This window comes from Gymnoscopelus microlampas (genome assembly GCF_963454915.1).
Source record: "Gymnoscopelus microlampas genome assembly, chromosome: 17".
Lineage (NCBI taxonomy): Eukaryota > Metazoa > Chordata > Actinopteri > Myctophiformes > Myctophidae > Gymnoscopelus > Gymnoscopelus microlampas.
In genome coordinates this window covers 30077074-30128676 of record NC_139954.1, presented here as the reverse complement: position 1 = coordinate 30128676, position 51603 = coordinate 30077074, and the positions used below count along the sequence as shown (strand labels likewise).

The following is a 51603-nucleotide window of genomic DNA, read 5'->3' as shown; positions in this document are numbered from 1 at the left end:
TTTTCGGTGGCTGCCAAATATAGCAGCATGCTGAACTTCTGTATAGTTGCCCTCCTTTGACAAGAGGGACCCTGTACTCCACCCTAATGTCTCACTGTCTGTGTTTGTGTCTGTCAGTCTCCATCGTCTCGCTCTGGGAGTCCAACCTTTCAGCATTTCCAATGATGTGCCTCAAAATCTGTTTCCAGGGCAACAAGGGTAGCTACCAAATACATTCCCAGCAGCTTCTTGCTGGTGTTGTCATTTGTTTACACTATTCATATCTGGGGGAGGATGAGCTTGTTCCAAACAAAGGATGTGAATAAAAAGAGCACATGCAGCTAAACTGAGTCAAAATAAGAAAGTGGAATAACCAAACGAATCTAAAAGCCAACCTTTCAATCTTTGCTACAGTTGTTTGCCAAAACAAATGATTCTGTTTCATCCAGATAAATTGCACTTGAGCAAACTTCATGATTGTCCATTATTACAAAGGCATGCAACTGGAGTTCACAATTCACATTTCTGGAATGTGTGGGTTGAAATAAATACATGTTTGCATTCTCTTTGTCAATTATGGCACATCAGTGATCACCTAGGCTACAACATAGAATAACTTGTGAAATGTGAAAAGGCATTTTTGAAGCCTCGAACAACCCTCAAAACAGCCAATGATGCTATATCCATGACGCGCAGCTGCGCGCACTGGGAGTTTCCGAATCAGCAGATAGTATAGTCAATGCAAAGCTCTGCCACATAAAACGTATGCTATATAAACCTTTTAGTTTAGTGGGGAAAAAGGAACAAACTAACATTGGCCAAATTGTCAAATAATATAAGAAAGAGGCACATTGATCTACATGCTCACACCGCCTCGCAGCTTGTAGATCTGCTCACAATATTCATCTGTGGAGCCGAGTCACACAAAATTGAACGCCTCAACTCCTACATGCGAAGTGCTTATCGGGGGGGGGGGGGGGGGTCCAGTTCAAATGTGATTATTTTGGGGGTCATGGCCCGAAAACCGCTGGTTTGTCGCACTTATTAAAAATCGACTCACGTCCTCCAGTTTTAAGCGTTGCGCTTGCGCGTAAAGGAACCAGGAGCTGTCCAAGTGCTGAAATGAAGAAAAAAAAGGCATTCCACTCCCATTCCTCAACAGAGGATGATGGTCCGCTTTACCTGAGCAAGTCTCCACTTCGTGACCAATGACAACAACAACTGTCTCTTAACAGAACGAACCTTTAAAGCAAACGCCAGGCAGAAGCTCCAATCAATGCATTTTGAAGATTGAGCTTTTCGACGCGCACACTTGATGTTTCTTCACATCTTGTCAAGAAAGCTGCGTCTGGGAGTCAGAGTTTGATGAAACTAAACTATGATCCTTTGCTACTATATACTGGAATGTGGATTGTGTATGACACGAGGCTACCCAAACACTCATTTGGTGAGGAAGAAAGCGACATTATTCCCGTTTGGATTATGTGTTTGACCAACGTAAACATATGGAAATGAAATAAAAAAAAAGTGAACCCATGAGAAAACCAAGAGGAATGAATCGGTCCTTCATAAGAGTCTTGACAGCTTTATTTGTATGTTTTATGGAGACCAACAACTTCAGGTGGGTTTTTTAATGTATACCACTTTACATTCAGTTTTGTTATAACCTATATCGTAAAATAAATTACCTGTTCCAAGTTTGAAAAAATAGATGTCATTAGAAATATGTGTACATTTTTTAGAATATAATTAAAACAGAATGATTATAAAATACTATTGAAAAATGCCAATAAATATATCGTTCTTTTTTTTTTAAGACTAATATCTTCCCATACGTCATACACCATAAATTGCACAAATTTGACTAAAGTAGCTTGTAGTAGGCCTATGCAATATGTATTTGAAGACTGCATGCATACATCGTTTTGGAGGGTGGTTTTTGTATGGATAATAATCTGGATTCGAGTGTTTAACGCGTGTTGTAGTTTTCCCAAAGTGTATCCATTACTCAGAGTATAGTAAGCAAGTGTGTAGCCTACTGTATACACACGATGTTTACAGCTACTGAGAGCATTAAATGCTCTCAGTAGCTGTAAACATCGTGACAATTGAGCCTTTTCTCTCCGTTTGAACTGTCTGTGGGATGCGTATTAGGCTACAGCCATGGAGACATTGTCGTATTACGGAGCATTGGGCATTATTATTGTATTTTTATTCCAGGGTTGTGGATGCCAAGGAGCACGAGTCCAGAACCGTACCCCAGTCTCCATCAGACTTTCTGGATTCACTAATGGGTCGAACATCTGGTTATGACGCACGAATAAGACCATTTTTCAAAGGTTTGTTTTTCAAAGTCTGTTCAAATAATTATTTTCTCAGTCAATCATTATCTCAGCTATACCTTATGTTGGCTTATTGATAGATATTTGATTAAGCATGATGACCATCTGCTCAAACAAAGCATCATCATGCTACCTGTCAATCAATACATCTTCTTCAAAAATAATTGTTTTTTGACTACAAATGGCAGAAGGCTACCAGTCCTCTGATTAGAAAATCGTTGCTATCTAGCCTAGATGGTAACATAATCATCCCAACCATTTTCATAATGTATGGACAATCTCTACACAATCTAAACCAGTAGAAATAGTGTGGCAACAACAGGTTAGTATTTGACATAGCACATCCCCATATAGGAGTTTCCTTTACAATGTCAGATAGACTCAGCCCCCCCCCCCCCCCCTCCCAAAACAAATAAATCAATTTTGAAACAGTGAAAGAAGACATCAAAACAACACAATGAACTACATGTGCAGATTAGCACTAGCAGCAGACAAGGATTCCAAATGACAGGGAAATGATGGATGGGGTCCCCCCGGCTAAGCTGCAGGCTCCTGGCTTCCTGTGTTGTGATGCTGGGGAGAGACACAACATCTGTCATTGGAATGGAGCTGAGTAAGGAGGGGGTGTAGAATGGGGACCCAGGCCCAGCTCAAGCCCACCTACACCACGTTAGGTCAGATGGGCTGGGATTGTGGTGTAAGGGTGCTGGGACAGGGAGAAGGATCAGTGATTGATCAGCGAAACTCGGCTGTGAAACGAAAACAGATATTCCAGATATTCTTGTACAGACAAGATCTTATAGTGACTGAATTGCTGTGAGAGGAAGGCATGTCTTATACGCTAGCTGCTATTTTCAGTGAAAGATGAAACAGCAACAACTGTTTCTAGCCAGCAAAGAGGAGGAGAAGTCATGGATTATAAAAAGACATTCTGGCACAATACACGATTTTAGGTGTGTTGCTGTTTTAATAGCTATTCTCCATGTATTTAAGAGTTAAGAGCTCCAGTAATCCTGTTTCACTATCTCTCTCTGTCTCTGCTTTATCTCTGTTACACACGTGCTCACTGGCTCACTCGCACACAAAGATGCACACGAAGACACAGACAGACAGACAGACAGACAGGCAGGCAGGCAGGCAGGCAGGCAGGCAGGCAGGCAGGCAGGCAGGCAGGCAGGCAGGCAGGCAGGCAGGCAGGCAGGCAGGCAGGCAGACAGACAGACAGACAGACAGACAGACAGACAGACAGACAGACAGACAGACAGACAGACAGACAGACAGACAGACAGACAGACAGACAGACAGACAGACAGACAGACAGACAGACAGACAGACAGACAGACAGACAGACACACACACACACACACACACACACACACACACACACACACACACACACACACACACACACACACACACACACACACACACACACACACACACAGCCATGTACAAAAACATAGTGTAAACATGATTTTGGTTGAGAAGCCATTAAGTCGCACTTGGAGTGTTGAACTGTAAGCCCATGACCTGATTTGCTTGCTGAGTTTGTTGTGAGGAGAAACAAACATTTTTCTGCTACTACTGTTAAATGGCCTGACGACAAAACCGAGGCAAATATTAATACCAAGTTTCATGCAATATTGATAAGTGCAGGGGAGGGCTGTATGCATACTTCACTTAACAAGAGAAAAAGATTTGCTGTGGCTTTAAATGGTACAAACTGTCACGTCTTACCAAGAGATTTCACTTCAGAGGACCCTGGAGTAAAAATGACACCCTGCAGTATGAGAGAGAAAGCTTTATTTCTAAGACAGCCTGGGATAGAACGTTTTACGATTTGATATGGCATTGGGTACCATTCATTTAACATTGTCATTCATGCTTTATGTGCGCACTCATCTTTGTGTGCCTCTGAAGGAGCATTATGATATTAAAAATTGCAGAAAGTTTTCTTTAAATTAACCACAGATGAAGCCATGAAAATGTACTGTATATCAGATATGGCATTATTATACACAGTATTTCAGAAAGCTTCTGTTACATTGTATCTGGATTCAACTGTCTTTTAACTATAACCAACAAAAGTCTGTTACAGTATGTTTTATTAATGATACAATTTAATAATACCATCCAGATAACATCTGACTTCTGTTTCTGTCCAAAGACAGGGACATGGGTGTGGTCAGATCACTCTGCACCTGGTGAAATAAAACAAAGTATTACCATGCACTTACGGTGCCTTCATGAGAAATACTGCTTCTTGAAGCAGTATTTGCAGGAAAATGTCTCAGCTCAACAGTATGCAGTATGAAACAGCAAGTTGAATCCAGCAGAACATTATTCCTTTTACCACCTATCCAGACACAGTTCGTACTAGAGATATGGAAGTAAGAATGCTTGGCTTTTTCCCCTGTCATGTCATTTTCGCTGTCATGTCATTTTCATTCCATTTTGCAGGTCCCCCAGTAAACGTTACATGCAATATTTTTATCAACAGTTTCGGCTCTGTCACAGAGACAACTATGGTGAGTCCTCCAGTCTTTTCTGATTGATTCTTGCCCTGTCCTATGTATCATTTTGTTATCTGTCCCCCAACTTGCAGGTCCACCCGTTAATGTTACCTGCAACATATTTATCAACAGCTTTGGTTCTATAGCAGAAACTACGATGGTGAGTTGAGCATCCACTGAGCTCGGCCATCCATGTCTTCCACCCTTGCTCTCTGCTCTGGAGCTAAGGCTGAATCATCCAGTTCATTTACCACAATCGAATGTTTCATGTCTAATTTCAAATTGTACTCATACGATTTTGATCATCCAAGTCTATTGGCGGCTCCAATAGCCACATATTGTGGCGCTACCTGAACCTTGTATTACAACTGAGAATCATGACTCTCGTGATACCTAAAGCAACATTGGATTATTCATCCCAATATGTCTTTGTACATACAGTATGTTAAATTACTCCAGATTTTATAATCCGCACAAAGACTGCCAGTACTCAATTTAAGTGCAGCCAATACCCTTGTGTGGGGGGCTTACGGCTTTAGTCTCAAACAGATTGATCAGCGTCATGTCCGAAGACACCCAACTAACTGCTCAAGGGGTAAACAACATCAAACCTGGCATTCTTCACTTGAGCTCGTTCAGAAGCCACCGAAGAATTCATAATGAGTTGTGCTGATGATCAAATAAGTTTGGATGAAGTCTGGTTGCACAAGACTTATTTTTCATACCACTGCCAAGGAGTACCACAGCCTTTAGACAAACATAAAAACACACCTTTTAGGTTTGTAACATTTGGAACTGCCAATATACAAATATTAAACAAGGTGAAGACATCTCATAATCATGTCAAGTCAATCAATCGGCTTCTGAATATTTATTTTTATTATTTTTATTTAATTTTTTATTTTCACATTTAAAAACAACAAATTTGTAACAACAGCATAATATTGTGTTGGGATGTGCAGGTGAGATTTAGAAAACCCTGTCGGGTTTATAAGGTTAATCTCACCTCACTTAAGAAATACAAGAAAGAAATACAAAGTAATAAAAAACAAAAATAAATTATTTTGCAACATACATACAAATATACAAAATACAAATACAACAATAGATACACAGTATGAATACTAGAGAATAATGCAACTAACTTCATCTACAGAATCCAATGGATTTTCTTTGTCAGACATTGCTTACTCATTGCTCACATCATCTATCTACCATTATGGCTCTTAATGATTATTGGCTACTGAGAAAGTTTTTGTACATTCAGTATATTTCAAACTTAAATTCCACAGTGATACAGTGACTAGATGATGGTATTGTTTGCTATAAATTGCTAGATACATTAAAACTCATCCATACTTTTATGCAAAGATTTATTGTTTCTGGGGAAAACACACACACACACACACACACACACACACACACACACACACACACACACACACACACACACACACACACACACACACACGTTATTGTGAATGTAATGTTATTAATGTGATAGCAATGTAATGAGATGTCCCATGTTTGATTTTAATAATTGTAAAATTATGCTTATGGCATGTACTGATGCAGTGTGTAATGCATAGAAATGAAAATGCACAAGGCAGTTTTGCAATTATAAAGAAATATCTAAGAATAGCAAGAATGACTAGTTCTGCTACCATAATAACATGCATGTTTCATACATCAAAGCTGGGCACAAAGCAAAATCCTCTGTGTTAATTTAACTCTGAGAGTATACAAATGTAACCAAATGGACCATTTGGTTCGATTTATACACTCAGAGTTTAATTAAAAGTTAGAATTTTACAGTGTAGTATGTAAGTATGTAAATGTGTACTTGTCACCTGCGTAGGACTACAGAGTGAACATCTTCCTGCGGCAGAAGTGGAAAGACCCTCGGCTGTCATACGTTAAATACCCAGACTCCTCCCTTGACCTGGACCCTTCCATGTTAGACTCCATCTGGAAACCTGACCTCTTCTTTGCCAATGAGAAGGGTGCCAACTTCCATGACGTAACCACAGACAACAAGCTCCTAAGGATCTTCAAGGACGGGACTGTGCTGTACAGTATCAGGTAAAGTGAAGGACATACAGACGTTACAGGATTGCAGGTTAAAGCTGCAATCCATGATTTTCATGTCCTGCCTGGGATTTAAACCGCATGGGAGACCAAACGTCGCTCTTCAAGGTGGAATCCTAGCTTGGCAAGGGGAGATATTGCACATACTGTATGAGCTTAAGGCAGTGCTACCTGTCAACCAGTAGGTGTCCTACCTGACACCAGGGTATATATTTCTCAATGGAACAGATGGGAGACCAGACAACCCCACTGCAGATGTGCTAGTGCTATTGTATTAACATACTCTACTATACAAATTGGTAAACATAAAATGTTATTCATTGAAATAAGTTCCACATCGCAGCTTTAACAGAAAGGAGAATGGATATCTTAGATTTATAACTGGAAGCAATGGAGATGTAGCCATAAAATGTTTGCATGTGGCATTGAAGTAGTTACATTGTAACTACTTTAATGCCACATGCATCCAACTCATGCCGTAACTGTTACAGCATGAGTTTGAGGCTGAAATCTCAAGAAGAAAATATCTGAGAAAAGAAGCTGAAGCAGATAATAGATAATTATGAGCTCTGATTCCATGCCTGCTTACCCAGCAGGCTATTGGCTCACTGCTCTTACTCATTGCAGACATCAAAGACTATCTACCCAGAGTAAGCAGCTTTGAGTGAATGTAATTCAATATTGATCTAGTCCCTAGATTCTAGTCCCAAGAATGAGCACATTTATATCTCCCAAATACAGTTCCCATGCGTGGTAAAGATTTTACAAAGGAACACAGACTGCAAGATCGTAAACTAATCCTGAGGGTGGTTGTTGTTGTTGTTTAGAATTAACTTAAAACATGGTTTGATGAAAGCATGCGATACATTAATCTCCCTTCTCCCACATGCTTCGATATAGTCAGAATATGTTTGCAGGGCTGTTTGAGATCAATGGCATTCTGGGAGATGGGGTTCTTGACTGGAGATATGAGCTAAATTGCTTTATAATGATTTGTATGATGAACATATTAGTCATGTAAGTAATAAGTATACATTGTAAAAAATAAATCCTTAAAAGATAAATAATAATAATAATAATAATGATAATAGTAATAATAATCTATACTATAATTTACGGAAGCTCTGTCTATGTGTCGGCATACAGCATTATCTATCCCAGTGTAGTTGAACAGGATCAGTAAGAAAAGACTCACTTCAGAAAGATGCAACCCACACTTAATGGATGACACTTAATAGGCCCGTCTAGCAAAATCGGCCCTACATTTGATCACAAATCTGTGCAACAAGATATGAAAATATGTTTCATTTCATTTCAATGTAATTTCAGTCACACACAGCATTCGATTTTTATCTGCGATGCCCCAGTATAAAGCAGATCAATTTGGAGTCCACTTAAAGATCAGTTTCTGGCTGAGCGGGGCCCAGGTGTGGACGCAGACAGCGGTCTGGTGCAAAGAAATGAAAGGCGGTTAGCCACTTTCCCCATCCACAAGAGACATGATGACAGAGCGAGCAGACAGTAGACCACAATGCATCTCAGAAACAATAAGTCCCAGTAATGAAAGTGTGATAGGAACCTGCTGAAGGGAATCCCACATGCTGTGTCAGAGGCTGTCTGAGAGAAGAAATGAGAAGCAGAGATAGAATGCAAATGCTATGTCTAGGTTTGTGAACAAGCACTCTGTATTTCCTAATCCATTTCAAGTAAACAAGTTTATGTTTAAAATGTGCTGAATAAAATAAAAATAAAAACAACATCAATTGCTGTGTTTTGTATACACCGTAGGTTGACTCTCATTCTGTCCTGTCCAATGGATCTGAAGAACTTTCCAATGGATACCCAAACGTGCACAATGCAACTGGAAAGCTGTAAGCTGCTTTTCTTACCATTCTTAGCTAAATTGAAATGTGTTGCATGTATATACTGTGTGTCTTTGATAGAATTCTGTTTCATTTCTCCATTGCCATCTTCAGTTGGTTACACCATGAACGACTTGATCTTTGAGTGGGAGGAGAACGGTGCGGTGCAGGTGTCAGAGGGACTCACATTACCTCAGTTCCTCATGAGGGATGAGAAGGAGATGGGCTACTGTACCAAACATTACAACACTGGTCAGAGAACACACATACTATATATCCTTGTATACGTCCTTGCCTTTCACAGTTAAAATTGTCTTGCTAAAATTGCACTTGTTGAAATCACTCACCAGGTAAATTCACCTGCATTGAGGTGAAATTCCGCCTGGAGCGTCAAATGGGCTATTACCTGATCCAGATGTACATCCCCTCTCTCCTGATCGTCATCCTCTCCTGGGTCTCCTTCTGGATCAACATGGACGCCGCGCCCGCCAGAGTGGCACTGGGCATCACCACCGTGCTCACCATGACAACCCAGAGCTCCGGCTCCAGATCTTCCCTTCCAAAGGTAAACCTCTCTGTCTTCACGTCAACAGCCTGAGGGGTCAGTGCCAAAGTGTGAGGCTAATAGGCTGGGCTCTTGGATCAAATGCTCCTCGATCTCTCCCCCGTGTCACAAGACATGGATAATCTGTCGCTATTACACTGATGGAATGGATATGGTAAATAGACCTATATGAGGACATGCTGCACAGAATCTTAAACACTGGGGTGAAATTGTTTATAAGGAGCTAAGTGGCAGGCAATTGATGGATTTAAAGCCTTTTCTCAGATGATGTTATATTGTGTGACAGGTATAAAGGAAAGAGATACAACACAGACATGAAATGCACCATGTCTTGGGTCTATTTAATTCCTCAGCTCACAAAAGCATAAACAAGGAACATAAAAACAAGAATTAACTTTATTTGAGGAAATCACAGCACCCTCCATTTTGTTACATTAGAGATGCTGCCAGTTAATGTGCATAGTTTACATTGCTACAGTAGCTTATTTTCCCACATAATAAATTGGCCTGCACACTTGGTCTGTACAGTACTACTACAGGCATTGTGCATCAGCTATAGTAGATCAATCACTTCTCCCACACCACGGCCTACATAATATGACCACTCAAGGGCTTTGCCATGTCAGAGTCCCACATGAAAGACATAATAAATATTTAAACAGGGTGCTTTGAAAGCCTCCGTCTCAGGAAAAGTAAACAAAAGCTCAATATGCCTTAAATGCCCACAAATAGCTGACTTGTTTCCTTCCCTCCAATGCAAATCAGCTGTCATGATGGAAGACAAAGCCCAGGTCATCCATTGATGAATAAGAATGTGTCTTCGGGCTCCTTTCAACTTCATCTTCAACTCAACCCGAGTGAATACTGAGATGGAAACCAATGCTGAAGGTCCAAATTAGAGCTATGGTTTCCAGTCTATTACCTTAGCAAATAAGGCACCAATTATTTCCAGCTGTGCCCTATAGCTCTGCAATCATGGATATTACTGTCAGCACTTGTTAGTAAACACCACTGCTAATTATAGTCATTTAGAAGTCACAGCAAATTATTTTACATATAGAGCACACTAAAGGCAGATTTAAAAGCCTGACTAAAGTTATATAACTGTAGCGGTTATTTGGTGTTGGCTGTTAGATATTTTGGTTCAAAATAGTTGCCTTTCCATTTAACTAGTCCACTGTCAGGAAATATGTACAGTAGCAGTACAGTAACTTCAAAGATACTGTATATTCATCCATCAGATCTACCGCATTCTGTCATGTGATTGGTCAGGGTAGGGCCTAATCAATTGGTTACAGCTTGCAGCTGGTTAACCTTAGGTATGGGTTTGGTGTGGTTTAATTAATCAATTAATTTCAGATAAGGTTAGGCACGGTTGGTATGGTTAAGTGTAGGCATGAGTTTGGTGTGGTTTAATTAATCAATTGATTTTAGTTAAGGTTAGGCACTTAATAATAGTATGTTTGTGTATGCATGGGTTTGTTGTGGTTTAATGAATTAATCTTAGTAAAGGTTAGGTACTTTTAGTATAACGTGCAGGCATGGGTTTGGTGTGGTTTAACTAGGCCTAATTATTTTTTGTTAAAGCAGCAGCACTATGTAGTTTGGGGTATCAGTAGCCACTTTGGACACAAATAACATGGCAGCCAACGTCTTTGACTTCATTACCCAAGAGTCTCTGCAAGCATGTCCGGCGAGAACACGCTGTGATTGGCCAGTCTTCGCTTTGACTGGCAGTTCTCCCTTGGTGCTTTGGCCAATGCCAGGATGATACTAATTTGTCTCCCCTATACATAGTAATAGTCAAGCCCTAGCAGGGACCCCCCTGAGTCTATACATTTATGGAAGGATGATATTTTATAAGTTTGTGGGACATAGTATGCTTATAGATGTTAAAAAGTGACAGTGCTGCTTTAAGGTTAGGCACTTTTAGTACGTGAAGACATAGTTTTGGGGAGGTTATAGGGTAAGGATTTGTTATAATTCCTTTACCAATGCCCTCCCAATATCGATGGGTGAATATATCCACTGCCCTAATGAAAATTTAACCAACCATTTTTAAACAATTAGTAAACAGTTTCATAATTCAAATGGTTCGTATGCGTTATAGAATTCATACCACATAAGAGTCATGTATCGTTTCTGTCAGTTTGGAATTTTTAATAAAGGGAAACCATTTTGTTCACAGGTCTCTTACGTGAAAGCCATTGACATCTGGATGGCTGTGTGTCTGCTCTTTGTGTTTGCTGCGTTGCTGGAATATGCTGGAGTTAATTTTGTCTCCAGGCAACAGAAGGAGTTCCTTCGCTTGAGGCGAAGGCAGAGAAGGAATCACAAGGTAAGCCAGCGTTCAAATCCCTACAAGGTGGCTGCCTGGTGACCGATTTATTTTTTGGACAGAGACTCGATGTGGCTGGAAGTGCTTATCATTTGACTGAATAAATGCATATGACCTAAATAGTTTATCTTTTCAGTCTGGGCATGTTGTTGTGTAGATATTCATTTGTGTTCACTTATGACACAGCCCAATGGGCTTCATCCTATGTCATGACATACGTCATATCATCAGGTTACAGGATTAAGCCCCTGAGTCACATGTGTCTTAATTAAAAAGATCACGTGAACACTGAACATGCGTGTTTCTTTGTCCAGGATGACGATATGCAAGAAGGCCGATTTAACTTCTCTAGCTACAGCATGAGTCAGTGTCTGCCGACGAAAGATGGCACAGCTGTTAAGAATGCTACCCCAGCTCCTAATCCTCAACCACCTGCCCCAAAAGACACCGAAACCAGAAACCAGGAAATCAGGAAGAGGTTTGTAGACAGAGCCAAGAGGATAGACACAATCTCCAGAGCGGCTTTTCCTATGGCATTCCTCCTCTTCAACATATTCTACTGGATCACCTACAAGATCATCAGACACGAAGGCATCTAATGGCTCCTGTGAGTTTTGAACCTTCCATAAATAACATTTCTCAGTTATTTCTCATTTCTGAGATTGAGAAATGCTGTGGTGAGGTGACATTGTGAGACTGTACATTGAGATGCACCCTGGTGATAATGCCGGTGTTCTTGCAGGGATCATGTATAATGCTCATGCATAATCACACAAGATAAATGCACATGTTCTGATTATCAAGTGAAAAACAGTGAGATTCAGATGTATCTTGTTGTACTACTGTTGCACAATATTGCCTGAAAAAAATAATGTCTTAACTCTATAGGCACAGTAAAATGCTGGAAAAGATGGACCAAATTTTCCAAAAAAAAAAAATCACTGCCTTGGTGTCTGTACAGCCAAGCAATGGAAACACATTCCGTGAATTTGTATATGAACGGTAGCACAGTCAGAACCTTACTTTGAGACTTTTTGTGGTTGCAGGAAAAAAGGGGGTGTTTCATATTAAGAGTGTTTAGAACTGTTTTATATTGTGCTATTGTCATGCACTTCTTCACTGTTTATACAGCATAAAGCAGCAAGACTCTGCAATGTACAGGCTGCGATGCAAGCACATAGATATATCCTACATACATTAAACAGCAGCACATGTCCCCGGCATGTGTATGAATAAGCAGATGAAAATCCAGAATTGGCTCACGGATACTGCATTTTTATTAACAACCCGAGGCCTTAGATATCATGGATTTGGTGAGATAAAGAACTACGCTTCCCTATTTTTCCAAGCATCTCCTATTCAGTGGTCTGTCACAAATGAATGCACTGTTTATCTTATGCTTTTCTACCTAAGACCAGATATCTGAAGGTACTTTTTTCATTTGTTTTCCTATTTATAAATATCTGTGCATAATTGATGTCACCTAAAATCAGTGTAATGGCTTACCCACTCGTCTCAGTATACAACTAATTTAAATATCACTTTCATCCTGAAGCTAATTTATGAAATATCTTGGCATACATTTCACGAGTGAAGTTTATCAGTTCCAATAATGGTCAGTGTATTGGTAAGCCGAGATGCAAACTAACTACATACAATCTGATGATATACCATTAGTTAATATTCCTACATACCAATGAATTTGTTTATATCACAGGTAAATATTCCAGGTATAATCAACATGGATTTAGAGTCGGAGTGTATGTTTTTGTAGATTTAGTCTAATGAATATTTATTGAAACAGGGAACACAATATGTTTATAAAAATCGCTTTCTGTATACTTATAAATCCTCAATGGACTGTTCAACGCATCCCCACACTTTGTGTTCTTGACTGGATACACAGTAAAATCCTGTTCATTTATCCATTTGAACTCAGAGTGCACAAATGTAAACACACACATTTTGTACTCTCTCAGAATTAAATAAACACAGAGGAATTTACTGTGTAGTGACACATTTGTAGAGTGATGCAACTGCAACGGGGAGATTCTCATTCTCACTCACGGTATAGAGCAGCTATTGGTCTTTGCACTCCTGATATACTGTGCTGAAGAACTCTTTTCTTGAATACTGTTCCTGGAAAAGGTCATCTACTCTACTGTACATCAATAAAGTTGAGTGTGCTCCACGTGTGCAATATGTGTCCTCCATCTCTTTTTTAAATAATGTATTTATAAACACTTAAGCCCTATATACTTAGTCATATGACAAATAGCTGATCTACAAGCTCAATGTGTTGCATTGCAATGTGTTGTGAGATTGCAGATCTGACAATTTTGTTCATTTTGAAAATGTTTGATCATTGTTTTCATGATTTTTTTGTTTTGGGCAATTTTCGCCAAAATAGGGACATTTGGATTTAAGTGGTTAACCGGGTAAATCACATTGAGATTAAAATCTCTTTTTAAAGTGGACACTAGGGCCTTTTTAGTAAAGCCCTGCATCATGCTCATACATACTGTACATGTACACTCCTGGGAGCTGCCAAGTACAACCACAACCGTCTACTGGGCAACTAGACTGCAGCAGGTTAGGTAAGGGCACTTCAGTGGTGGGTGTTGAGGGAGGGGTGAGTGTTGGTTATTCACTTCCCTAGTCAGATTTCTCCTGCCTGTCCGGGGGATCAAACTGGGAACCTTTCACAAATACATTCCTCTAGGCGACAACAACTTCAAATTCCATATATATATATATATATATATATATATATTTCGATGTCTTTTGTATGTGTGTGTGTGTATATACACAAAATGTGTATATATACCGTATATATGAATGGAAACAACTAGGTTATAGTTAAGTGGGACAAATTAACGTACAAATAGTATACACACCTGCTTTTTTAGTCCGATTACAAATCAGATCAAAGGAGAGGAAACAGGCACACAGAGTGTTCCCTTCATCTGGCTAGTAAGTCAGGGTGACGGCACACTGCCTCAGATCTCTGGACCGCCTGGAGAGACACAGATATGAGCCGACATTGGGTTTCCATTAATGCAGGATAATGGACTTCACACCCTCTGTAGCGTGGACATCACAGCAGGTAGTGTTCACCTGTGTGGACACTAGCTGAATAGGAGATGTCAGAGTGCCTTCACAGGAGACAGAGGACAACTCTGTTAAGACACACACACACCCACACATGAGACAAGGTGATGCATTCGGCAAAAAATGTCTTAAGTAGCGATGTCACATCTTTGTAATTTCCTTTGAGCCATGATGATCCCATCATTATTGACAGGAAAAAAACATCATAATATGGATCTCTGAAATTGTAAAGGCAGAAGCTGCTGTGCTGGAACTTAATATAAACACTGAGGTGGCATAATGGACTCCATCATACTTCATACTACAAATGCACTGAATCTGTGTGTTGTCTCGCACATAAGAAAAGCACCATCTGACCAATCTAACTTAGCATGTATCGGTGAGGAACTGAGGGTGTGTTGTGCCGAGTGGGAATTCGGTCGGACATGCAAACCGAAAATCTCTGTATCAGTCTGTCTGTGTCCCATTTACAGTAATGCCCAAATATAGAGATCTCTGTATCTGTCTGTCTGTCTGCGTCTCTTTTATGCTTATATGTATGGAGATCCGGGGTGTTTCCAATGTCATAGTACTGAGTGACGTCATAGGCTGGCCTCCATGTACTATCTGTCTGTCCCTTTTATGCCCATGTATTGAGACTGAAGATTCCTGATGTAGCCAATATGGCGTCATAGTACTGACGTCATAGGCAGGTCTCTAAACTAATGGATACAACACTAGTACACAAGTACTCTGACAACGAGTACAACAAATTGCCCTAGTCTAATAATGGAATTTGTTATTACGCTGTAGAATAATAATTGAAGGCATCATGATTAGGACACATCAACCCCTAATATTTGTGTGTTCAGAAATTGATAAATTGTTTACGGAGGGTGATTAAGGACACAGCATGATTTATCTAACTGCTGCTTGGAACTCAAAACAGCAGGATTACAAACCAATCAATAATGCTAATCCAGAGGTGGAAGAACCATCAATTCTGCTGACACAGCTTTATATTATTCCTCATAATTCTGCCATGTGAACAAGGGAGTATACAATCGCCTTTGCAACACCCAATCAAGCTTAGTTTGATAATTTCCAGGCCTCTGTAAAAAATAGGCTGTTTTAATTGTGTTTGAGAGGGGAAACAACTCCCCATCATTCATTAGAGTTCAGGAGGCAGCTCTGCAAGGTCTGAGAGAGGTAAGTAATGAGGGTTTCCATAGCAACTGCACAGAAATTGAAAAGGCCAGCATGTGAGAAAAGTGGGGAATTGATCGAGTTAAGAAAATTGGTAGATCATTTACTGAGTACGCCTTACATCAATCTCAAGATGAATATGAGGGTAAATGGAAATGACTCCTATATTATAACATTTAATAGGAGCATATGCTCAGATTAATCCATTTATCTACAGGATCAAGCACCCAAGCCCAGAAGGTTCTGTACTAGTTTCAGTGCAGCAACCAATAGGGCAGAAGAGGGAAACACCCATTCAATGGGATGTTGCCATTATTCATTATAGATGTTGAAATAAAGTCAAAAACAGTGGCACACTGGGGACTCTTGCTAAGCAGTTACTGCTGGTTTGTGTGTAGTCATGTGTGGTCTGGTAGTATTGATCTTCACTCTTTTGTAATGGTTTAATGTTGCCTCATGCCTAATCAATAGGAACTAAGTGTTTGTTAATGCTTCAATTCACACTGAGGATTACGAAGATTTGTCAAGTTGCCTCTCAAATGTAGAGGCAAGTCCAAAAGCCATCAACCTAACTCTCCCCTGAGTTTAGAATGCGTAAGTAGTCTCAAGCCCAATGATAGATTCAAATGTTCTTGCAAACTTGCCTAACTTATACACAAAAGCTAGAATATATAGCCTGATTACAGTTTGATACCTCTATTATGTGGAATAGTGGCACTCAATTTACTAAGATTCCCTTAAAATGGTTTAAGGACAGAAATAAATGAATTTAGTCTCAGTTATTCCATTACCTCTGCAAACAACATTTACCTCACATGGGTTTCATTCATATATCATTTATGTTGATTACATACTATGTATTAACACACTGAAGGTAATTTGCCAGTATGTCTGGTTGACCTACTGAGATCCAGAGTCAAGAGATGGAAACCTTTGCCCCTATTCAATACCTGTAGAGTAAAGAGACCAGAGCACTCAGGGTTCATATTGAATACTGACCATGAAACTCGGCATCAATATGGCTTTAACACACTACTCAACACTGTCCTTGACATCTTGCAATAACATCCTTTATGCAACCTTTAATCCATATACTGAGAATTGGATTGTTCAAACACCAATTACATATTAATTCATGCGGAACAGATGATTCATATGAGAAATGAATAAGCAATAAGCATTTTGGAGACAGAGAAACTATTAAAAAAGGCAACCATAATTGCTTACGTATCGTAATAAAAACATTCTGGTTGTATGCAGCGTACGCATGTAATATTGCACATACGGAAACAGTGGATGTGAGGCGGCCCGAACCTCTTTTATAGAAAAAACTATATCATGTATACATAATATACAGTATACACAATCTATAAATGCACGGAATCTATGCATATCTGTTTCCCCTATGTATCTCGAGAACAGTCCGACCAATCAAATTCAAATTTGCCAAGGACCTGCGGGAGGGATATACCGAGTGGGACTGTCTATCTGTCTGTATCTCTCTACTGCACTAAGTACTGACAATGGGTATTGCATAGCCGAGAGGCATGAATTCACAACAGGCAATATGTGTTTTGTATGCCAATTATATAATACTAATTGGCAGACAAAACACACCCCAATGTCACAGACAGTCACAGTACTGACATAGATCACCTACGTCATATAGTAGTAGTCTGATAACAGGTACAGCCCGCAAATGACAGAGCAGTCGCCCGCGGATTGACAGGTCCAGGTCTAGTTTCCTTAAAAGTAACTTAAGACCAAAGCAATTCTGTTCGAGAGTGTTTAATTAAGTCTTGACAGTGAGAGACTACCGGGGCAGATTATCAGTCTAAAATAAAAACTTGAGGCGTGAAAAGAGAGGGAGCGTTTCTCCTCAGATTGAGTGCTACAAACAGATGGGAGACACAGCAGGTCCTGGATCTCTGACAACACTACTACACATCCGCAACCTATAGTTACCATGGGCCTACATCACGGAGCAGAGGCCAGCAACCTCCATCTCAACAGATGCCGTTGGTCAACCCACCACAGATCTCCAGCTTTCAACTAAAAAAACAAGTTCCTTTTTGGAGACATGCTTGATGCTTACAGCACTTGGCACTTTAATAACAGTGCTGACAGCTTGTACAGCATCACGGGAGACCGCATACAAAATAGAAAATAACAAAAATAATAACTGAACCGTAAGGGGGAAAGTGCCACTAAATGCTTTCACAGCCAACTTAGGTAGCCAGCATAGCAGCAGCACAGCCTTGCCTTAAAGTGTTTTTCAGTCTTAATATTGAACACACATTACATCTCCCACTTCAGGATGAAAGAAGCCAGATTCTGTCTCCCACTGGTGAGCACACAGCAAAGTCAGACATTAAAGAGGCTGTCTAAACAGAAACACTGTTGATCTGATGGGAGCTGAGCATCACAGACAGATTAGGGCTATGAAATCCAGGAAGTTGTCCACAGGAGGTACATTGAAGCTCTACGCACTGACATGAAATGCAAACCCCAAGAGATTTGTCTGAAAGGGGGTATTCTCATACTGTATAACCTCAGCAGAGAAATCCAGCCAAGATGTGGACATGCTTTCAGTATAGCCGAGGAATGGCGTCATTAAATCATCACACTTGACACATTTCATTTACCATAAACACAGCTAGTCTAAAAGTACTCGATATTACCTTGGGACATTCAACAAAGAAATGTACCTACTGTACTGTGCAATATTGAGGAATAAAATATGAAAAACACATGCTACCAACGTGGATGTTTTTGGCATAAACCAATTAAACAGATGTTTAACTTAACGTATTCTTGCTCAATTGCGAGGAAGACACTTCCCAATGTGTTTCATGTGCCGACTAGAGCTCGCACTGGAAAATCTCCAGTCCATCCTGTGTGCATTTTGGGGTTGTACATACTGTAGGCTGGTGGCCAATTTTCCCTTGTGAGCTCTCGGCACACAGAACATATTGGGGAATGTTGAGTCCGACTCTGACTTTGTCTAACGAATGATCCGGTTTACCTACTTAATATAACTACCATAGTAACACAATACAGCAATGGATAAATGGCATATACTGTACGTATTTGTTTATTATTGTTTTTGCTGAACTCAATGACAGACCGCTGTCTAAACAAAGGCTCATATCAATTTGCGTTGGTTGATTTTTGCTGTATCCAACATTGCAGCCATGTAAACAAACACACAATGTAATTTGCAGATGAACAGTACACGGGACATAAGCAATGAAATCCTTTTAAAATCAATTACTTTGTTTTGTTGTTACTTTTGGGTCAATTCATTCATTTCCTTATTAAGTAGTCGTGTAATAAGCGGGATAATCAATAGGGAGCAGGTCATTATTGAGAAATAAACCCCTTCAGGGTGATTAGACCCGGTCAGGGTTTATTTCTCAATAATGACCTCCTGCTCCCGATCGATTATCTCTTATAATGAAAGCACTGCCATATCTATAACATAAAATCTTTTTTCACACCATAGTAATACAATTTGAGTGCCGCTGACTCTAGTGCATTCCAGAAATGAATTAAGTTCTCTGTGACTCCAAGAGTACCGCCATATCCCCCTCTAGCTTAACCTTAAATAGTTTCTGGGTCAACCTGCGATAGCTCCCTATATCCACCAGGGGGCTCAATCTGGTCTTGCTCCTCTTCAAGTCCATGTCCCAGTCCTCTCTGCATCTTTGGAGACCCTCCACAGAATGTGGCTCTGGGGTCTCTTGGTGCCTCTTTCCAATGGTCCTTTCCTTCTCCTCGTCCTTGCAACACAACAGGGATGACACACCGTCTTTGAGTGACAGCACCTCCTCCTCCAAGGTCAGAGAAAGCACCTGAGTTGTCCTACATGTCCCCAGGTCTTTCAGGGACTTGATGGAGCAGGATGCAGGAAGGAAACCTAAAAATGAATCCAAGAACTGGAGCATCCGTAAGTGACTGCAAAGAAGGAAATAGTGCAATTTTGTTTGTTTTCTTACAGAGTAAATCCTCAGTGTTATTTTTTTCCATTTGTAACTGTGTACAACTGTGTATTAACACAGACCTCAGATCCAGCTTGACAGTGGTTAAAATTCATGGAGCATGTATATGAGATTGGTACTTCAGTGTTGTAGAACCTCAAAGGATCCCCATTACTTTGAAATTCCATCGGTTTTCTACATGACTGACACAAATCCAAGTTATACATTTCAAAGCCAGAATTGATGTGAGAAGCATCCATGTATATTTACAATGCATCTACTAGCTCACTAGTTTTGACTATGGAACAAGAACAACATTGTGATGAAATGGAATACTGCTCAACAAGGCAGTACGTTACCTTCCAAACAAAGGCAATTAAGTAGCATACTTTTTTCTTCAATTATGAAAAAACATATTGTGACAGGGGATTTCACCAGGATATAATAGGCCTATACTGACGTGCAATTGCAATATACTTTAAAAAAATCCAATTAATATCAATTCTCTTTTATAATATATTTATTGCTTATTGTCTTTCATTTTTGTTTTACTTGATGAGGGCAGCTGTAATTTCACTCATGGATCAATAAAGTAGGCATATATGTTTCCCCTTCTAAATATTTCACACACACGTTACGCACGTTAGGCTACTGTATAGATTCCAACCTGTATCCTAACTATATTAATGTAAAATATATCAAAGGACTTCATAATTAGCTACATATCTATTAGTTAAGTTAATTTCATTTGCATTATTAAGACCATGTGGGTCGAGGATAATGATTTGTGTAACTTTTAATCAATGAACCAAGTCAACCAATCTACTTCCATACGCAACGCCAGGGGAGAGATGGAGTAATTTCCTCGGTTGGTCACAGTAATCAGTTAAATTATGATTCAAAAAGTATTCCAATCATGACGAACATGGGAATTATCCCCTCGTGGAACCTGCAAACCATACGAGCTAACCCTTCAGTACGAGCACAGGACAGACGTTTCCAAATACACACGGTGCGCCGTGGCGCATGGACCAGAGTGGTCCATGTGTGACGATTCTAACCAGTTTTATAGGCTATAAATACCACTGCAATATCAACATTGCTACCAATATTTATGATGCCTGAACTTCCCCACAGGGATCAATAAAAGGTCCTATCTATATAGATCTATCCAGGCAGACTGTCTGTCTGATACAAAAGTTATAAAAACTCTCATTGGCTGTAGCACATCTCTGCTCTCAGTGCTGGTTGCAACTTGAGATCCAGTTCATACTGTACGATTTCCAGTCGGCGAGAGCTTCAAACTTGCTTCACACACACACACACACACACACACACACACACACACACACACACACACACACACACACACACACACACACACACACACACACACACACACACACACACACACACACACACACACACACACACACACACACACACACACACACACACACACACACACACAGCAAGCAAAACTGGATGAATACCCCGATTTCACATCAGATCGGGGGATTTATCAGCAAGCGTCAAGACAGATCGGCAGGATAATCGGGGCTAAAATAATTCAAAGTGAACCCGGCTTTACAGTAATCAGGCCTAAAGTGGATAAACCGAGTCAGTAGGTTATAGCCGTCCCAGGCTTTATATTTCAGACATATCGCAGGTTTTAATGTGTGTGTGTGTGTCTGTGAAGTAGGGCGTTCCTGAAAAGGATAATTTGTTATCAGCGAGCCTCCCCTGGGTAAATTAAGGTAGAAAGAAAGACATGCTTGTCCACCTGTAAAAAAAAATTGAAAGTTGTAAATCTTTGTAGCCAAAGCTTTTATTCTACGAAATGCTGTGGCCAATGAAGAGGTGAAAAACAAAGGCAATTTTACTCAAAGACCTTCAGTTGACTGGGGGCTCTCTGACCAATTATTTGAATTGTCAAATTAAAAGGTTCAGCCCTACTGTGCATTTATGGCTCGGTTCTGCACACTGCTTTGATGCTGTGAATAAAACCAAATTACCTGCAGTGGACTATCAGTTCCCCCTGGAAGGGAGTTGTCTGTTGCCAGTGAAACAGCATGAGGGCAGCTGGTCCTGCAGGGTTGGACAGAAGATACTGGGGCTCCACCTCTAGCCTCTCACACCCCATTGTTCTCTGGATCCAGCCATCCACATCCCTCAAGCTGTGGTCAGGAGAATCTATGTGGAGGACCCAGCGATTTAGCACAGCCAACAGGCTCAGCAAATCCTCCCTGACCTCATCTAGACATAGAGAGAACATAGCAGAAGAAGATGTAGACGCACAACATTCAATCACTCTAATAAAACTAAATATCGGCTCATACACATCAAAATCCAGAGTGCCAAATGAACACCCTTACGAGTCCATTGTTACACTTTCAGGGTTAAATTAACCCATTAAGACCTGAGGCCGATTCTACAACTGCCTTCTAAATCAGTAGTTCTCACACTTTTTCGTAATTCAATTATTCAACACTTAAAAGATTCAAAAATAGCAGATAATACAAGCTTGCAGTGCAGCACAAAGTGACACGCTGTGTGCTTGTTGTATCTGCTATTTTTGAATAGCCAACGCTAAAATCGAAAATGACAGATGCTTTCCCGGTTTTAATTGGGTTTAACACTCTGGATTTTGCTGCATAGATACAAAACCAACAAGTCCTAAATGTTCGATCCCAATTTACCCGTCGTGAGTTTGGAGTCATTCAGCAGCCGAGTTTGGGTATTGCTCTGGGCATCCAAAGGGACATGACCACAATGGAGTACAAACAGAGTTAAGTCGTGTGCAAGGGCAGAAGATTCCTGAGTGTGGAGGTAATGGAGCACGACAAGGCACTTGACACAGCCAGAGTTCAGCAGAGGCGTCAGGTCAGTCACCGCGGTCACGGCCAGTCTGCACACATTGCTGTCACTGGGTGTGTTGGCATTGTCCCGTCTGCTTTTCTTGGCCGCGGGCTCCAGGCGAGTGGAAGGAGAAGTGGGGGATAAGGGACCGAGTGTGGGGAGCCGGAACACTTGGCTGTGGGTCTGGATGACTGCAGGCACTGATCTCTGGCCCGTCTCTGTCGAGACGGATAAGCTCACACTGCCTACTGGTCTGGAACAGAAATAAAACACATCCCTAACAGTCATGTATCACATGGACGACAGGCGATCACACAGGTAATCTATTACGAAGATTCGTAAAAAAATCTAGCGGTGACTGAGCGAGCAGGTAGGTGGACTGGTAAACAATTGAGATGCCCTGGGGGGGGACCAATTTATTACTGAAACTCTAACGGTGTTGTAATATAAACCCCACAATAGTACAGAGGCTCTTGAAGCAATTCTGCCATGGATTTCGGTAGTTACAATGTGACCAAATTGAAACCAGAACAGGTGGATGGTGTAACGAAGGAACTGATTGCTCTGCCGCTTCTATGAAGAAAAAAGAGCTTGGAGGGTTATTTGACAATGTGTTGCCATGGCTACCACCTGACAGCTAAGCTAAAGCTACAGTGGTGCAATTTCATACAAAGTCAGGAGATGGAGTGAGACAGATACAAATACACTGCCTTATTTGTTTACAATAATGCCTTGTTCGTCTAAGAAAGAAAACATATTATGCAGCTATTTCGAGGTACACATTAATCCTCTATAAGATTTGAGGATTAATAGCCTCGCTCTTTCATGTTTTAGTAGTTCAAATGTAATCAGACAGCAGTGGTAGGAGCAGACAACTGTAAAGTGCCTCTCACTAGGAAACAATGCTTGACTGGACTTCATTAATACATACAGCACATTAACACTGCCTGTATCATTACCATACACATGGTTCCACTTTCTGCCAGATGAGGATGGCATGGCATGATATCAAGCCGGCAAGAATCATTACTAACAAGTGCTACAATAATGTGATGTTCAATGAGCCATTTGGGGAAGATATAGAGACGCACATATAGAATTCTATAAATCACATACTTTGCTAAATAGGTGATCTTACATTCATAGAAGAAAACATCACCACACGTTTACCTAGAGCTGTCTGTAGTTAGGATGACGCCCACAACCAATTGGTCTTCAATGATGCGATGCCAGAGCTTGTCAACTTGAGGTTTTGAGGACACTGCTGGCACATCTCGCTTCTTGTTATCAAAGGCTTCAATCTCAGGCTCATCATTGCCGTCCCATAGAGAAGTAAGACCCTCCTGTACAGGATGTGCAAAAGACTATAATCAACACTGACAAAATCTGTGTGACAGCAATGACAGTTACCTCTGTCATTCCCGGCAACTGGCAGCACACCCACATTGGTCAACACGTAAGGCCATTAATGAGGCCAACGTGTATGGGGTCATGAACACTTCAGCACACAGTATACAATTACCTCCTCATACTGAGAGAGTACAGGCCTTCTTCCTGAGACCACATCTATAAGGGATTGGACTGACTGGTGAATCACTCTCTCCTTCACTCTCACATCTCTCTGCAGATCCTGAAGCAAGTTCAAGCCACTCTATATACAAAAGACATTATTTGAGAGAGATGGTCCACTGAATGTTTTAAACGTGTTTTATAAATAAAATTGACTTGACTGAATGAGATCTCATTGGCATTAACTGAATTACAACTAAATGACTTATTCATAGACTAAATGACTAATTAATTTAGTCTATGAATAAGTTTGCAAGGTCATCCACCTCACAAGAATAAAATAACTGATTATAATAATAAATACAAATAATCAATTATGCATCATAATATTAATGTAAAGAAAGCCATATTAATAATGCTCACCTGCAGCCGAGACTCTAAAGCTTGGAGAGTGAGAAGATAGTTCTCCTGGGCTGGATGAGAGGTCTTCAGAACATCTCCACTGTCCTGACTGTGCTAGAAATAAAAATATATTCGCCATTAGTCATTCTCACTTTTTTTTCAAAATGATCTACTCCACATTTAGGGCTTATCCTGGCAAATGCTGACAAGATGCTTTTTAACAACAGTAGTATTATCCTGTAAGGATGACAAATATCTTACAGAGTACGTGGTGCCACAGAGGTCTGTGATGAGGTAATTCTCCAATGGGTGTCCAGGGCCCACTTGCTTTGCAAAAACCAGCAGCATCTGGTCTGTTCCATGGCCCAGGAAGTCATCCACATGAATAGAACTTACACCTGACCAACAAGAGGCTACCTGCATGTGTAAAGTAAAAAAGACTAAGACTACTTCTGTCAAGATAACACATCAACCCCCGAAAATTAACCCATTTAGAATATACCTGGAACGTTTCCTTCCATACAGCACAGACATGCCCCTGGTCGAAGTAGATGACAAACAGGGAGCCATTTCTTCCCGTGTTGACCATCTGAATATCCTCAGGTTCCTCAAAGGGGAGCTGGCACACTTCTTTTGGAATTCCACTCTCAAAATAAACTAGCTGCTTCTTACAGGTTGCTGCAACAACTCTGGTTTTCAACACACCATTCCTCTCTTCAGCTGAGAGAACCAGCATGGACTTTGTAATGGAACAATAGGGCTGAGGTAAAATCCAACTTCCGTCAAACATCTGTCCATTGTCTGGAAGATACCCAAGAGCTTGGCTGCTGCGTGCATCCGTCATATATTCTGCTGAGGAATTTTGCAGACCTAGAAAAAACACCTGTTCTTTGTGAAGCGGGAGTACTCCAATGATGATTTGGGAGAGTTGGGCAGGTATTTGTCTGACTTCAGGTGCCTGCAGAGATGTGTAAAAGACAGAAGCAGCATGGCTCCATATCACTATGGGGCCTGGCAGAATTCCAACGTCGTCTTGCATTTGATAAGGGAGCTGAAATTCCATGTGAGGCTCCAGTCTGTTTGAACTGCTCAGAGTCAGGAGACTGTACTTGAAGCTCTCGCTTTTGCGTCTATATACCAATAAAATACACGGCGTAGTGACTCTTTTTTGAACATCAAAGACACATTTGCAAGTCACTATGTCACATGACCTTGTTTTGTTGATGACAGCTGCTCCATCATTTGCTCTTACGAAAGAGTTGCCACCTTGATCGAAGGAAAGGCTGCTGAATAGGATCTCAGCAGCTTTTACATTGTATTCTGAAGATGTTTTGCATTGAAAGAAGATGATCTTTCCGCAGTGGCACAGCCGATGCTGTTTACGCTCCGAATCTTCCAGGTGTATTTTCTCCATCATGCATCCAGGTAAGAGAAATAGGGTGTGACACCCTGCACAATGTAGAGTTGGTTAATAAGTCATTTGTTTTAGAAGCTATTCAAATGTACAGTATTCAAAAATAAGATGTAATGAAAATGAATGTACAGTATTGGACATATTTTATGACAAATCTAAAGGGTTGTGCAATATCTCATTTGGTTTATAAGTTATTAAATATATTTGTATATTATGGTAAACACATAATGGAGAGTACTCCAGAAGCAGCTCTGTGGTGGTCTGTCGAATATCCAATATTTAACTAACTTTACCACGGTAGAACATGTGTAGCTGCACACACACAACCGACAACACACAGATACATTGTTAACAACTAGCAACAACACAACATTATTAAGCATATAAGCAGTATACCTGCTGGCTGACGTTTGCATCAGGGCCAGGGCTGACGTCTGGCTCTGTGAGATGTTGTAGAAGATGCTAAACCAGTGTAAACATGACACAGACAAAACCCTGCACCGCAAACAACAGTAAACACATTATGGCTCCCAAAGTATCTAACGTAATGTAACGTTAGCTTTGCTTGTGAAAACAGACAAAGCAGATGTTCTTTTAAATATTTACATGTAAGGAAGGACACTCATCCACTCATGTCCCCACTGAACTTTCAAGCCGGCGTTGCCAGATTGTGCGAGAAAAATAAGCAACCAGGTGGATGAAAATAAGGCCAAAAGATGCGAGCCCTTCCCCCTTTGGACATCGGCTATTTGAAATAAGCCGACATGTAGAATAGATCTGCTATTTAGAAAAAAAAATACAGTTTGATGTCTTAATAACACAAATCTTGTATGGGGTCCCTGGCATAAAATGTTTTCAGATCACCTGTGCCTAACTCGATGTAGCGTTTATAGATCATGGACTGTTTTCTATATACATATATGTTTTTGGAGATTTTACGTTGTGTATTTTTTTTTGTTGTCTGTTATTATTTTCTTTGTGAATGTTGTCTGTTTTTTGTTTTGTTTTGTTTTGTTTTGTTTTGTTTGGATGTTGTTTATATCTTACTCTCACTGTTTGGAGATACTCTGTTTGTTTGCTTATTTGCTTCAGTGGATGTCTGTACTGCCTATGAGTATGTAAAATAACAAAAACGAATAAACAAAACGTTTAAAAAAAAAAAAAAAATGTTTTCAGATGGGATGGGGGTCCGGTCCGCAGACAAATACATTTGGCGGTTCTTGACTTGAAAATGTTTGAGAAACACTGGTTTAAACAACATTTAGGAAGGAAGCCCAAATAAGCAACTACACTTTAGTTTAGAAACAAGCCCAAAAAAACACAACCCAAAACTACCAATATTTACAAGCAACTTTACAGAAAAACAAGCCCAAAGTCGCTTATAATAAGCAGACATGGCAACACTGCCACTGAACTTTCCAGGGCGCGAACAGAAGTTCAACATTTCCTGCTATGATGACGTCAGTCAGTCGAAGTGCATTATGGTAAACATTTAGCACGCGACTGTTTAATAATAGCCAAAATAAATTAATGCATTATTTATGCAGCTAAATAGAAAATAGCAATAACACAAATGCAAACAATTATATGTATAATAAATACAAATGTATCTGAATCTGTCGGGATGATCACTGAAGCAGTCATTGAAATGACGTCAGCTGAAGGCGTAGCCTTGATACAAGACTGTCATATGACAGTCTTGGATGATTTTCTAAATAGTGTTTTCGCTTTCTCCCTTTTTAGTCCGTACATCTACATAGACGTTCGCATTTCAAATATAAAGTGCTTGCCTCATGGCCACAGATGTTACAATTATGTGCGGCTCCTTAGAAGTACCTGTATTGTTCGATAAAAAGCATTTTAATCCGATTGGTGGCCATTTTCTCATAGAGTTATAATGTGCAATACACCTCCCGACCGATAGGGTCGCGTAGTTGAAAGCATGTGGAGAAAATAGCCACCGATCAGATTAAAATGCTTTTTATTGAACAACACAGAAGATACGGGTATTTTTGAGGGCCCGTACATAATTATAACATCTGTGATCATGGGGTAAGCACTTTATAATTGAAATCTATACGTTTATGTTATGTAGATGTAAGGGCCAAAATGGGAGAAAGTGCAAACGCCTAGGAGCCTAGGATCTTGTGATCCTAGGCTACAGGAGGCGTTGCCGTGGTGGTGGAGCCAACATGGAGAGCAAGAGAGTAGCAGTTTCTCTCACCCAGCACTGATTCATCGTTAGCCACCTAGCATGCTAGTGCTAGCGGCTAGTCAACAAGGAACTGCCAACAACAAGTAGGACAGTGTGTGACACTTGAACATGGCTGAAGTTGATCGGAACGAATCGGAGCAGGTAACGTTATAACTAGAACAAAAGCTGCATCCACAGTTTTTCCTTGTCGCCAATAATTGTTCCATGTGAACAGATGCTGTAGATACTGTAAAGACATTGTCTGTCTCTGTTTTAATGTAAAGACATAATGTATCTTTTACACAGAATGAGAAAAGGATCGAGGAGACGAGACAGAGATTCAACAATGAGTTCTTGCAAGGTAACCGTTTATTATGTAACCGTTATATAGACTTAATAATTAGTGAAAAAGTGCATCTTCTTTATAAAAAAAATTGCAAAAAAAAAGGATGCCATAATACGTACATTTACTCAAGTACTGTACTTATAAGTACAATTTTGAGGTATTTTACTTTACTGGAGTATTTCCAGTTTTCAGTACTTCTACTCCACTACATCTCTGAGGCAAATATTGTACTTTTACACCACTACAATTATTTGAAAACTTGAGTTTTCAAAAATTATTATTATTATTATTATTATTATTACCCTCATTATTGTTATTTCTGTAGATTTGTATAATTAGACCTTACCCCCCCCCAAAAAAACATCCCTATATACATTTCGGCCATTTGAAAATAGCCGGTCTACAAGCTAGCGATGCAATGCATTGTGAGCTTGTAGATCTGATAATTTCAAGATTTTTTAATACATTTTATGTATTGAAAACTTGTGAAATGGGACATTCTGCATAATGAGTACTTTCTACGTTTGGTACTTTAAGTACATTTTGATGCCAATACTTTTGTACTTTTACTCAAGTAAATTTAGAATTCCAGACATGTAACATGTAACAACTACATTGCAGTATTGATACTTTTACTTAAGTAAAATATTTGAATACCTTTTCCTCCACTGTATGTATGTACCTCATATTAATAACATCAACTGACTGACCCAAACTACAAACTAACAACAGGTAGCTTTCTAGCTAGCTAGCCAGACAGACAGCAAAGCAAGTCCACTATATTTTAACAGCTGTCTGTCATTGACCACTCTTTAAAAAGAGTAACAATTTCTATGTATGTTAACTATTTTCTTAACAGCCTTTGTTTATTTTTCAGCAGTTGTTCTATATTTTGGCTTGCTGTCATGGTAGGAAACTGACATTTTAACTACTTATGTGACACTAAGTTGTGCCCTGTTGTCGTCCTTCAGAGTCATCAGATAAATATGACTCCAGAGATGTGGACAGACTACAGAAAGATGACACGCTTGTGGATTGGTACCTGTCATGGAGACAGTTTGTCATCGATGATGCCCTGAAGATGATCGATGAAAGCTTTCAGTGGAGAAAAGAGTTTGGTGTGAATGGTAGGCATACTTGTTTGGGCCACTGTAATACTGTTCTCTACTACAGCTAAACCCAATATTGACATTCTGCGTCTAGATGTGTAGGCACAGATCAGTGGGTGTCTTTGTGCTCCTCTGGGATGCACACAAGGTCTGCATCCAGAAAGAGTCCCATTGTCTATTGACCTCTACGGACAATCGCCTGTGTCAGTGGTTTCTTGAAGAACTGCTAGTAGAATTACTGTGTTTTACTAAAGTAATTGCTGCCCTTTAAACTAGGAAATTCAGTTTGTCAAATAACTTCTTTTGTTTTCTCAAATTAGATTCATTAATGTTATTGGTATATCATTTTCACACTTCCACACAATCCACAATATCCACATATGCACAAAAGTACTGTATATTTCTTGACGTTGTGATCAGGGAGAAATATTTGTGACAAGTTCTGTTATCTTTCTATAGGCATGCAAATATTACAAGTATATATACAGTAGAAAGATATTTTAGTGTTCATAACTAAATAATGGAATTGAGAAGTGTTGAATTAAAAGATATGCGCTTTCCAACAATACTGGATTTCCTATCATACTGTATGCCCTGGTGCGATGGAATTCTACACAGAGGTTCTAGTTCAAATTTGTTCAATGTAAGTGATCTAACTAACAGTGTTTGTGTGTGTTCTTTGTGGTTTTCAGATTTGAGTGAGGCCAGCATTCCTAAGTGGATGTTTGAGACTGGCGCCGTTTATCTCCATGGCTACGACAAAGAGGGCAACAAGCTCTGTATGTTCTCATATTATTACAGTCTTATTACAGTCAAATGTTAAGGTTTTAAGTAGGGGAAAAACATCTAATCGTGATATATATATATACATATATATATATATATATATATATATATATTTTTTTCCCCCAGACTAATATTGCGAATGAGAGTTCATTTGCGATTTAACTTTTTTAAGTCAAGCTTCAATTATTTTAACTATACAGTGTAACTACCACAATATTAGTTACTGTCAGCATAAACTGATATTTAAAAGACCATGTCGGATGGTGTTATTGCATGTTTAGCCCATTGACTACAAGTCGTGAGTACTTAATTGACATTAGCACAACAATTTTCCAAAGGACACGCTTTTGACTCGTCCCCTGGAGGACCTTAGGTCCGGGTTAAGATATAGCGATACAGCAACAACCAATCAAATCTGTAACCCTATCGGCACAAATCTTTGTTTTCAGTGACTGTCTCCAAGCTTCTTTTTAGGTGTCACGCAGCAAAATAGCTCAAATGCATCTTGTGTGTGATATTAAGCCTCGGCCAGACAGTTGCGTCAGATGTCAGGAAGTGCCGTTCACTTCTATTATATGGGAAAAATGAAGCAGAACGTCCTGTTGCGTTGAGGTGATGGAGCTGAAGTGCGTGAAGTCCAACACATCAGGTTCAACATTGGTGAACCATGACCCGGCAGTAGCCGGCACCAACCAATGGGACAAATGCGTTGTTGTGCGTTGACCCATCTTGGCTGTAGTTATTTTTGATGAATGCCCCCCCCCCATCTGAAGAGCTGATGTGAGTCTATTAAAGAATAGAGTCTAATCAATAAGTATCCCAAATAAATGAGAGGCAGTTGAAACAGTTTTTATTAGTTCAAGTTTCACATAAAAACGTAGTCTACAAAAACAAAACACCTGTCTGTGCTTTTTCACAAATTGTACCCATGTTCTACCATATGAATTTGTCATTTATTGATGGAATTCATATCTTAATTCTATTCATATACAGTAGATGTAATGCAACGTTTTCATATTTGTCAAGGTGTGCTATCGCAATGTTTTCATATTGTGCATACATGTTTTTTTTATGAGTGTGCATGCGTATGTTTCCATGTTGCATGCGTGCATTCCTCTAGCCTCACTCCTAAAAATAGCTCTAGTCAAATGAACTACACATCCGTAAAACCGGCACTTTGTCGGCACTGCCCACAGCCCCGGAAGATAACAACGGAAAATAACGGAAATGGACGAATCTGACGGATCGGCTTGCGTTTCAGATGCGTTATCTGACGCAGTTGTCTGACTGTAGCTTATAGATCATCTCTCTTCCCCACCCAATACTTTCATATGACAAAGCATAAATGAGTTTTGGATCTTTGTTGTGGCAAATGCTTGCTACCCTACTTCACATCAACTCCAGAGAGAACAAATAGACATCACACTCATGGTGCTACAGCAAATTACATACTGTATATCAACATAAATCGCCAAAACACCATACACAACACTACACATACCGTAAAGTTCCAGAATATAATCCCCAAACGCGTCCCCATAGTTAAATAACATAAACAACACAATAAACACAGCCCAAGTGCATCATGGGAGAAAAATATGGAGAGCTTCAGTGGCACGCCCCCAGCAAAATATGACAACACTGACAACACAGCTGTTACTAATCGACTAATTAGGCAAGAATTGAAAATTCTGCCAGATTGAAAATGCCCTAGTTAAACTATTATTATGATCCAGTAGCACAATTTACCTAATTGAAATTACATTAACAGACTTTCATTGAGAAATATAATGTGTTATGATGCTGAACTGAATTCAAACCATTGTTTAGTGGAAAGAAGTGTTGTAGCAACCATTCAAGATCACTTTAGGATATCGACTGATCTTGCAGATATTAAATAATTATTGCAAAGTATAGCTGCCCCACTATTGTCCCATATAATGTGAAATCGCCGTACTACTGGGGGGACTACTTTGATATGTAAATTTCAGTCGTTCATATTGTGATTCTGATTATCATTTGATTAATTGTTCAGCTCTAGCCTGCAAAAGCATTTGCATAACCCAAATATTTTCTTTTAAATCCTAATCTGCTAGTTTTCCCATAAATAAGCATGATGTTGTTGACCACTATCACTAAATATGTATTCTATTTTGTGTTTATTGGATTTAGTCTGGTTCAAAGTGAAGCTACACGTCAAAGATGCAAAAACAGTCTTGGACAAGAAGAAGTACATTGCTTTCTGGCTTGAGCGTTATGCACAAAGAGAACCTGGGATGCCACTCACCGTTGTGTTCGACATGACAGAATCTGGCCTCAGTAATATTGTAAGTCCACATCATAACTGTACTTTTAACAACATATTTATTTTTATTTTCAATTTAACAACACATTTATTTTTATATTCTAATATGTTTTGCACTGATGCATACTGTATACATTTATTCTTATTAGATTATAGGACCTAAAGCAGGACTGTATTTCATGATTCAAACTATCCTTCAGCACGCGTCCCTTAAAAAAAGGTCGATTTCTCTGGGTGTTATTGAAGCCCCATAGCATCATATTTCTTGCTGTTTGAGCCACAGTGGTGGAGGGATTGATGCTCCTCAATGGTTTAACACTTGGGAGATTAAAGTGACCTTTAAATCCGATTGGTCAATCCAAGTGACTGCTTAATCCTTACATTGGAGCGCTCTGCCAGGGAGCTCATTTCATGGGCCAAACTCTCCTGGAGAGATGTCTTAATTAATCACATGTACTCGTGCATACACATTAAGGAGAATAAATAACATAGACACCCAAATATGAAATTAGTGGATTAGAAGACCATTTTGGAAACCAGTCTTATTAAAGTTTGTTGAACCACAGTGCGAGCTGGAGTAGGCATAGCCAGTGTGATCTCATTAAGGCTTGTTGAGTGAGCCTGCTGCATAGCAATGAGGCTTGCAGCCCACAGAGCTGAGCCAGACTATAGGGCCCGCTTCCAGTGATTTATCTGCATTGTTTTATTATAAAGAACACATTGTCACTGAATTAACCTGAAAGAAGGGTTACAAGAATCATTCACCTGCATTTTGAGCTCTTTTATATGTGATTTCTAGCTTGTGTTGTATTGGCTAATGATGATTAAATTGTCTTTTGTTATCCAAATGGCAGATAAAACGTGTCTTTTTAAATTGGGTTGTCTGCATTTCTTGTAGTTTCACAACAAGTATTTATATGGAGATTGATTGAGAGTATCTCCTTGAAGGGATAAAGGTTCTTGAAGCGAGGTTGTTCAAAGGTAAACAACACCAAGGTTATGCAATTATGTGTTCTGTGTCAATGCAGAGTGTAAATGTCTGACCTTCTGTCACACAGAGCACAGGCAAGTAGGTGAGGCTTAACTGTTACATAGCATTTAACCTACATAACTATTGGTGCTTTTCCAATGCATGGTACTGGATGGACTTTGGTTAATTGGTTTTCCATTGGGCAAAAGAAACATATGGATATTACCTGGTACCCGAGATGTTTTGGTTATCACCTCCAGCAACGTTCCAAGTGATATGAGGTGATGCCAAAAGGTGACATGAAAAAATCATCACTAACGTCATTGCTTTACCACCTATAACTGCATGGAAGCTGAATTCAGAATACTGCATACTGAATACTGTCAACAAACTTTTAAACTATGTGTTCTAAAATGTGAAATGAATCAATATTATTGAGCAACTGCATGGCCTATTTTTTGTCTAAAATGTTATTAAAACTGTTTTTGTCTGACTGTATAGGTCAAATAGAGATTGTTTCCAGACACGTTGCCTTATTCTTGGGCGCTATGCTAAAAAGAAAAATAAGCACCTGGTGCTAAAAGTGAGTTGACTTGAGCCGGTACCATGCAGAGGAAAAGCCCCATATTTCCTATGAAAAGTATGAAGAAGCTAGTGGTTGAAAATCAAAGCGACTGAGTTCTCTATGTATACACTTGTGACAAAGTTTCAGTTTGCTGTGAACTGGGTCATAGCTCGTCTAGAGGCATTAATACCTCAGGCTGTACAAACAGATTCTCTGTTGAAAGTTCATTTCGTTCAAGACGTCTCTTAGTCAAAGTGTGCTTCCCACTCACTGTATTCTGTAAGTCACTCTCTCTCTTTTACTTTGTATTTTCAGGACATGGATTTTGTGAGGTACATCATTAACTGCTTCAAAATATATTACCCAAAGTTTCTGTGTAAGTACTGGGGAAAAGAACACAGACACAATACGTGTTGTCATCCTGATGTCCATTGGTTTACTTTTCGTATTCACAAGTATGGTTTCATATGCAGACCTGGGTGGGTGGTATTTCATTTCTGATGTAGCCAAATGTTTTCTCTTACCATTTCAGCCAAAATGATCATTGTGGACATGCCTTGGATCATGAATGGTGAGATCTGCTTCTGCCTTTGCACACACACCACCATGTATTATACACATTGATCATATGTCATACAAATGTATATGTGGTTGTGTATATCTGTCCAATGTATCTCTAAGCTAGCTGACATTTTTAACACAACTGTACTGGCTTACTTTTGCAGCTGCTTGGAGGATTGTGAAGACATGGTTAGGTCCTGATGCCATCAGCAAGCTGAAGTTTACATCCAAAACGGAGGTTCAGACATTCATTGACCCTGAATACCTGCCACCTCACATGGGTGGAACGGTATGTCATTCAAACTCTCGATAGGTGCTAAGCTTATGATGCATGCTATGGCTTTCCAAATTGGTCTACTTTGCCTCTTTTATTATTGAGTTTGTCACACCTTTCAGAAAACAAAAATAGAGTCATGACACTCATTCATAAATAGTATAGAGATATAACCTATTTGATTACATTGTAGGACTCCTTCAAATACAGCTATCCTCCTCTTCCCGATGACGACTTCCAAACGCCTATCTGCGAGAACGGACCCATTGCTAGTGAAGATGAAACGGAGAGTAAAGATGGGGAATCTGAGGTGAAAGATGCTCTGGAGTCCAGCTTCAACTCTGAGGTTGCTGTAAAGCCCAAAAAGGTACTAAATCCCTCTTTGAAGTTTATTTCCATACCCCTCAGTGTTTGGGAAAGCTGTGAAGGACAACGTGTAATGACCATTTTGTCGCTGACGGGCAGAAACCTTGTATCTCCAATCTCCATACAGTATTTCAACGTGTGTTTTGTAAATTAATGCCCTACTTTGTTGTTCAAGCATGTCATACAAAAGGCATTGTGAGCTTGTAGATCGGCTGTTTTTGAGAGTTCAAATGTTGAAAGTGAAAGTGGTTAAATGTGTGTGGGTTTTATCCATTGTCAGTGTGATGTAGTCAACCCGTTGGAGTCACCATTAAATCTTATGGGGCTTTTAGAAGCAATAGAGTCCCTCGCTCTGATATTGCCTGTTTTTTAAATTCAGGGGACCATGAAAAACGAATTAAGTTGTTGTTCGCATTCTAGTCGTGTTAGATTTACGGTCATCAGAAATTCTGCTTTACTTTAATGTTGCGCCTCACTTGTGGAGTATCTATTTCTTTCAGTTGGGTCTGTGATTACAGCATGTAATCAGGCCCCTCCGCTGAGACAAGTGTGAATTAAGTGGCAGTAATTCCCTGATTTGGCGGCCGTTAAGCTCCTGCTCATTGTCTCTGTCAAGGTGACTCCTAAAGTCTTCGGCTGCGGTTTAATCTTACAGACAATAGCGATGCATCTTAGTCACCCTCGCCTCAGTGCATTGCTTCTCTTCATGTTCTAAGCTCCTATTAGTGTATGAAAAGTGTTTCAAGGCTGACCCCACTCCCTGCTGTAGTTGGTTTCAAACACCACACAATTGACCATATTCACACTACCACATTATTTTTCTGACTAACAGCTTATACTGTAGCTCTATTCGACTCTGAAGCTGAACCTTCCATAACCTGAAACTTACCAGAATCTGTGATGTTCTCATCTACAAGCTCACAATGCGTTGTGAACTTGTAGATCTGCTATTTTGACACATTCTTCAAGCATACGTTCTGAGCTCTGGGGGTTAGTAGTACTTCCCGAGGCGAGGACTCAAATTAGGTGCTGAGAACCTTAACTGAAACAGAGTCGTAGTGTATGGAAACAAATCCAGAACCCGTGAAATGCGTTTCAAGGAACAGGGCGGTTCACCTAGTTCTTGTAGTTGAAAAGAGCCAGTAGTCTTCCACCTCATTGGAGGCTTGAGTGATACTGTTCATCAGTGCCTGTTCGATGCTCATGGGCTGGCTGGCTGGCTGGCAGCCCCCATGCGGAACCCTGTGGTGCCCCACAGCTCTCAGCTTGACGCAGGTGCCATCAACCTCACCCTGATGTCGCCAAGATGCACCCTAGCTGCAGTCTGGGCTTTGGCATAGACTATACCCCCCAACACACACATACACTCTCTACAGGGTTATTCAGCTTCAGCTTCATAATCTATTTAGCTTATTTTCTGGCTAACGGCATGCAAGCCAACCGTGCATGGGAATATATTGAGGGTATTAGGATGTAATCTCTGGAGATGCCTGGCGGGAAGAGATTTTGATACATATTGAAGACTAAGAGCAAGTGCCCTCATGTTACACATCTGGGGCCATATTCATCAAATATTTTATATTACCACTAAAAGTTCCCCTAAATTGCACAAAAAAAAACTAGCTACAGTAGCTACATAAGTGTTGAAGATAGATGGATAGATAAGAATAGAAATAAAAACTAAAATGAAGTAGAATTAAAGTCTGACCTAACCCTCATTCCTTCTCAGTCTGGTATTTTTGTCACTGTACATTTGCACATAATTATGTGATATTGTCCTCTGCATTTATCCAGCATTGCTATTCTCCCGGGGAGCAGTTGGGGGTTAAAATGTCTTGCTCAGGGACACTAGACTGGGTGGACCGAGTGGCAAACAGGGGACCTTCTGATTCCCAAATGCCCTCTGTAAACATTCATGTATAATACATGAATGATTTGTTAATAAATATAAGCATAAGTATAATGCCCAGTCTATCACCAGTAATATGAGCATGCATCTATTGTCCATGAATTAGATATAATCTGTATAGACATTCGACAGCGGATATGAGGCTGATATCTTTACAGTGTCAGCCAGACTACGGCTAAAATGCCTAGCGAACACACTCATACACACTCAGCGAATGCCTGAGTGTGTATACGGATAGTACAGTCCATCAAAGTATTGTGAGCAAATACTGTATACAATCGATCAACATGAAGCATTTACAGGGCATCTGTTCTTTTATGTACATCCCAGTTTTCTGTTAAAACATATTCACAAAGCTGCTGAGAGCAACATTTACTAAGGAATGAGGAAACAGTTTAACCTACAGTAGGGGAAAGGTTGATCTTGGTGCCATGGATGACGTCATGTTTCATGAACTCACTTACTATGCACAATACGGTTGGTGGTGTTTGCGATTTGTTTTTGGTTATTTAGCAATTCTCTTGATTATGCTTCTTCTGACTTCTCGCTGACTTACTTTAGGAGGTGTTTTTAGTTTATGCTTTTTGTGTCCACACTAACTGCCAATGCATGTCCTATGCATGTCTATGGTACGTGCTACAAAGTGCTCCTCTTCTAACCACCGCACCTCACGTTTCAGTGCTCTCAACGGCTAGCGTTTTCTGGCAGAGCACTCTGTTCTGGGCACCTCAAGTAGAAAATTGTTCAACTTCTTTTGGAAAAGAGTGCAGCTCATCAGTGTAATCAAGGAAGAGGTTGGGCTAAAAAGATCAACAAACATGGCAGAGGACAGAGGCAGTTTGCATGATGTACATGATGTTTGAAACTAACAACCAGAATGTGCCACGTGTGCTTTGAAGGAACGTAGGACATGATATCCAAAGTGCTCCACCATAAAAAAAAAATCACACCCTGTGTGAAGGAAGCGGTGCCTTTGGGGCGGGGCTTAATTCATTTCAGTTCGTCCCTATTGGTGGTCTGAGTCGACTTACCAAATTTGTACTTGGTAGCATGCTGCAAACTGGAATGATGGCTGTTTAAAGCCCAGCCAATGTGCAGACAGAGGGGGCGGGGCTTAAGTAATTACAGTTCGTCCCTATTGCTGGTTTTAGTCCATGTACAAAATTTGTACTCCGTAGCATGCTGCGAACTTGAGTTATGGCTGTTTGAAGGCCAGCCAATGGGAAGACAGAGGGGGCGGGGCTTCAGCAATTCATGCTGGTCCCTATTGGTGGTCTAAGTCCACATACCAAATGTGGACTTGGTGGCATGCTGCAAACTGGGGTTATAGCTGTTTAAAATCCCGTGCTCATCCCGTGCTCATACGGGCGCTGGGGGTCCCTGGACCCCTCTTTGATAACGTCAGCAAGTCATGCGCCTCGCTATTGGTGGTGTAAGTCCACATACCAAATTTGGACTTGGTGGCAGGCTTCAAACTGGAGTTATAGCTGTTTAAAATCCCGTGCCCTAAACGGGCGGACGGACATAGCATACGCGGGGGGTCCCTGGACCCCGCTTTGATAACTTCAGTGATTCATGCTCGTCCCTATTGGTGGTGTAAGTCCACATACCAAATTTGGACTTGGTGGCAGGCTTCAAACTGGAGTTATAGCTGTTTAAAATCCCGTGCCCTAAACGGGCGGACTGACATAGCATACGCGGGGGGTCCCTGGACCCCGCTTTGATAACTTCAGTGATTCATGCTCGTCCCTATTGGTGGTGTAAGTCCACATACCAAATTTGGAGTTGGTGGCAGGCTTCAAACTGGAGTTATAGCTGTTTAAAATCCCGTGCCCTAAACGGGCGGACTGACATAGCATACGCGGGGGGTCCCTGGACCCCGCTTTGATAACTTCAGCAATTCATGCTCGTCCCTATTGGTGGTGTAAGTCCACATACCAAATTTGGACTTGGTGGCAGGCTTCAAACTGGAGTTATAGCTGTTTAAAATCCCGTGCCCTAAACGGGCGGACGGACATAACATACGCGGGGGGTCCCTGGACCCCTCTTTGCTAACTTCAGCAAGTCATGCTCGTCCCTATTGGTGGTCTAAGTCCACATACCATATTTGGACTTGGTGGCATGCTGCAATCTGGAGTTATAGCTGTGTAAAATCCCGTGCTCATCATCCCGTGCTGATACGGACGGACGGACGGACATACGGACAAAGTCAAGCTTAGAGCGGTTGGCACCGCTAAAAACACTTAATGTGGAGGCAGTTTACCTCCATTTTACAACTGTTAAACGACATTATCAAGATTTACTCTTAAATTGGCCAGGTAGAATCTACTTTGCCTTTTAATGTGTTAAACCTTAATCTACCTTAATAGTATCTTAGTTTTATAAAGGCTTGTGTCCATCCACGACCGTTTAAGTGATATCGTTGTTTTTGACTGTTGTGGTTATATTACTCACCCTAACCACAACCCTTACCCCTGTGTGGGGGGAGTAGTAGAGTGGTGAAATAGGCTGTCGCATTAATGTAGTCGCTGTACTGTAGGCGGCCAAATAGCTACTAAGCTTTTTGAGTAGCCTACTTCCCAGTCCCAGGAGACCCCTCTGGCAGCGCTGCGTTACCCAGAGCTGCCCCCATGAGCCTCCTAAGCAATAGCACACAAACACAAAAGTTCTCTTTGTCAGTGAAAACAACATTAGTCACACACAAGATAATTAGATTTACAAAATGGCAATATGCAAATCAGTGGTTTTTGAGCCTAAACAATTATCCACAGATCTCTCATTTGGAGATTCACATCACAATACCACCTAGGGCGTTGAGGCCAGTAGGTCAACTTGCCATACATAACCAGGGGGTGAGATATAAGGTCATACAGTACAAAGAGTGGTTACTATAGTGGTATTCCATTACTGAGGTATGAACTGAAGCCTATTGATGCTGTAAAACAACCGCACGCAATGGCCTTACCTGTGAAGTTTGGCTAGCTGTCTGTCTAGAAAGTGAAATCCTGTTTGATTTGTGCACCCATAGGACGCAGGAAGAGGTTTTTCAGGATTATCCAGGGGGATGGAGTTTGAGCAAAACAACAGCTATATCTGGAGGAGCGAACTGCATCTGCCGTGTTTGATCAGAACCCTGAGCAGCTCGTAGGTCTTACCACTACTGTGAAAAGACTGGGGGGCATGATGTTAATACTAGTGTGAGTGCTGGTCCACACACTTCAAACCACTCTAAACATATTCCATGGCCCTGCTCTCAACTCTCCGCTCATCCCTCGGTCAATATAAACACACCCCACCCGTACTCCACCCACTCTCCCACCTGAATACCTCAGGGTTTCCGGCGCTATGTTGATAACCGATCACTCTGGGAAGCTAATTGCTTTTCTCTCTGTTTTGAAACAAGGGCTGGTGGTGGTAAAGCAATGTAGGATCACTCCCACACAAGGAGCTCAGAGTCCTGGAGATTTCTGCAGACTGGAATGCAGGTGTACCTGTCACTGTGTCTGGTTTATACATTTTTGTTTTGTTATCTTTTTGAGTATGTGTGCCTTACTGTTGACTGTCATCATCAACACCATGGAATTTAAAGGTGACCCCCCCCCTAAGATATTTTGTCATTTTATCATGTCAGGATGTTTGACTATTATGAAAGGATTACTATTATAACTAGTATTATGATTAAACTGACGCGCAGCTGTGACTGTTGCAATGTAATACATTTCATGTAAACTAATGAGAAAACCTGCAGCGCAGTCATTTGTTCCGGCAACTTCACAATTGTTTTGCAATGATTTTTAAGCCCCAGGTGAAATTGTCTTCAGAAATAGTACCATAATGGGGCCTTTTTGAACAACTCTGCTCTAAATTCCTTTCATACTTTAATTTTTGCCTACTTTATTCATCTTTGTGATTTTTGTGTATCCTTTGTACTAATGACTACCATTGGGGGAAATAGTTATCCGAATCTCTTACCTCGGTGCCTTGGCCACTCCACCCTTTCCCAGCCATGAGACTCTAAAGGGCGTTGAACACCAGCAAAATATTTCTTTGTGCCTTAGTGTTATAATGTTATGAAGACACAATGTTATTTTCTTTTGTACTGTGTTGATTATCAACACTCCACCTAGTCATGAAACACTTTAAATATTTATTGTCTTATCATTTCATTGCTTACACAATGTGTGTATAATCTCTGTTGAATGTATCTCTTGTTATGAAGAAGTGGAAGAATGCTTTGTTAACGAATTGATTTTAATGATTCATTGATTTCTCAAAATGAAGTAACACTGTTTAGGTTGTTGTTAATCTATGCTGGATTGGGTTCATTTGGTTTATGGACATGCCAATAATGATGCCAATGATGTTCTTACTGCAGTGCTGTAATTTTATATTCCTAATATGGTAAAAAATAAAATGAAGGATGTAGATATGTTTATTTTCAACTTTGCTACTTTTTAATTCAATTTCAATAACAATAAGTCACTTTATTACCTATTTGGAGAACTGACTGTATTAACATGTACGCCCTTGTTAATGCCAAATAAATATAGACATTTCAGAAGAAGCCAAGTATCTTTGATGTGGTCATTGTGGCTGCAGGGTGGCCGTCAGCTGCTGCATTTGACACAAGGGTTGCGTTTGTTGCTTATCGCAGCAGACTCACTTCCTCATCATGGGGCAGAGTCAATGCACTTTCCCATCTGTTTCATACAATCTGTGGTCCAAACAATACAGTGAGTGTGTGTTTGTGTGTGTGTGTGTGTGTGTGTGTGTTGGTCATGGTGGTAGGCATTTGGGGGTGGGCTGACCTTCATCTCTTATTTCCCATCCTTTTTTCATGCAAATTGTGCACATTGTCCGGTCTTCCAGTTCTGGTTTAGACATGTGACCTGTGTTTGTGGTCAACTTGTCTGTAGAGGAAAGTTTATGGATGTTTTATTGTGAACTGAAAGTGCTGACGTGATGCATCAACGGTTTGGACCGGTTGAACTAGTTGCTGTCAGGGTAGCTTGTGGTGTCAGAGATCATGTGTTGTGTGGGTTATTTTGGTTTTGTGTTCTCAAATGGACTCGCTGTTTGTGCTGGAGGCTACTCGGAATAAAGGTCAGGAAGTTATCATGGGGTTTTCTCAGTTAAAGTAAATGACCTTTCACACACATACAGTACAAGGTGACTTAAATGTTGATAACAGATAATACTTCACACCATTATTTTATATGGGACCATTTATTAATCATTACACAAGACTGTCAAGGCTTTCATTAACTGATAGCTTTCTCTATCCGGAGGTCAAAGGGCCAATGATACGTTTTCAGAGAAAGCACTGAAAAATTGTAACATGCACAAATTATCAGTCTCCTGGCAATCTTTCTAATTAAGTGGCCTTTATTGTTTCAGGTGAACTTCCTGGAAGACAGTATAAGGTCGGAGGACAGTGACAAAGTAGATTTGGCCAGTCGGACCAAAGGAGCCAGGAAGCCACTGACCACCTTCAAAGGCCCTCTACTACATGTTAGGTACTTGCCCCACTTTCACCTCTTCTCCATCTCTTCATTTAGCCTCTATCTTTTCTTCATCAACATTCAGCCAAGCAACTAGAAGCCCTTTCTGTTCACAAATCCAGCACCAAAAAAAGTGTAGAAAATTGATTTGTTCGCTCATGGGCTAAACCATGGTATTGACATGTTTGTACCGTTACAGTCCAATTGATCCTGTTGGATGAGTGTAGAAATTAAGGATGCCCCCATTGATATTTCTTTAGGTAGAAATGAGTTGTTGTAGTTATTTTTTACTGTGCTGTGATAATCAATGAGTGACACTGATGAATGACCATAAGCACTTGCCAGTTTAACCCCTTATATTATTAATGTCCAGATGAGACAACGGTGGAATGGAAAGCATTATACCTATCGCAAGATTGTCTTCTCAGTTAATGATAAATATTCCAAATGTGGTGCAGACAACCATGGAAAAAAGAAAACAAAGACACTCCTTTTTCAGGTGAAAGAAATATTTCATGAATTTATTCATTCTTTGAACATGGGTAACAAAACAGACAAGTATCAATTCTTCAAGGTCTAAACAGCTAATACGTTTGAGTTAGATGGTGATGGTATTCCACCTATCACATAAGGCCTTGAACATAACCAATGAGCAATATAATATATTGAAAGCAATATAAGCATTGAAAATATATATAAAAATCCTGAAAAGGCCCCATATTATATAATAAGATCACTCCTCCTTTTCACTAAGTATGCCCCTCGAGTTCTGTTTTTTTACAAAGTAAAGTCTTTGATCTTAGATTTTTCGATTTTTGATAGCCCCAGGCTATGAGTTGGAGTGATAAACAGATTTATATGAGCCTTAAATGCAATTACGTTTGGGAGCTGTGTTTTAACCCCGATGCAAGACCAGGAGGGTTCAGCAGGTGGGGGAGGGGGAATGGAGGCTTTGATGTGCAGAATGTGTTTGTTAAAGGTTTCCGGAGCCCAGAGAGACATTCTGAGCTCAAGGGAATGAATGCCAGTCTCTACAGCTACTCTGCTTGGCAAAAGAAACGATAGGACATGAAAAGGAAGGGGGGACTTTGTCCTTAACCACTTAAGCCCTATTTTATACTTTGTCATATGATGCTATTGCACTGTGAAAATAGCCAAAATGCAAGCTCACAACATGTCGCGATGTGACACATTGTAAGCTTATAGATCAGCTATTTTCGCAATTTACTAAGATGTTTGGACATTTTTATGTTGCCTAAAGCTCATACAAAATAAATGATTTTCCAAATGCGTCGCATTGTTGGCTTGAACCCATGGTCTGACTGCGGCCCAATCTGCATCAAGGAGAGACTTTGCAAATACTTGACAGAGATTAAATCAATTTTGGAAATTCATTGAAAATGAAACCTAATTGGATAAGAAGTGGTCTGCTTAGCGTGAAGTCTTCACGTTACACATGTGCACTCTGAACCTGAGGCTAGTGATTTGAAGGTTTTGGGACTCGGGTTATTTGAGGGAGAGAGGGATTGGGTTAGGTAGGGTGGCTAAGTTGATGAAAGAGTGCCTTGTGGCTAGTTTTTAGGCCGTGGATTTGCCTGTGCTCCAGATTTCACAGCTTTGAAGCGTGATCACAGCTGTTTTCAGCATGAACTTGGGAGTAATGGGCTGTAATTCCTCGTGTTCCCCTGTAAACGGGGCTAAGACATGGCTGGTCCAACCACCCAGAGGCCTGACAGCTCCATATGTGAAGAAATGCAGCAACATCAGAGACTGGGAGAAGGCACCTAAAAAATGCAGTTAGCAACCATATGCAACTCTGAAGAGCCCCTTTTTGGAAAATAGCCAAATTAACATTTCAGTATGATGCCAGTATGCCATCCTGTAGTTTATTTTAATTAAAATTAGTCCATATTTTAGTTGATGTTGACATACTGGCAACAGTAAGTCTTGGTGTTATAGTATACTTCTTGGGTAGGCACTCTATTCACAGTGGCAGTTGTTGGAGGCATGATTTGATAAAGCAGATGGTTTAGTTGATATGTAATGGGAAATGCTACCAGTCCCCAGATAACCATACCACACAGATTTCCAGGCGTTCATCCAAGCACAGGAAGCTTACCAGTCAGATCAATATTGCCAAGATACTACCAAGAAGAACAACAAAGCACATTGTAAAGCAAATTCAAGGTACTGTCTGAATGTACGGTAGTAGTTATATTGGCATTCTGGTGTGCCCAAATAGACACTTGGGTTCAGACCTTAGCCTCAGCCATCCACTCAGACGGCAGAATAATGTGGCTCTTATTCAAAAATATGTGTTTTGTCTCGCTCCTTCCAGCCCTTCAGAGGAGCTCAGCTTTGGTTCTAAAGAGACGGAGAAGAAATGCCTCATTATCCTGAACAATGTGACCAAAAATCAAGTGGCCTTCAAGGTATTTTTGTGTGTGTAGCACGTACATACAGTATGTGCGTGCCGTGCATGAGTGTGCGGGAGGGAGCAAGTCTAAGAAATTGTTGTGTTTGTAATATGTGGTCTCTGTTCAAGCTGCCTGTTGTGTTTCTATAGGTTCGAACCACAGCACCTGAGAAGTACAGAGTAAAGCCCAGTAGTAGCTGCTGTGAACCTGGTGCTTCTGTGGACATCGTGGTATCCTTGCACGGAGGTATGGCACTTATCTTTGCACTCAGCTCACGGCGGATGTTCCTGCTCTATAGAAATTCAGAATAATCAAATTCGAGTCCCGACTATTTCTTTTCCAAAGTGCAGACAAAGTGCAGCTTTCTTGTCTTGACATACATATTTTAAGACTGATAAAATAATCATTCTGTCAAAACAAACCTTCGGAAACCCTAAACACAGTCTAAATAAATAATCTCTCAAACCTACCTGAGTAGTTTCCTATAAAACACCTAACCTCATCAATCTGTTGAAGCCAGCATGACGTGATACTGGATTTGGCTGATAATACTTTTTGTGACCTTTTAGGATGCCAACCCTATACACTATGGTTTGCTTTTTTTTTCCACAAGATTATTCATATACTCTATGTCAGTGGTTCTCAACCTTTTTACAACAAGTACCACCTCAGATTTTATCTGTCATTCCAAGTACCATTACCGCCAAACGTGCACGCGCGCGCAGCGCGCGTTCACGTTTGGCATCGTGCGCGCGCGAAGCGCGCGTGCGATATTCTGCGCGCGCGCAGCGCGCGCGATTTTTTGGGCGGTTATTAACGGTTATTGATGCTTTTTGGGCGGGTTTAGGATGGATTTAGGGCAGTGGTTTTCAACCTTTATCATGCCAAGGACCCCTAAATTGATAAACATTCGGCCGTGGACCCCCATTTGAAAATGTTTTGTGCCAGGGACCCCCAGAAGCACGATATCAGTTCATTTTCGCTTAAAAAAAAAAAAATATTCAAAGATATGCAACACTTTTTCAAGGTTTTTCCAAAAATAGCAGATCTACAAGCTCATAGCGCGGTGCCTGCTATTTTTGAATAGCCAAAGCTAAGTGGTTAAAAATGATTGTGACGCTATTAACTCATGTCCAACTTGACCATACTGTACAATACCAAGTACATTTTCAAAAAGCCAAAGTTTAAATGGGGCTGAAGCGGTTTATGTATGTTTTGTCATAATAATTAAAATCCACAAAGTTACTAGTAGTAACTAAAGTTTTCAAATAATTGAGGTGGAGTAAAAGTATAATATTTGCCTCTGAGATGTATTGGAATAGAAATAAAAATATTGCAAATTGGAAATACTCCAGTCAAGTAAAATTACCTTAAAATTATACTCAAGTACAGTATTTGAGTACATGTACTTAGTTACTTTCCACCACTGTCAGCATTAGATAAGATGAATTACTCACCTTCTGAAAAGATGAAAGAAAACACACTTTTGTTCCATAGCCCCACATTGTCTTGGTTTCAGAGATCATGGTTGTAAATATGAACTTTTGCCACAAAGTCTTTATATTCCATAATGTCCCATGACCCACGTCCGTGTTATTGACATTTTGACGATGCACGTTAGTCAAGTGGAGCTGTGTTCCGTGAGCAGAAAGCTGTCAAGTGGCCTCCAGAAAATAAATCTGGTTTCCTTTCAAAACGATGTGCATTTCAGAATAAGAGGTTTTTAAAACTCTATCCTTGTAATGTTACAATTCAACACACGTTTTATTTTGAAATCATACTACTGGAAGTAGAAGTACCCAGGTAGCCTAGTTGAAACTACTTAACTTCACGCGAAAGCAGCTGTTTATGCGGAACGGGGGGAGAGAAAAAAAAGTCAGACAAACAGTGGGGGGAAATCACGGATCTGTGAGAGTGTCCCGTCGTCCCGTTTGACTTTTTCTTAACGGAACGGCGTTCCGCCACCGAATCTTTTATCGGAACGCCGTTCCGGACCGTGCCGGCCCACTTTCACCCCTGCCCTTCACCGTGTTTGTTTTGATCGTGGCTACCAGTACCGGCGCATTCAAAGTAACAGCCAGGAAATGCGCTGTTCCCACGCTGACAAAGTGTTCAACAAAACCTTTTTTAAATTAAATTTGAGTGATATTATGGTAATGTTATTTCCATTCAAAGTAGTATTTCGATAGTTTTATTATGTTTTCATATATATAATTTTTTTTTTTTTTTTCCATTTCCCCCCCACTTTTTCATTTTTGGGAAGATTCTTCCGCGTACCACCAGGGGGGGGCTCAAGTACCACCGGTGGTACGCGTACCACAGGTTGAGAACCACTGCTCTATGTAATGACTTAATTTGCTCCTTTCCATCTCATGTTGTTGATTTACAGTGATGATCAAAAACCTATTCAAGATCAACATATACAGTAGACATTCATTAGAGTAGAACAAAAGAAAGTAAAGAAAAGAAAGTGTAGAGTACAATTACACTGCAATTATTTGTTCATGTACGGTCTTGTACAGGTTTTCAAGCCTCTCTACAGGACCGCTTTCTGGTCATGGCTGCTGAGATGGACACCGCCGGATCACAAGAACTTGCACAGTTCTGGAAAGAAGTTCCTAAGACCAAGGTCATGGAACACAGGTACCAGACTGCTCTTTACTTACTTGACGTACTTAATAAGAGGTCTTGCCTCATGCAAAGCCATGTTTGGATTCACACACTCAACCTCACACCAGCGGCAGCTTGTTCATTTAACTTGACATAGGTCTCTTAATACAGATCTTCTCATTTGAGTTGTGCCTAATGGCTGCTAATCGGCCTGACCTCGTCTGCTCACAAGATTGTGTCTTTCCTGTAGATTACGCTGTCATGTCCTGGAGAGCGTTAAGCCAAATCTGAGCCTTCTAGGGGACGGCCCTGTGGATGCAGGGACCAATGGGCATCAGGACCTGAACACAATGGTGAGTTCTGATAGGAGTACAGACTTTCATCCAGCAGCGTCAAACACAATCCATGGCTCTCTTTTGTTGCAGTATGTTGGCCTTATTATTCACATTGGTGTTTGTTGATCGAGATTGTTTGGGTGATATTTTATTTGGTTTGACTGTATGTGTTCAAACATGGATGAGTGGATTTATCATATTTCTTTATATTTAAAATAATAATATATTAGCTCTGAATTACAGTAGATTACCAACCATCCTTCAAATTGTTCCATAGTGTTTTTCACTTCAATTTTCTATTGGGATGGTCATTTTGACTCATTTCAGTAACAATTATTCTCGCTAACCAATCAATTATTCTACAAATTGTAACTAAACAGAACGTACTGCAATTGGTGACTATTTTCTGAACATTGCATTGTTTGTCAAAAACACGCATCCTTCGTTCCACCCAGACAACGGACGATGACATAATTTATACCCCTGTAAGTATAATGAGTAGTTGATAAAATAGATTTCCCTGCGAGTTTGTCTATTGTAGACTTGAACGTCATAAAGCAGTTAATACATTTGTTTGTTAACCGTAATGTTCTGTCTTAGTGTATGTTCTGACTAAGCCCGGTTTATACTTTGTCACACGACGGTGTTGCGAGGTTGGCAATAGCCGACCTACAAGCTCACAACACGGCGCGGATGCGACATGTTGTGAGCTTGCACCTCTGCTATTTTCGGCGCCCGACTCCGTCATTGGAGCAAAGATTTGGCTTTACTGGTCAAAATCTTTCAATCCGTTACTTTTATTACAAGGGTGAGCTGATCTCATCTTGTCATTGCAGCTCATGCGAGTCATGACGTGTAACGCCAGGATGGAGAGGAAGTTGGACATGTGTATGTGGGTCCAGAAGGTTCTAGTTGGGCTTGTGATGGTCCTGATGGCAATCAACCTCCTGGGTGTCTATGTCCTGGCCACCGGACAGCGGCCATCATGACCGGCCCTGGGTGTCCTCCACCTCATGCATCTGTCTGTCAGTACGCAGAGATGTCTAGTGGGTCCACAGTCAACCATCTGAGGGATGGTCCTAACGCTCTCTTCTCTGATGAAACCAGAGCAGACCATCCTCCTCTCCGTCCTCAAGGGCTGTTGTCATGGAGAGGAGCACTGTCCCCTGGCAGCAGTGTAATAGGGACATGCTAATGTCTGGCTCTGTCAGTTGCCTTGTAGAGATTTCTACTCGTCCCTTCTGAGGCACTTCAGAGTTACAGTTGCAGAGACTTAACCCTGTGAGACGAAATCATTAAATGTATTTTTATTATGACTGATCATGGAAATATACAGTATATGTAGAGTCTATTTATTGCGAAAAGGCCAAGGATATAGAAAATGTAGTTAGCATTTTTTGATCATTATGTACAATATTTCTTTTAAATAATCTACACATCTTTTCAAAAATAAACAGGCACCTTTTTGTTTATTTGCTTGTTTCGATTTATTCCAACATTACTATATTTAAAATGTGTCATATATTTATACCCTTTTACGCTGGGCAGATATGGAAAAGGAATTAGAATACATTTGTGCCATTATGAAGAAAAAGCTCCACCAAGCAATGTCCTGATACTTAATGGTCTCAGCCACTTAGCAGAAACAGGCCTGTAACTCCTTCTGCCCCATGTTTTGCATAAATACATGGTTTCCAATGAATCTCTTTAATAAGAACCTCATCAGCGCAGAGGTATTTAATTGAGAACATGGCAGAGTGTGTGACCCCCCTAAACCTCTGCACACTTATCCCGAGAGCCTGGAGAGATCTCTGTCTCTGGTATCGCTTCTATTTGTTTTAATTACCCTGACACTGACATACTAAAAATACCGAGGCAATTACTGGTGTGTATGAGGATGAGGCAGAACCTTCCCTCACAGCTCGGTGGGAAGGCTGTATATCTGTAACAAGATCCAGCTCAGAGCAATCACACTACGAGCCACTGCACAGGGGGAGATCACACATTGGTTATTAGATACATGCACTCACAGCCAGGCTACAACATTGGATTCTAGTCCACAGAAGGTGGGTTGCTCCTGGCATATGAATGATGATTAGAATTATTTAAGCGCCGGGAATAAACAAACAGAAAAACGTGCATTTCATGTCCACTGGCCTCTGCCTTGCCTCTGCTCAAGCAATACTCCCAAGTGATCATGTTCTATTTTTTATTTTTTGGTAACTCCTATTCTGATGGTTTGCCATTCCATTCGCATGTCTGTCCATTTCCCGTCCTCTTGCCAAGCCATTTGCAAAACCTCTCTGCTTCAATGGCTGTGAAAGTCAATCGTTTTAGAAGCAAGTGTGCACTGGATTTAAAACGTACATTACATGTTGTATTTTAACCTGCAGTGAGAAATGTTCCAGCAGTGAGTGCCCAAGCATTAAGTACAGGATGGGGGGTCAGGGTGGAGTGCCTGCCTCTAGAGAATAAATGTGAAAGCCTAGGGCCTAGGCATTAGACACAGGTGGGTTGGCTCCTAAGTGCGTCTGTGTACCTCACAACACCACCACTGAGTGTGTGTGTGTGTGTGTGTGTGTTTGTGTGAATGAATGAATGAATGAATATTTTATTTCCGTGTTTGAACAATTTCTTGACCCATCCCACATGGGATTATCACGTGTGTGTACTATTTTTATCTTTTCTCCCAACTAATATTAGATTTTCTGTTACTTTTCAATACACACTTTTCACAGGACATGGAAGGTTAAACGGCTCAAACCACTGACATTTATTGGGGGTGGGGGGGGGGGGGGGGGGGGTTTCTTTAGATGTGTGTGCTCATTGTGCTGCAAATAAAAGTTGTATGATCTAACGTGCTTTCTACTGAAACGCCAAGTAGCTAAGAAACAAAAAATGTCTAAATGAGGATTTCTGCTGCCTTCAGGGGAAATCCACCCTACTGTATGCCTGCAGACAATCCACCCTATAACCTGCATACAGTATGCACCAATTTTCCCAACAAACTAGAAATCGCTAAGCATAACTAAGATAGAAGTGTTATTGATCCTGCGAGGGAAAATCAGTTGCTAGAGACAGCACAGCACTACAGATTACAGGGCACTTGATCATAGTTGTAGACCAGTAAGCGAGACTAAACAGGTATTGTAGTGGTCATTTCAATCAAAATCTAAACAGCAGTCTGGAGATATGGAGTTATGATGTG

At 40.5% G+C, this 51603-nt stretch overlaps 3 protein-coding genes across 5 annotated transcripts; 2 read left to right on the top strand and 1 right to left on the bottom strand.

Moving 5' to 3' along the window:
• Nucleotides 1-1514: 1514 nt before the first annotated feature.
• glra2 (glycine receptor, alpha 2) lies at nt 1515-12315 on the top strand (the record flags this gene model as incomplete). Of its 2 annotated transcripts, none has more annotated exons than XM_084084006.1 (9): nt 1515-1600; nt 2200-2318; nt 4927-4994; nt 6693-6916; nt 8711-8793; nt 8899-9036; nt 9135-9349; nt 11538-11687; nt 12002-12315. In XM_084084006.1, 9 exons carry the CDS (start codon nt 1515-1517, stop codon nt 12284-12286), a joined length of 1368 nt encoding a protein of 455 aa, XP_083940132.1. In that variant the 3' UTR covers nt 12287-12315. The 2 variants fall into 2 exon arrangements, with proteins under 2 accessions (XP_083940132.1, XP_083940133.1); XM_084084007.1 differs by lacking the exon at nt 4927-4994 and adding an exon at nt 4782-4849.
• Nucleotides 12316-19097: 6782 nt separating this feature from the next.
• Nucleotides 19098-26788, bottom strand: fancb (FA complementation group B). Of its 2 annotated transcripts, XM_084084741.1 has the most exons (10): nt 26754-26779; nt 26544-26642; nt 25236-26182; nt 24995-25150; nt 24755-24847; nt 24345-24473; nt 23993-24165; nt 22663-23075; nt 21979-22219; nt 19098-19940 (listed from the first exon to the last, which is right to left on the bottom strand). In XM_084084741.1, the coding sequence occupies exons 3-10, from the start codon at nt 26148-26150 to the stop codon at nt 19535-19537; spliced, it is 2526 nt and encodes an 841-aa protein (XP_083940867.1). In that variant the 5' UTR covers nt 26151-26182; nt 26544-26642; nt 26754-26779; the 3' UTR covers nt 19098-19534. The 2 variants fall into 2 exon arrangements, with proteins under 2 accessions (XP_083940867.1, XP_083940866.1); XM_084084740.1 differs by having other exon boundaries at nt 26544-26788.
• Nucleotides 26789-28346: 1558 nt separating this feature from the next.
• mospd2 (motile sperm domain containing 2) lies at nt 28347-49867 on the top strand. The gene is made up of 15 exons (XM_084085318.1): nt 28347-28503; nt 28648-28702; nt 29659-29814; nt 30489-30575; nt 32755-32909; nt 34738-34798; nt 34955-34993; nt 35148-35272; nt 35451-35624; nt 42930-43048; nt 45372-45465; nt 45600-45696; nt 47973-48093; nt 48311-48413; nt 49232-49867. Exons 1-15 carry the CDS (start codon nt 28471-28473, stop codon nt 49382-49384), a joined length of 1572 nt encoding a protein of 523 aa, XP_083941444.1. The 5' UTR covers nt 28347-28470; the 3' UTR covers nt 49385-49867.
• The last annotated feature ends 1736 nt before the right edge of the window (nt 49868-51603 follow it).

What these genes read in the sequence shown, in the direction of transcription:
- fancb (XM_084084740.1), bottom strand. Translation starts at nt 26,150, where the DNA reads ATGATGGAGAAAATACACCTGGAAGATTCGGAGCGTAAACAGCATCGG. An exon ending in TATGGAAGGAAACGTTCCAG is followed by an intron (nt 25,151 to 25,235) that starts GTATATTCTAAA and finishes TTACACATGCAG; the next exon opens with GTAGCCTCTTGTTGGTCAGG. An exon ending in TACTCTCTCAGTATGAGGAG is followed by an intron (nt 24,166 to 24,344) that starts GTAATTGTATAC and finishes CATCCTGTACAG; the next exon opens with GAGGGTCTTACTTCTCTATG.
- mospd2 (XM_084085318.1), top strand. Translation starts at nt 28,471, where the DNA reads ATGGCTGAAGTTGATCGGAACGAATCGGAGCAG. An exon ending in ATCGGAACGAATCGGAGCAG is followed by an intron (nt 28,504 to 28,647) that starts GTAACGTTATAA and finishes TCTTTTACACAG; the next exon opens with AATGAGAAAAGGATCGAGGA. An exon ending in AATCTGGCCTCAGTAATATT is followed by an intron (nt 32,910 to 34,737) that starts GTAAGTCCACAT and finishes TTGTATTTTCAG; the next exon opens with GACATGGATTTTGTGAGGTA.